Genomic DNA, 72,089 nt, shown 5'->3' with positions numbered 1-72,089 from the left:
AGTCTCACTATTCCCCGTTTTAATCAAATTTCTCCAGTAAGCTCTTTCTCCTTGAATCAGTATGTCAAGTAATTAGCCTGCTTCATGTCCTTCATTCATGAATATTCCCACAGAGTAAAATAAGTTTATTTTGTTTAGATGCAAATAGGTCACTGGATTTCATTATGTAACAAGTGTTGCCTTAGGTTCTCTGTAGTCTTTGCAACTGACCATAACAATATTCCAAGTTTTTAATATTCCTGTCTAGTGTTTCTTTTTATTATTATATTCTTTTTTGTTTGTCTGAAGTGGAAGAGATTATCTGTACTCTAATATAAGCCTTCAGAATATCCCCACTCTACAAAGGTTATGGGACTGAGCTCTTATTTTTTCATAGAATAACTTTTGAACAAAAGGCTTTACTGTGTTGTTAATCAGATTCTCTTTCTTTCATTGCACTGCTGTTAAGCTGAAACGGATAACATTACCTCCAGTAGTCAGAGAGAAGAAGGCAACTTGAGATATAGCCAAAAATATCACAATTAACAATTTCCTTAGCCAAGGAAATTATTTTCTTGTAGCAGTGGGAACAGCAGCTCCCACAGATAAACTAGTCCCAAACCTTTGGCAAAATTGAAATTCCCAAAGCACTAAGAGTTACAGAAATATTTCCAACAGCAGTGTGATTCAAGATTCCTGTAAGGATAGCAGCTCTGTTTAAATGTGGCTGCCTGAAAAAAGCACTTCTTGCTTTTGATCTCCCAGTAAATTTGGTGATATTACATATATAGGTCCATCTGTAAAAATAACTTAATTGGGTTAGAGTCAATGTAACAGCATTCTTTTTTCTTGTTCTGTTATAATTTTCTGACCCTAATTTCCTGCTTCCCAGTTTGGTTTGAATTTGGGCTGGTTCATGAGAAAAGTCTTCCCCAGAAGGCATAAATTCTGTGTGGGGGAGAATTCTTTGTAGATATTTATTTTGTGAATTGAAATAATAAACCATTTTAATACTGCCATGGATTTGAAAGCTATTTTGGCCAATGGAACCAAGAGTATGAAACTTTATTTCATTATTATTCATTTTTCAGTTAATCCCTCTGTGCAATTTGAGATAATCTACTTGCTCTCTTTTTTCCTTTGGCAAAAGTGCACATACTTTCTTATCCACCAAATTCATGTGCACACTACGGGCCTGTGTTAGAGCTGTCATAGCAAAGGAAGTTATAGTTTAATTGAAGTCCTGAAAGAGTGTTTTTGACCAACACAACAAAAATGTTTTTCATAGAGCATTTCATAAAAGTATTTAGAAATTGTAACTTCATTTTATTCTCAGTCTTGAATCGTTGATATGAAGTATATTAGGATCTTAATATGAAAGAGACAGTAGTACCGAGTTCTACATGGCTTTTCTTTGGTTTTATCTGTGCAGGATATCACTGATGGTATTGACTGTAGATACTAATATTCTCTAACGTTTTACTGTGAAGTTTTGAATTTCCTTTTAATTTTTCTTTTCTTTTCTTACCATGTCAAAGAGAGAAATGTCTCGAGCACATTCTTTCCAAATCCAAAATTTTAGCTTCATTTTAATTTATGATAAACTTTCTGAAATCCTTTGCAACTTCTTTTAAAAACTTTTTCAGTTTGCAGCCTTTGTTAAGATTATCAGTAAACTTGTTTAAATAATTTAATCATCTCTCTTAAATTGCTTTTGAATGGTGATTTGACTCAGTACACAAAATTATAGTAATTGTGTTGGACATCATCTAATATATGTTCACATATTTTTGACACTCCCAGTTAAATAAGCTGTGTTTTCTGATTCAGCAGATATTACTAAAAAAAAGTCTGAGATGGCCCCCATATAATACTAAGAAACCCCAAATTTACCTCTGAAAATTGCAAGTATAATATTTCTTCTGTACAATATCCTTACTTTAAGAGAGGTAACTAAAGAATGTAATTAATGTAAGTGCCAAAATTGTATTTAGACTGAGAAAGTTATGTTGAAAACTCAGTGTAGCAGTAATTCCTTCTGTTATTCAAAACTTCTATCTGTGGGAGCAACAAAGAAGAGGGAGGAAAAATACCAGACTGCACTCCTAATTCTAGGCTGCACCAGAGGCCAAAATGTTTCCTTTCTTTAATTTTGGGGGATGATAACTTTTAAAATGGTGTCTTAAGGGCTACCTTAGCAGTGTGTTGTATCCCAACATATTTCCACTTCTTAGTCATGCTGTGTAAAACAAGGCTTCTAAAAAAGAAGCATTACGGTCAAGGGACAGAAGTAGGCTCCTTGGTTTAGATTCTGACTGCAGCGGGTTTTTAAAGCTCCCTTCAGAGGTGCTGCTGGGGACTCACAGGCACTGCCTTATCTGTGATGTTACTGTTGTAGTAACATTGACTTCAAGGGAAGGACTTTTCAAAGCTTACAGCTATCCTATACTGAAGGTTAAAGGAACTTGTGCTCCCAAGTCCCATAGATACCTTTGAAAAATCACACCATATGTAGGTACATAACTGCACAGGTAGGTATTTGCAGGGACTGACATTTGGACTAAAGGGACCTGTTTAGTGCAGAAGAAGAAAAAAAATGCAGATGGTTTCTGGAATTAAATTAAAAGTACTGACTTAGATCTGCAAAGATCCTGCAAAGGTATCTCCAAGAGAAAATTTTTCTGGATCTGAACCAAAATTGCAGGCCGCAATAACCAAAATTGTCGCTAAACTATGAGTTTCCTATAAGAGAATAGCTTTCAGGTTCTGAGCTGAAGCCCACTGAAATAAAAGGAACTTTGGCTTCAGGAGAGTTTAATGCTTGGGGTAGTTTTTCAGAGCCTTCCTTTCGTTGAATAGTACAATGAGATCCAATGAAGTCTTTAAGCTCAGTCATTTAGTGCCGCTAGGGCTATAGCAGTTATTAACAGTGAAAACCTTCCTGATAAATTAAACTAAATAAACTGATATAATATCCTGAATGCTCAACAGAAGGTAGGGATGAATTTAGTCTTGTGGAGGAAATTTTCAAAAACATCCAGTGCTAGCTTTGGTCTGTTCCTGCAAAACTAGTCTTAGCCAGTAAATACATTTCAATACAAAATACTGGAAAAATTATTTCATTTTGCATTCATCCACCTAAAGCTAGCTCTTTTCCTGCTCTCATGCTTGTTAGTGATTCTCAGTAGTCTACATCTGAAATCATATGATAAAGTATGAAAGAGCAAGACCTTGCATTTTACATATTCTACAAAATCATCAGTCACTGGAAAAATAACAAAACACTTTTCAACAGACTTGTTCTATTGTTGTATAAATCAGTACTTTTTCATCATTCCACTAAATTACATCTCGTCCTCCATATGTGTTCTTGCTTATTGTTTTTTTAATAAATGTATTTCTCAGTTCTCAGTTATGGCTAGTCTTATGGTTTTAGGAGGGGCAAATATTGTTACAAATGCACATGGTTTTGGTTCATTTCCAAAATAAAAATGATTAACTACGTGCTGGCAGTTACATCTACCATTTTATATATATTTAAATCTATTTTATGGTGAGAATTGTTCCTTCTAGATAGAAGGGTGAGAAGTGCATCCATAGCATGTAACCCAGTCAGCCTTTTAGAGTTCACAGTGACAATCAAGTCATGGAAAGAACATTTTTATGAGAACAAAGCTGTTGAGGAATTCTCCCGATTCCTGTTAGAATGATGGCTTGGAATTGATGGGTGCCAATACCTGTGACATGTCTACAAAATTTAATAAAGTCTTACTGATTTGCTTACTGTATAGCATTTTGTAGATTTTCCAGAAAACCGCTTTTTACAGACCACATAGTTGGATCGTGCAGGGCAGTCGTCTGACACATCTGTGCTGACGGCATGCTAATCACAAGACAGAATAGTGTTTACAGGAGTTAATATTCCTTAGAGGCTGTTATTTGCCAAACCAGTGATGTGTCCGCTCTACCCCCTGACAAGCATTGGTCAATAGCATGACAGCTCTGAATAAATGGCCTACTGACCCTGCCACGGTCTTCTTCAGGGCACCCCATTGAAGCCTCCAGCCCTCACCTTCTTGATACAGAGTTCTGCAGTGCGCTCTCATTCCAATCTGAGGCCTTAGGCTGTAAACCTCAGGGGCTCGTTGTGATTTCCTCAGCAGGTCAGGGCAACACCTGCAGTTCCATTCTCTGCAGCATTATAGCACACATCTTGTTTCTGAAAAGCAATATGGTATTTAAAACACAACACTTCAGAGAAAGCAATTTCTAAAAGAGCAATCAGTCTTACATATCTCCCCATCCACCTTTCTCAAGTCACTGCTCTCCTTGTATAAAGTGCTGTGCTCTGTTAGGTGTTTTGAACAAAGTGAAATCATTCCTTGCACTTTCCTGCCTGGGGGTGAAACACTGAAAGACTCCTCTCCTCTTTTATTGTTATCACTATGATTTAAATATCTCAAACGTCTGTCTTTAACTCTTTAGAAAATGAAGATGACCATATATATATATATATATATATATATAAAAAAAACACTGAATACAGTAGTTTTCACTATTTTCACTATTCCTTGTTCCTGTAATACCTATAAGAAACTTCTCATCCTTGAGGGGAGAGACAAGGCTTTAAGTAAGGTCTTCCAGGTCCTCAAATTTCATTTAATTGTATGGAGATATCAGCAATATACTACTTCTTTATTCAAGATACTAATGAACTTCTGTGCTTAAAAAGTGAGAATTTAATAGCAAAAATTCAGTAGATTCACCAACTTCTTTCAATTTTTGTGGTTTTTATCAATCTTCACAGATTTTGAGTGGATGAATTCTAGTCTGCAGAAGTCAGTAGATAATAAGGCCTATTGCTTGGTTCTAAAATTGTCTTGACAAATTGAAATCTCAGACGTTTTCTGCTTTCCGTAAAGGTTGTTCTGAATACTACTCTTCCACTGTCCATTTCAAAAATGCATTTATTTTTTGTTGAGTGATTCTTTACTTTATAATAAAGGTACATTACAGAGAAATTCTTAACTGTCCTTTCTTAAGCCTTTCAAAATTGACAAGGATGCGGTTGTCAGTTAATATATTTGAAGATTCCTCCTAATTAAAAAAAAAAGTCCCTATCCAGTATTAAAGTCTATAACGTATGCAAGGTTCCATGTTATTATAAGGCTGAATGCCATGGAAAAAAACTATAAAGAGGTTTTTTGTTTGTTTGGTTGGTTGGTTTTGCATGAGCAGTTTTGCAAGAGCAGTTGTATGGCCAAAGTGGAGGTAGTTTGAGGAGGGTGGTATTCCCCCATATGTGAAGAGATTAATCTTTCGAATAGCTAAGCTCTGCATTTCTCCCACTTCTGTCTTCTGGGAAATACCTGTGGGCAGCACAAAGAAATGCCCTGAGGCTTTCTCAGGTTCCTCCTTCCGTTCCTGCTGACTGGCTTGTGGAATATTCTGTAGAACCAGAGGTGCCCGAGGGTCTTCCTAGGTGGATGACTGACTCTCAGGTTCCAATGCAGGTAATCAGGATGTGGTTTATTTTCAGTAAAACCTAGCAATGGGGGAACAGACTGCTTGGTTTAAGAACCAATTTCCTTCACTGTAACAGGAATTTTTCTTTAAACAACTTCTGTAGAAGTGCCTATCACTTTAAGATCTTCATATACAGATTTTTTTTTCTCAAAATTTGCATGATATTGCTTCTGAAAATACACAGTCTTGAAGTGGCTTTAGAGCAAAAAAAATGTGCAAATGTCTTCTTCAGCAGAAAATTATATTTATCAGCTTTCCAATCTTTTTTACAGGATGAAAGGTGAAACACTCTGACTTGAAACAAAGAAATAAACCCTATCTTGTCTTTGAACTGTTTGCCAAGGAAGTAATGGGCTTATAGAGGTTTACCTGTGTACCACTGAATTTTGCTGAGAACAGCAGATTTTATTTAAGCATTTTCAAAATATATGAAATTTGGATATATTTTTGATATGGTGAAAAAGGGGTTTTGTTTGAACAAACTGTATTTCTAAAATGTTTCTAGGTACTCACCTAATAATTCTATAAATATCCAAGAGTAGTTTTCTACATATCTGTGTACCTTTATGTACCTCAGTTTACACCTGACCTTTGTATTCTAAATATAAGCACTTATATCTTGAAATCAAATAATAATTTTATAGCTCTAGAAATCTGGCTTTGATTTTTTCAGAGATTATCAAAAAAATTTGGAAGCATCACAAAATAGAGACTACTTAAAGAAAGAGATTATTTTGCTGTAGAGCCTGCTGTAGGGTAGACCAGACCCTTTTACTGAATACACATAATAAGCAGATGGCCCCAGAAAGACAGAATGTCAGATTAGACAGATAGACATGTCAGAGTGGGAGTTCGAGTAGATTGTGAAGATTATGAGGAAGCATGAAAGTCAGAGTTCTTAGCAAGGAAGCTTCCTAAGTAGCGAAAAATTCTGGTAGGTATCACACTGAAGGAGAAACATGGGGAAGTGTTTTAAGTAGCTTACTAGTATCAGGACAGGCATTCGTATAGCCAGGATCCATAAGGTAAAATTACTTGCATAAAAATCTGTGAAAACACAGCTTCCTTCTCCTCCTGCCTCTTCCCTTCTTCTTTCTTTTGTGTTCCCTCTTCCAAAAATAATATTTAAAAAACACAGTGCTTAAGATTTAAGAAAACGTCTAGCAAACTGCACATATCTATCATACAGAAAGCCCTTAATAATTACTTCTTGGGTGCCGCTCTGATTGAACAACCAGATGGGCACAGAGCAAGGATTTACATGACACAGCCAGGAATCAAACCACAAAGTCCTCTTATGGGAAGAATAAGGTTCTACAGATGACATTTAGGATACTTAAACCATATTGCAAGCCTATGTCTCCTACATCTCAGTGAGGTGTTGCTCATTGTTCTTGCAGATGTTCTGCAAACACAGAATTATAATACATAACACATACTGCTCAGTTATTTCAGGTGTTCCATTAGGCACCTTGTTTATCCATTTCAGTCCCCCAAAGTCATGCTTGAGTCACCATACAGCTGATGTGAACCAGAAGTCTAAGGAAAGGCTTTTTAATCTTGGCAGTTCCAATTAGTTCATCAGTATACAGTCAAGTATGGCTAAAACAGTCACAATGGATAATATTAGTACTGTATGGCTCATTGCTGAGCCATCCTGCTTTCTTTTTATGGAAGACCAGTGAGAGTTCCCAAAAGTCACAGCATTGCCAGTGTTCCTAGACTAATCTGCTTTGCAATTAACAGACTTATTGTGATTAGCCGACGTCTGAAATTTTTGTTCCCACTCCACTTATGAACTCACAGGCTTCATGCAAGAGGGAAGCAGAGCAGTATGGATTTTTTCAGTTTCTCCAATACAATTCAGAAATCTTGTGAATGAAAAGCCATTTAGAGTCTCATGGGGCATGACAAACGTTATAACATATGCTGACCACATTAGTGTTTCAGAGCCAGAAGCAGCACAGCACAGTGAAGCTATGCTAAGGAAAGTCCTTCTTAAAGCATCATCTTGATTTTGTTTTCTTCCTCCTCCTCAGCCTCATCATACCTGCTCACTTTCTTATTGTCATCCAGGTCCAGGAGCAGATAAGAAGAGAGAAGCTTTAAAGTAATTTCTGACATGCATAACATTTGTTGTAATTTAAGACCATTCTGATAGCCAACATGGAACATGTAAAACAATTATTGCCTTTCTTTTTGCAGTAGCTTAAACATAGCTGAAGACTGTTTTCTTGTGCCTACCTCCCTCCATTGTCTGTTGTTCCTTACACTAAACCAGCTTTTCTCTGCCTGTGGAGAGTCTGTAAAATAATTGTACAGACAATTTTTAAACCAGGTATGCACATATTCATACATATGTAAGCAAGCAAACTGGAGAGGAAGAGACAGTATTAATTAAACTTAAATTGAAGGTTACTCTAATTTTCATTTTATTGTAAGGAAAGACTAATATGGGGGCATTGCACAGTAAATCCGTAAAGTTTTGCAAAAGGACTAGCTGCTTCTTGGAGTGGAAAATGTAGACAAGCATGGGCAGAACACCTCCAAATTTTCACTCTGCTCTCATAGGCATATTTGCAAAGACCTTCAACCACCTTCGTTGTTCTTCTGGGCTGAACATCATTCTTGGACACAGTACTGCAGATGAGGAAGGATTATTTCATGTGTCTTGCAAGCAATACTATTATCTGAACATACCAATGTTATATTTGGCATTTTGGTAAAAGTGATGTTATTTCTCCCAGGTAAAGTATGTGACCAGGCATCTCTGCCAGTTTCTCCTTTGCAGTATGCCAACATACCCAATTTTGCCCCATTTTTTGAGTTGGTAGTAACACAAAGGACTGTAGAAATCCCATCTACAGTGCTTTCGTGTTTCTAGGGAAAAATCCAGCCCCTTGTGGGGAGGTAGGGTTTGTGATAAAGTGAGGACTGATGGTTCACTTGGACACATTTTGATCAAAGCAGTTACAAAGTAAGTTTTGCTTTGATGTATCTCATTCTGAGATAAAGACGTTCATGCAGATAAGCCCTAAGGCATGCAGGATTTGGCCCAGTGAACATTTGAATGAAAGCCAGGTAAAGTCAGGAAAGATGCTGTTATTTTTCAATAAGTTTGGGGTTAAGTCTCAGTGGAAGTTTACATTCTGGGCATCCCTACACATCTGAAGTTTGCTGCTCCTTCATTTCTGACAATTCAGTGGAAGGCTGTCTGCACACTGGGCTGCATCGTTAAGAGCATAGCCAGCAGGCCAAGGGAAGTGATTATTCCCCTCTATTCACTGCTTGCGAGATCGTACTTGGAGCCCTGTGTCCAGCTTTGGACTTCCAAGCACAAGAGAGATACAAACTGGAGTGAGTCCAGCAGAGGGCCAGGAAGAGGACTTGGGGCTAAAACACATATAATGTATGATCAGGGGCTTAGAGCCCTATGTTTGTTCAGCCTGGAGTAGAAGTGGGGCAGGGGAGGGAATCTAATTGCTGAGACACCTCATGGATGGTTATGCACAAAACAGCCTGGCTCTTCTTGGAGGTGCACAGCAAAAAGATGAGTGGCAACATGCACAAGTTATAGCAAGGGAAATTCTGCTTAGATAGAAGGAAAAAATTATTCACAGTGAGAGTGGTCAGACACTGGAACAGAGGCCCAGAGGAACTATGGAACCTCCATCTTTGGAAGTTTTCAAATTCAGCTGGACAACCTGATCTAAATTTGAAATTTTCTGTAACTTTGAAATTGGCCATGAAGTTGGACCAGGTGATCTACAGACATTCCCTTCAAAATATGTATTGTGATTCTAACTGTCTGAGCAGTTGCACTGAAAAGCAGCTTTAGAAAGATTTTACATTTAAAATAGCTCATTTACTGGTCTAGTTCACTATGTGGTCCCACAAACGGTTGCATAAGCACAGCTCTAGAGGCAGTGAACTGTGAAATGAAAAAAATGGTCAATACAGAAACAAAGGGAGAGAAGGAGGAGTCAGAGAAAGTCTCCTAAATAGGCTTTGATGCTGGATACATTATAAGTGGGAGGGTGCCATCAGGCACCCCTAGAATTTCTCCTCAACTTTTGGTTTATGCCAAGGGAATTGTCTAATGGCACCAAGAGTTTGTGAATGGTTTTCTAATGGACACCATATGGGAACAAGAGATCAGACAAAGATCACCCTGTGCAGTACTAATTGCTTAAATCTGGATAGCATCTAGGGAATGAGAGCTCTACAAGGAGAGTCAAGAATGGTATGATAGATCAGTGCCATGTACAGAGGCCGGGTTGATCAGCATCAGAAATCCACATCGCAGCTTTGGTACAAAAGATCAAAATCCTAATCTTGTTTTCTGATAATTTTTTCTTTGTCATGGTTCTGCCAATCACATCAGTACCTACATCGTAATTAGAAGTACAGTGACGCGTAATTCTATAACTCTGTATTTGAAAGAAAGAGAAGAAATATTGCAGTAATCTCATTTGAGAAGGGACGAAAACATATGGAATGCACATGTAGGTAGGTATGTGGGGAGGCTTATTGAGATTCTTACAGAAATAAGGAAATAACTAAAAAAGATATGGTAACTGCTAAAAGCTAGCAATATGAATCTTATTAAAAAAAAAGTAGTAAATCAAAGAGTATCTGTTTAGCCTTTAGGTCATTCTCAGACTTTAATAAGCTAGAGTTCAATGCAGGACATACAGAGTCTTCTTATAAGTAATAATAGGACTCACTGAAAAGCCTGTACTCCACTCTGAGACAAAATCGTCATTTCTAAACTCATTATATGCCAGATGTGTCTTTATCAGTATGCCCATGAACACAGTCTACGCAGAACTAATGCTAGATCATTGACTGCCTGTGCTTTTGTCACTCGCAGTAACAAATTTTTATGTCTGGACAAAAGCCTGCTGTAATTCCTGCCTTATGGAAGAATGCAGTATTTTTTGTAGGTTGTAGTCTCACTTGGGAAAGAACATGAGTTTTTCACTAAGATGGGCATAAAAAGGTAGTCATGTTGATGTCAGAACCTCTTGGAAATGAAATGCTACAAGTTTGTGATGAAAGTTGTTGCAGCTAACTACATCAAGGTAAAAACCATCTTCTCTAATCTGATTCCTGGCTATATTATTTCAGTGTAAAAATGCATCAGTTTTAGCATTTTGCCTGAATAAAAACTCAAAATCAGAATGCTGATCATAAATTTATTTTAATGAACTCAATAAATAAAAAAAAAATAGAAAACAGATATTCTCAGTGATCTTCAATGCATTTTTATTAAAATCTGTGGAGTTGTTTTAAATTTGCAACAAAATGAATTAAAAGCGGAATCCAACCCTCACTATCATGTCATGACTTTGTGTTTTAGATGACATTCAGTAGTAGACTGCTTAAAACTTAGTAGAGCTATGTAGCTCTATGGATCACAAAAAATAGCAAAAGATTTTCTTGCAAACCCTTCTTAAAACTCAGGCGGTGCAGACATCTGAGCTGGCAGAAGCTGCAGTGGTAGATCCTTCCTGCAACAGGTCTGGGAATGGGAAGTCCCGTCCTCAGCCGCCTCCCCTTTGGGCTCATCCCCAGCACAGCTCTGCTATCTCACCTTAATGATAAAGGTGCTTTCTTTACGAGAAAGGGTTTCAACAGCACTTACTCCTTAGCTTATTTGCCATGCCCGTGGTTCTGATATCAGAGTGCCAGGACATTTAGAGACTTGGTTAGTGATGCTTTCTGCTTTTACGGTTAAGAAAACAGCATTTGCTACAGTGCATCATTGTAAGAATGTTTTCTGGAAAGAATCTTATCACATGGGTATTGATTACATGAGGAAAAACAAGAATATGTACTGATTGAAAATGTGTATAAGTTTTCGCAGAAATAAGATTCTGAAATTACTATTAACAAATGGATAACAGAACCAAACAGAATAGAAAACACATAATCTTGAAGTTTATTGCAGTGAAGTACAGACCTTTTGCTTCTTAATTATTTTTACAAGTATTGCTGTGGTAACTGAAAGCTCAGTTACAAAATTCCCATGGCTGATCAAAAAAGATAAAGGTGGTGAAAAATGTTGTCAGCCGTATTATAAAAAATAATTTTTCCTTAATTGAAACCAATTTATAGTCATTCTGAAGTGTACGATTAACATTTTCTCCTCCTTTTCCTCACTTTCCCCAGCCCTCTCTCATTTTGATAGTTAACGAAAGGCCAGAAAGAGAGAGGGGCAGAAGAACAGTTGAAGTAGTCGTTTCCTGTTTGCTTGTTTTTCTAAACAGCACCAGAATAGTGGCAGTGGCAGACAGGGGAGCGTTGTACTTTGGAGCAGAGGAGCTGCTTTGTTGTACTAGAACACTGTAAGATCATCTGGGATTTGGGGGTTTGATGCTGTCCTTAAAATCAGCGCTACAAAGGGTGATGCTCAGCCTTAGCAGAAGGAGAGCTGAAAAATGCTATTAAATGCTGGTTATTTATCCCAACCTGGTAGCAAAGATAGATAATTCTTTGTTCCTCCCCCCAAATAGAAGGGAAGATAATGAGTGTGATAAGGATACATTTGCTCTATTATGGTTTATAGCCTTTCATACCTGCAGAATGTATGTATGCGACAAGGCTGGTGTAGTAACTGGCTGCTGCCAGTGAGCTTGTAGTAACTGAAATTTTTGAGAGTTTTTCAGAGGTGCAAATGAGGGTTGGTTGGCTGAAAGAGAAGGTGTCACTAGTGAGTTACTGGATCCAAATTCAGTTTTATCTTTTGGGTTGAATAGTTGTTCTGTTCCACTGACACGCTGTGCACTATTTAGTTAATCCCATCCCTATACTGTGCTTCTAGGCATCTTCCCTGTTAGTCTGTCTCGTTCACTGGATAGTAAAGAGCAGAGATTTTCTCAGAATATGTGCGTATTGGGGACAGTCTGAGTGAGAGCCTTGTAAGCATAATGACAGAGGGAATGATAAAATACGGGACCAATTCTAGTTATGACTCTTAGTTTCTCTGTTTCCTTTTTCAGATTTCTCAGTTATTAACTAAATGATGATATTTCTCTTATGTAAAACAGTAATATCAATGCTAATTTTCTCTCATGTTCCTAAAATCTCGTGACAAAAAATACTATGAAAAACAAGTTTTGTATTCTCCTAGCTTATTCAGGGGATTTTCCAGGGTAGAGGAAGAGGAGAAAATTAAAGAATTTAGGCTTTGTTAATCTATTTTTGGAAAATGCATAATTTCCAAATCTTGCCAGATGGTGGATTTTTACTTTATTCCAGTTTTCTTTGGATTACTATTTTGGCTAATAATTCCCTAGTCTGACCTGAATCTGAACACAGATTTTGGTACTCAGTGCATAAGCAATTTCAACTAGTTTATTTTAGAAGAACTCTTCTAGAAGGTTCATTTGATCCCTGCTAAATGAGAGTTATGTCTTTCTATCAAGAGTGCTTTGTAAGCTCAGCTCTTCCCTCTCCAGTAAAGGTTGCCCAGGAAATTAGTTTATTAGTGATGTCCAAATCTTACTACATTCAGTCAAAACACTACAAGGATTTGTGTCTGGCTTCAGAAATTTATGTCAGCTTGAAGATTTGGGGAACCACTCATGGTAAATATAGAGTGATGTTGCCTGTATTTGGAAAGGAATAATGTTTAGATTACTGCCTTTTGCAAAGGAAGCAACTTCAAAATGTTAAAATCAGATTATTCTATGCAAATCACTGGGGGAGGAAAGAAGAGAGAGAGAGGTTGGTTGCCACTCGCTGCAACAAGGCAGTGGTCAGTCCTAATCTGGCGCGTTGAGCGTTTCTGTTTGGTTTGCAGGAAGGAGTTTGCGATGGGGCGGAGGAGTCATTGTGTTTGTGAGGCTGATTTTCAGCTTGAGGCTCCCCCGAGTCACTTACTTTCACTTTGTTGTCTTTGTTTACCCAAGTGCATTCGTGTTCCCTTTTGTTAAACCTTAGTGAAGAATCTTACACTCGAGGGAGTACAAAACTAGTGAGCAAAAGTTATTTCCGAAGCAGTATGAATAGAAGTAATCAATGATAATAACATTGCTTTTCTCACTGACCCTCACCCCAATCACAGCACCCTCTTTTTTCCTGTAGCCTCTGAGCTCTTATGTACTGAATGTGTTTGCCTTCAGAAATTCTTAAGATGTACAAAGTTGAGATCACTAGGCCAAAACTTAGGGTTTTCGTACTTTATCAGCAAAGTATATGTGCATGTTTTTTCCAGTTAATACTACAGAGTTATTGATATATCTAAATATTTTCTAATCAATTTCTACAATTTGTGCCAAGGTTACCATGATTAATTATGTTAGTAACATTTACATTTGTTAATCATTTAAATCAATAACTGTTTATTTCCCTTTAATGTATTGCATTTTTTGTGAATAAACTAATACCTGTTTTATTTGTGTTTTGGCACAACATAGTGGAGTGCTGAATTGTAATTTGAAATCTGGAGAAAATTGTAAGGGGAAACTTTAAGTTCCTTACTTAAGCAAAAGTATGAATGCAACCTATTCTTGTTCTTCTGGTATAATTCCATACATGGCCATTCTGTTTTTTGAAAAAGAAATACTCTTTCTGATATAATTTTTGTTGCTTTGCAGTTGTTTTATGCTTTGAAAATTCATTTAAACAAACAAACAAGAATCAAGTAATTGCTAAAAGCAATGTCTGCACTGGAATGTATACCAATACAACTTGAGTAGTTACACCAGTTTAAAAATACCAGTGTCAGTAGCCTTCAATTGCATAAACTCAGAATCACCTGGGGAGTCTGTGGCTGAGAAGGAACATTAATTCTGATCTCATGAATCACAGGTCTAATAGTTGGATTCTTTCTATTGTCTCAAATTTCCTAAGGTGGAAATGTAGCTCTTGCAGTTCATACCTACCTTTATGGAACAACAGCCCAGTGAATTCAAGCTCAGTGCAACTTTGGAACTGCAGAGCCAAGCTCCAATGGCCAAAGACTCCAAATAGGGGAGAAATCAGAATTAATGAGAAACATTTAGGAAATCAGAGAAGGACCTTGACAACTGACCTTAAACCTGAATTCTGAAATCCTTGATTATTGTGTCAGGGATTTCATTGTGGTTGTGGAATGGTATTAAACTGGACACCCCTCCAAACTGTAAAACAGAAGTCTGCTACTGCAGCAGTTTCAGTGGGATAGTATAATTAAATCATTGTTAACCACTTCGACATCTTTTGCAATATTAATGTAAAATAGAGCTCCCCTTCTGTTTACTATTAATTTTTCCTCCTTACGCTTCTATCCAAAACAAATGACTGTTTTGCTAATGTTTCCTCTTTCTGCTGAACTCCTCTCTAATTCCTGTCCATGAACTTGAATTCTGCAAGATGTAACATATCCAAAAATAGGTGGTTCTGACTAGCAGCTGTCCCAGCTTTCTAAGAAACATAGTAGCTGGGGACAAGAACTGAGTTTTAGGAGAGAAGGTTTTCTTTTCCAGATGGTGAATTTGGGAAAGTCATTGTCCATTCCACAGCCTCAGTTTGTCTTTAATTAAGGAAGTGATGACACTGACTTCTGTAAATTGCTTTGAGCACTGTGGATAAATTACAGTATGTAAGAATCCGATAATAGGGTTCTGCTGGCCCACGTGGTAAAATAGCCGCAGTCCTCAAGGAAGCTAACTGTGTTGACTTGCTGGTAAAGTTTCAAACGTAAACGGCTATTTCTACTTTTCCTCTGCAGTTTTGTCTGTTAGGAAAGGTATTTAACAGTAGAGTAGTGCCATTGTTTCCAATAAATGTTACCCATATGATTAATACTGAGTATTTTGAGAGTAAGGTGTGCTATAAAAACTGCTAAGTCAAGCCTTAAGGGTTGGATAGATTATAATATGGCTGTAACTATAGATAATCCTCTTTTATGGAAAAATGGAATATACTCATCATCTTTGTCCTGGTCTAGAGACTAATCTCAAATGGCCCAAAAAATGTATGTTGAAGAAAATGTTTTAATTAAATATTCATCATTAAGGTAATTTTAATATTTAGCATCATCTTGCTGCTCTTTTAGTTTTGCATTTGAATCTTAAAGAATTACTATACAAGTTGGATCTTCAAACAAGTTAGAGTAATAAGGCCACACATTTTAAATTTATTTTCCTTGTCAAGAATGAATTTCTTTAGCTGAGAAAGATATGAACCTGGAAGGCAATGCAGTTGGTAACTTTGGCATATCAAAACCCCATGAAATAAAATCAAGGCTTACAGATACTGAGCAGCTGTTATTACAAAACTGCTATAGACCATGGACTGCCTAGCTCAGGTATTATATTCTGAATTCTGACTGAACTTTTGATTGTCTTTGGTTCTTTTTCTTTTTTGTTGCATGAAAATTAATGTAATAGAATGAGTGAAGTGATGTGTAACAACGAAGGAAAGTAACTCGCACGGGCGTTTGGATTGTTCCTCAAATACTCTATGGGTTGTGGAGATATGAACCTCTAAATCAACTAAGTCCATATCAGATCATTCATGATCACAAATCATTCCCATATGAGGACTTCTCCATGAGCAGGACAAATAAATCTACATAATCAAAACCAGGACTGTCACTAGCCTGCAGTGGTGGTCTCAGAGGAAAGGCAGAATGGAGTATAGAAATTAAACTATATTCACATGAACTATTCTTCTGGATAAAACACTTTGGAAAAGCACAGGCATCCTGCAACACTTCTGCTATTAGTGTCTCATAGACGGAGGAATTTGTTTTGTCAATGAGGCATCTTTCACAAGAACTACATTTAACTGTGTCGGGGGATTCAGTCTGTCTTGGAATAAGGAAAATGCCAGAGCATAGATGCTTTCCCTGGAGAAAGGTGATGGTCAGACGGTGAAAGTGGCATCTCATATTTATAGTCAATGACAAGAGCGAAGTCTCTGGGTAACTGCTATTTTAAAAACATTATGGAAAAAAACATCTGTCTTGGGTTTTTTGGCAGTGTGCCTCAACAACAAACTTCCTCCTTAAATTTGACTGAGTTGCCATTTTCTGTGCTATTATAACTGAAGGAAAAAATGATTTTATTATAGTTTTGAGATGCACTTACTGTTTGTAAGAGGAGAGGACTGCATATAAAGCTAGTTAGTTAGGTAATGTGTGATACACTGTAATTTACACAGTCCTGACATTCCAAGCATTTTAGCTGGCTTCCTATAGAAACCAAGCTTTTGCCTTTCAGGCAAATGCTTTGAGTGATTGAACCTTTCAAACTTTTTGCTGCTTACAACCACATTTGACGGATGGTTGGATGAGTTAATAATCTTAGATATGTTTAAATGCCTAGAAGTTTTGTATAAGCAGGTTGTCAGGCAATGGAAACATCATTCACAAGTTTGCCCTTATTGACTTTTGATCCCATCCAGCAATTCTTGTAATCACTGAAGGCAGCCAGTCTGTTTCTAACAAAATCCTCTGAAGAAGCAGGTTTTTGAGGGGGAAAGGACAGAATTGTATAGATATTGGAGTAATTAACAGAAAAAATTTGTACAGTTCAATTTAAAAATTAATCAAGAAATATAAATCCATAGGAAGCCAGGCTTCCTTAGTTCTGCTTTCACAGAGTTAACAATTAGTGTTCATATTGCATATATTAGCTTTGAGTGATGTCACAGGTATCTGGTATCATTTAGTGTTTTTGCCCCACCTTAGTTATCTGTAAAGTGTTTTTTATTGATGTTTAATGCTATGTTAGAATGAGGTTTCTCTTTGCTTATATAGAGGTGGGCATGATGTAGCAGTAGAGAGTTAGCAGAATTATTTTTGTCTGTACAGTTCAGAAAATAATATTTTGTATTTGAGAACCTAGAATAATAACTGATTATTAATACTGTTCCTTTGATGCTGGTAACAGAAAACAGAATCACAAAATAGTTGAGTTTGGAAGGGCCCTCTGTAAATCATCTAGTCCAACCCCCCTGTTTAAGAAGGGTCAGCTAGAGCAGGGTCCCCAGGACTATGGGTTTTGAATATCTCCATGGATGGAGACTCTACAACCTCCCTGGGCAACCTGTGCCAGTGTTTGACCACCTTCACAGTGAAGAAGTGTTTTCTTACGTTCAGATGTAATTTCCTATGTTTCAGTTTGTGCCCATTGCCTCTCATCCTGTCACTGAGCACCACCGAGAAGAGTCTGGCTCAGTCTAATTTACACCATCCCATGTGATGCTTATAAACATTGCTAAGATCCCCCTGAGCCTTCTTTTCTTCAAGCTGAACAGTCCCAACTCTCTCAGCCTTTCCTTGTATGGGAGATGCTGAAGTCCCATAACCATCTTTGTGGCCCTTTGCTGGACTCACTCCAGTAAGTCTATGTCTTTCTCGTACTGAGGAGCCCAGAACTGAACACAGTGCTCCAGGTGTGGCCTCAGTATGAAGAAATAATATAAATTAAATCTTTCTAATGAGTCTTCATCTACAAACAGTGAGTTATTTAAAAATGTATTTCAGTTGCTGACATCATATCAAATCAGGTCCCTCAGTAAGGTAATTGTTTAGTTATGATGGATTGAGCCTCTATGCATGCTGTACTGGTGGACCCAACAGATTAGTAAATATAGATGTTAAAGAAATGAAAAGTTTCCAGAGGAATTTTTCAGGAAAGTGATGCTGTAATGTTTTGTACAGCATATAATATTCATATGGCTTTTAAGTGAAAAACAAGCTTCATAAACATCTTGAGAGTGTTTTCCGTAAATGAAATCTGCACACAGTGGAATCTACAGTAGGAGAAACAAATGAAGCACCAAAAGTAGCAAGTAGGGATGGAAGAATAATAATTGAAAAACAGAAGTTGACTAACTGAGGAACTTTCTGGACTGCTAATGTTCTGATTTGCGTTGTTTGACAACCCTGGTATGAAAGAGCTTTTAACAAAGCTGATTCATACCGTATTCAGGCCAGATGAAAAAAATACACTTATCAGATCTTTTGACAGTTATGCAAGAAAGTTGTTGAAAGATTGTACTGAACTTACTCTTGCTGCACCTGAGGCAACAGATGCTGGAGGACTCTCTCTTCCAGATACTGAAGCTATGCCATGTTTTTTCTTTGTCGGCATTTCTTGAAAATTAGAAAAGAGTAGTCTGGAACTTAAGTTTTTTCCAATAGACTGTCTTTGTTTTGAAATCTGTGGGTTTTGCACAATGAGGCAGGCAGGGTGGAAGCAGTTCAGAAATAGGCGCTGCCTTTTGAAAAAGTTAGTGACAGTGCTGCGTATGTGGGGATAAAGATTTTAAGAACTATTTGACGAGATAGTACATGTGACTTACAAAACAAGGTTACCTGTTTTGCTCTGTGATATGTAGGAGAAAACTTTTGCAAACATCAATGAAGTAAGTGTTGTAGTTAAATGGCCTTCTCTGGAATCGTTTGCTTGGATGGCATGGTTTTGTGAATATCTCAAGACAGAGGGCACAAGTGCCCACAGTGTCACCTTCTCCCATAATTGTGTGGTGGAGCCACTGGCCTGTTGCTACAAATTGCATGCTGCCCTTGCGATTATGTGTAAGAAGATCATATGCAAAGTTGCAGCTCAGGAGCTGGATGTGGGCCTCTAGGATGTGCATGTATTAATGCATAGTATTAATGGTTCTGAGAGAAGATGTTGCTTTATTGAGATGTTTCTGAGCATTTTGGTGTAGTGAACACTACATGTATTGATTTACTTTCTGGGACTGTTTTTCCCTAACATTTTTCCACAGAATGTACTAAATTGCCAATGAGTTGCTAATCAAACACCTCAAGTCCCTCGCTTATTTTTGTTTAAGCTTCTACCTAGCATTACAGTTCCTGGATTTAGGTAATGGGAAAGTCATGTCACTTTTCATTTAAAAATGCTTCTAACATAAATGTTGGGGGGACAGGGAGGAAACAAGCACCAAAACAACAACAACATGTCTTCAGGACAACTAATGTATACCTGAAAGTACAGAGACATGGAAACAAAGGAAACAGCTATTCAGACATTTTATATACCTCAGTTCTGCTCTAAATCCCCACCAGAACCAAAAGCTTAGCTTCTTGTGAGCATGCCTTTCTAGGTACACCATGGTAGTGTTGTGTAGACTCCTTCTTTCTCGTAGGTAATGGGTGAGCAGTTACTGGAAAGTGTCTGAAGACAAACAGTGCCAGTTCTGCCAAATGGCATCAGTCTTTCATGTGTTCTCTGACATGACCATCCCCAGAGCATTTATAAGTAAAATTGTTAACTGAAGACAGAGACATGGCTTTGGATGGGGCCTATAGGGGTCTTTACGCAGTCTTTGGCTTTGGTCTTACATTTGTGCCGATGTATGCAAAAAGAACTTAAGTAATTTACTCAAGATCTCATAATGAGATAGCAACAGAATCAGAATTATGATTCTGGGATTACTGATCTCTAATGAGGGATTTACTCTCTTTAAGCTTTCTTTTTTCTTCTGTGCTGCCTCAAATACCGAGTCAAATGATCCAACTCAATAGAGCTCTGCTTAAACAAAGAACATCAATCAAAGACAAACCTCAGAAGCTGTCACAGGTGCTTTGAATGTTTTAATTCATGGTCAGACTGGTATAAAGAAAGGTTTTACATATAAGAATTCAAATGCTTAGGTTCAATCTGGTACTTAACTGTAGTGTCTTAAAAACACTGCACAGTGTGACCCGTAGCTGACCCATGACTATCCAAATTAACACCAGAAAGAGCTGTAAACTGTCTTCATTCCTGTGAAAGTAATGGAATTCTCTTCTGTGATAGATATAGGCAAACAAAGTACAGATTAAAAAAAACATGTTAATGCTTTTAATCTCTTTTGGGAACTGCATCTTAACTGTATCAGAGTTGCATAAATACATGCACAGTTCTAGGAATCTCCTTCTAAAAGAGCCTCTTTGGGCTTTGATTTTTATTCCTGCTTTGCAAATGGTTATGTAGTTCACTTGATCAACTTGGAGAATGTCAGCCCAGGACTGGATTATTGTTTTCTTCAGAGATTCTTATTACTCAAGAAAGACTGGGTACCCAGTTGCCTCTGAGCAATATATTTAGGGTTCTGTCATTCCTAACCTTGTTTTCATTACTAGTCCAAAACTTTTTGAACTTTGAGAATCATAGGATAATTCGTTGAAGGGGACCTCAAACAGTTACATGTACCTACCATATTTTTGAATTTACGTTTGTTAACTCATATAAATTAGAAATGCTGATTCTTTATCTACAAAATCCAGGGTAGGACAATAGAAACATTGGTCCTCCATTGGTGCATGAACTGTTTTCTTTCTGGCAAGATAAAATGATCTGCAGACAGATCCTGATGTTTTTTTCCAAGGCTATTCTGTTAAAAGCACACATGCTTTGCAGATAGTTCACCTTTAAATTCACACCTAACTACTCATAATTCACACCTAACTACTCATGATTTTATCAGCAGTTTTCATATATTTCTGGATGAAATATTGTTACTGCCTATTCAAACATCTGAGAGTCTGTGAGCACCTTAAGATACAAATTGTGTACATATACTAATTGTTTTACATTCTCAGTTGCTCTTGTGCAGTTCTGAAAATGCGGATTTCCAGAATACAATAGGACTAATGGCCAGGCTTAGAGGACAAGATATACAGACTAATATGGAATATATCTATTGTCTTTGCCAAGCAGAAAGCAAGCTGAGTTCTAATGAGTAACCTGTAATTGAAACCATATGGATTCAACTCTGGTTCCCATGTGGAAACCTGAAAGGTTGACCATTAAGGCTGGAAGTACAAAATATAGTATTTACCATTTCTCCAGCCTTTCTAATTCTTCAAAATTGAACTGTCAATCAAATTGAATGTTATAAAACAAATAAAAATGCAAAGACTATGGACAGTAATGCAGTCAATATCCACTTCACAGCCACATCAGATGGTAAAGTAGAATATAAGAGATGTTTCACAATCTGCTTTTTCATTCTGAAGAGCTAGATTTCAGTCCTGTCATTCTGTCCTTCCCCAGGTCTGTGCCTCATTCAGGTGGAATATGATTATTGGCAACAGTGAAGATGTTTTAATTGTCTTTTATTTTCTGTACCCATGAGATAGTTCAAGCCCTGAGACATGAACTTTTCCCAGTGTCAGCTTACCTCCATATACACATATACACAGTTCACATGCTATTTCAGACTTTCTTTAGGGCTTATGATACCCACTGCGTGGAAACTGTAATAAATAAATATTTCAAAGGCTGATGCAGAAAGGAAACTCCTATGTTCTCTAAGATTATTTCATTGTTTGAAGTACTGGCACATTAGTGTCTAAATGACCTTGTCCATAGAGAATTTAAAAATATTCATCGGAAAAATGAAGTGTGAATATAAAAGACTTCTAATCAACTTATTGCTGACATGTCAGAACTTCAACTCTTGTAAGTCAATACAATTCCACTTATGTTGATAGAGACGTATCAGCAGAGAATTTGGGTCAAGGCGTCCATTTATTGAGGACTGGATGATAGCACATGGTAAAGATGCTTAGGTGCCTAGAGAAACACAGAGGTGCAGAGAGAGTTTTCAGATGTGCTAACATATCTACACAGTTTCTGAAATTGGTGCATACAGGAAATGACTAGCAACCTGTTCTGGTCAAAGCAAGATGGATTTAGTGCATATTGAAATAAAGTGAGAGAACTAAGCTATCCCCAGAAGAACTAGTTTGGGGGGTTTTAATGTGGATATTAGTGTGACTTTAGGCTAAAGCCCAGTAAGAGCCCAAGAATTCAGGGAGGGTGTTTCCTGTGGTAGAGCAGGAGCCGAGTCTTGAGTTCCATCCCAAACCTCTGGTGAAGCTCAGTTGTGCTAACTACCAGCATGGGTCGCGGAGATACCTTTGTAGTGTAAATCAAGGCACACCTATCTTCCAAAGCACTTCTGAAAATGTTGGGAACCAAGATACTTCAAAATACAATTGCTTTCAATAAAGTTTGGCAAGATAGTACTGCAAGGTAAACAAAAAGTTCAATATCCTTTTGTTTAACTTGCCTCATGTATTTTAAGTCTCTTAATCCTGTCAGATCTCTTTGTACTCAAAGCTCTCCAGATCAGGTTATAAGTATATCTTTTCTGTTGTAAAACTCTAGTAGTGAAAACAGACATTGTTTCCAATCTCATGTGTTTACAGTTTTGCTTGATTGCTATTCCAACAGATTTCAATACATGGATTTAAAGGTTTAATGTTCATATGGCTGGAATTTGCTCCTTTTCTAACAAAAACTTTTAGTTGCATTTTTTTGGTCTTATTCTTGTTAGTCTGATTTTTAATTAAGTCACATTTTTTTCTCCTTAAATCACCTTGAATCAAATTTTCATGATTGTCTTTCATGTCAGCGTTATTTTTACCTAGCTGTTCTGAAAACCAGCTCCTAACAGTAGTATCTGGAGCATGTGTGAAAGATTCTAGATAGTGCCAATGGGAACATCTTGCAGGCTTGAGTGCTGGTTGTCTAAAGGTAGAGTCCTAAAACCTAAGGGCATTGTTTGAAACATTCTTATTACTGCTAAGAGTGTTCATGATGGATCTAATAAGAACGTATCCCAGAACTGCAGCCACCGTTTCTCTTGGTCCTTATGAAGAAAGCACTATAGTGCATGTAACAAACTTGTATTCTTTTCTTGCAGCAAGGGAAATTATCCATGCAAATGAAAGTTGCCAGTGAATTTCTGAGGATTAAAAAATGTTTTAGAAATGTGTGTTTTCTTGTTGCCTTGTTCCAAGCAGTTTTCTCATTGTTTTATTAAAAAGTTGTCTTGTTTCAAACAACTTCTACAGACACATTAGAAGCCTGTTAAAGTTCATACTGATGTGTTTCCCTGCGTTTTAGAGTCTGTAAAGTTTTGCTTGTGTAAGAAGTCTGGGTATCTTCCCCAATGCACCTCACCGAGATGTGTCATTGTTTGGCAAAAGGAAAAGGCCATTCTCACAAGCTCTTTCTGCTCAGCTGTTTTTTATGAGAGAGAAAGGCTTAGATGCCAAACTTGGGAATTTTAAAATCATCAAAAACATTTCATTCAGTCGTTGCTGGCACGTCATGCCAGAGGTTTCCATTTTATTATGGAGAAAAAATAATTCAGTTCTGCTGTATTTAATAAATAGTTGGAGTATATCATCAGTTCCATTCGACACATTTTTAAAGCAGATGAGAAATGATTAAGTTGTCATAGTTTTAGCCAAGAGAAAATTACTTCTGCCTGTGTGACAAAATGACCCTATAAAAAGGTATCACTTTCTCCAGCCATGTATGGTAGACTTCAGTGGGTTACAAACAACCCTTAGTAAGGATATGGATAGTGAAATGAGTAAATCAGAGGTTTATTTTAATGTTGTTTAGATTTCTTTACAAAAGTGAAATATCTTTCATTATGAACTCATTTGAAAATCAGTTACTTTTTCTCCTACACCCGTCACTTTGTCATGCCTATATTGACTTAACAGGAGAAAGGATAAACAGAAGAGCTTGGCTTCCAGGTTTTAGATACACTGTATAATACGTAGGAAGGATTAGAAGCAAAAGAGCAGTGTTCACAAAAGCCAGCACAGCAAGGAACCGTTTATTCTAACCTATAGAAAATGAGATCTGAGCCCTGCTCAGGACATAGTCACCTAACTCTGTAGGAAGGTATCCCTCTTCAGACTCACAGCTTTGACCCGTCTCTTAAATTCTGACAACAAGTCCTATGCCTTTCACAAGCCACAACCCAGGAATACGAGGTGGAGGTGGTGATGGAGACCATGGACTCCATGTCACTTAGCTCTTCTTACTGCCGTGTTTGACCTGAATGTCTTTGCTGTAATGTAAGCCCCCTGCTCCTTGTACTTTCTGCAAGGGACACAGAGAACAAAATTCTGCTTTCTTATCTGCCACAGCACTTTGTATTTGATGACTGTGTTCACCTCTTCCCTCTTCCTTCTGGGCTGTAGGCTAAACAACTGAAATTCTTCCAAAAACCTTTCCACATCATTTTCGAGACCTCTGATCGTTCGTTGTTCTTACTGCTATTAACAACTGCAAACTGCATTTTATTAATGGGATGTAGAATGAGAACTACGTAACATTGACAGAATTAGAGCAGCGCTGTATACAAATGGTTGTACATGGAACAGACTAAGAAATGAAACTGCTTTGTTTATACAAAACTAAAATAATACTAGTGTCCTCAAAAATAATTTTCCAGGACAAGAATAACTGGAGTACACCGAACTATGCTAATGTTAAATGTAAAAAGACACTAATTTCTAGTTTCTGCAAATAATCATTTTATGCTATCACATTTTAAGAGTTGTTTCTTGGTTTAAAATATTCATCAGTTGTATACGAAATGAATTTTTGTGTGTAATTTTTAAAGAAATGGATTTTCAAATTATCTCAATATTCGCTAGTTAAAACTTAGAAACACGTAAACTTACAAAGCTGGTTTGAAATCTGAGTCCCTAAGAGCTGAGGAATATCAGTGGTGATATTTTCTATAAATGTTTAAGATTAAATAATAACAGTCTGATTGTGATTAACTATTCTTGCACAGAATAATGACAGTTCCACTCCAGAACCCAGGGCATATAATGATCAGGTACGTGCTGCATTTTATAGATTCATTTGGAGATATCCACAGTAGGCTGTTTTTTTGTCTCTTCTACGTTTAATATAAGTTATTTGTGATTTTCTTCCTTTTGCTGTGTTCATGATGGACTGATTTTTACATTAACTGCTAGCAGTACATTGGCACAGTGTTTTCAGCTACTGTGTAGAGCCCCAAACCAAACTATTTGAAAGGGGAATTCACACGGAAAAATGTCAGATTATTCTTTCTTGAGGAAAAAGCACAACAATAACACCCACAACCCACTATTCAAAGGCCAAATCTAACTCACTGCCAGAGACAGAACCCAATTGAATTTGGTTTTTATCTTTGAAAGTTTAAAATAGAGTGAAAGCAGGTGGGGCTGGGGAAGGTGTGAATCTATCTTCAAATGTAACACTCAAATTGAATCAACTGGGGGGAAGAGAGCAGAAATCCACATATAGACTGAGCAGTTGATCTAAAAGCTGTATCAGTGGAGGAAGCATTGACAGCCTTGTCAGCACTGCGGTGCCAGCTGTTTGCAATTTCGGGAAAAAATGTAAGAAGCATGAACCTGAAGTCAGTGAACAATATTGGTAAAAAGAACTCGCAATCCGAATGGCCATTGCCTCTTCTTTTGTCCCAGTATCCAAATTAGGCCAGCTGGGGGTTACGTTTGCAGCAAAAGGGACACAAGATTGAAATGTAACTTTTTAATGTATAAGTATTATCAAAGAAATTTTATTATTTTCTGTACTCAATTCTCAAACGGTTAGAACTATCAAACTCTTTTGAAGATGGCAAGTTTTTGTATGTCCTAAGCATATGCACTCACAAAAAAAAGAAAAGAAAAAAACACTTATTGCTTATAAATGAACATTAATTATTCTTTATAACAAAGCTTGATTATTTTTTTAGAAACCCCAAACTATACAGTGCCTTTCAAAAATTTTGGGAAAACAGTTATGTGAAGTGTTTTTACAAAATAAATAATCTATTTTCTATAAATGTACAAAATCATGCCAGCAAGTAAGAAACTGATACAAATGCAATAACTGAAAGATATATTTACTTTTATAACTATAATAATTTATTTATGAAATATATCCACATATATATAAACTATATCATATATATTTTGGCAAAGACCTCCTTTCTTGTTTCAAACAAAATCTATTACCATTGTTTTAAGTCTATATAACCATTTTTTCTGCTCAGTTTTTTTCATTTTGCAGGGGGTTTTTTGGTCTCCATCTATGTTCTGATAAAATATAATTTAGTGTCATCTGGTTACAATTTAACCTATGTGCCCTGGGAAAAGTCTGCTTGAAGGTCAAACCAGAAAAGATCTGTAATGCCACAAGTAAGGGATTTCCTCTGTTTCTTTTTAAATTACATTAAAGAACAGGATTTGCAAAACTTATTCATTTTTTCCTGGCTTATTCCTGCATCTCCCTCTCAAAAAAGTCCATAATTTCTGCTGAAATCATTTATGTTGAAAACTCTCCAGTGGTGGATATTTTCCTTTTTGCCAAGTTTCCAGGTTGTTCAGTTGTTCAGTGATGATGTTTCAATGAAGAGTTAAAAATGTGATTTTAATGTATTAGCAAAGATGAATGTATATACTGTGGATGATAAGATACGTAGTGGCTTAGAATAATAAATGGTCTAGTACAGGAAATTACTCTGATTGTATGAAGTTTGATTTTAAGTTCCACAGTCTTACAGTGTCATGTTTAGGAAATTCTTTGGGGTGAATAATTGAAATTTTGTTCATCAGCTACAGTGCATCCTTAAATGATTGTTGTAAATGTTTTTGAATGGAACTTTGAAGTGTAGGAATAATTTGTGCCTAAATTAGGTAATCTATTGAATACTCAATGTATACTCTTAACTTGCTATAGTTTATAATAATATTTATATTAGCCATTCATATTTATTCTGCATAGATACTGTCACTTAAACATCTGCCACAAAGTTACAATATGATTCAGGCTTGCATACATTAACAAGAGAAATATTTTATCGATTTATTCTTGATGAGAACTCGTGTACAGGCAATCTCTCTCTAACTCATCCCATTTTCCCATTACAATTGCCTGCATAAAGCTTTGGATGGTTCTTCAGACAGATAGCAAGCAGTAAGTGGAACAGGATGTTTCTGTTGTACTTCTTAAAATAAGGTAGAAAAATGATTTCTGAAACTTTGTGTTGCTGCAGTTTGGATCCTCCTTTAAGTTTTTCTTCGATGGTGATACATTCCCTGTCAGTTTACATGATAAAGATTATCCTTTACTGAGACTCTCATGAGAGGAGCATGGGAGAAAGCTTCTTCATACAGGTTCACGTGCCCTCGAATTGGCATTGATGAAATTAAAGTGTTACATACTTCTGGATTCTCCACTGGCATCAGACTGAAGCATCGAGTTTGCCCATCTCAAGGGAGAGTTGTAGTTTAAGTTCTTGCTTCTGAGTTTCAGCAAATAAACATTAAACCTTAAAAAAAAAACAACAGCTTGAGTATTCTGAACTAACTGCTCATGATCCTGATAGAACTGTGGTCTCCTAATCGTCTCCATGCTTATGTGTGCAAACAGTGAATGTTACCCAGATGTCTAATTAGCTCTGATTAAATAATCATAGGGAGAAATTCAGCCTGGAGACTTAAAATCCAAGTGCTTCCCTTGAGAGCTAGAAAGGTTTGGATAGTAATTTTTTTTTCTTTTTTTTAACTTCTCAAGTTCTAATGGCTGCTGCATTTCACCCAAAACTAGAAGTATTTGATTACACTAAAATAATTTTACATTTCTTACATAGCACTAGTATTAAGATTTGGAACTGGAACTTTTTGAAACTGGCTGCCAGGTCACAGTAACTTTTTCATGTATGACATCTAAAATAGATTTATTTTTCCCTCCAAATATTTTTTCCACAAAGTTTGTTCTATTTTCTGAACCTTGACAACTTAAATTTTACAAGAGCACTGCACTGGGACATACAGCTTATATTGTTGCAGGGCTAAATGAGCAAAAAGATGATAGACAGGAACAGCCCTGGCCTTAAGGAAAAAAAAAATGTGGGACTGTTGCCAGAAAATGTGTTGGCTTATAGCCAGAGAATCCAACTTTTGAAGGAGCTATATCAGCACGGGGAAGGTTGTAGTAATTCTGTGTATAATTAGTTATTAAAAAAAAAAAAAAGACGTCTCATTTAGAAAAAAGTAATAGTATTTATTTGACTTCAGAAAATATTAAAAAAGTTACGGAAAATTAATATTTCTATTCAACATTAAACAGAACATGTGCATCTGTTACATACCTGATGGTTCAGAACCTCCCAGACTCTGTGCTACTGAATGAAAGCGTGTTCCTTTTCCCTGCATAGGTCTCTCTCCTCTGTTGTTTTCACTGATCCATGATTCCTGACGAAGAGAGATTTGCTAAGTTCTTCACTGTGATCTCACCAGTTGCCCATACAGAGTTATTTATAAAGCAACAAAGGGCATATTTTTCTTTAGAATAGATAATACTTGGGGTTTTTACCTAAAATAGTGCAATATTAAGGAGGCCCTGAATTACCCTGTTTATTCTTCTAACTGGACAGGAGATCTGCTGTTTTAAAAATGCCACATCATAAAAAGAAACACCAGAAATAAAATTCAAAATACTAGACATGCGAATTTTATTTAAAAACAATACATTTGTTAACCCTTTAATTTTACACATGCAACTTGATTATTTAGCTTCATGAAATAGTCAAATCATGTAGACAGTTAGCAATGTTAAGGAAGGATACTCACCTTCTTCTGTCTTGCATTCTCCTGCAAAACTGCATACACTGTTCGTCATGTGCATCCAAACAAGAGCACCGAAACGAAGACTGGAAAGTACTTTGAATCTGGCCTGTAGACCTTTTGCCTCTAAAACTGCCTCTGTAGTTAGATAGCCCATATGGCACCGTCCTCCTGTCATGAGAATCACAATCATGATATATTTTACAAACCAATTAAGAGGTTGTTTCATATTTTTCTGTTTTAGAAAATAGACCTATTGATGTAAACTAATAAACAGTGGCACAAAAGTCAAACCCTATACTCATGTAAAAAGCTCTCCCTGTAAGAGCTCACAACTTTTGCTTAAAGTACTCAGGCTTTTACAAAGTTAGAAAGTAGCAGAAAAATAAATTAATGGCAGAATTAGTTGACAGATATCCTGGCTACATACAAAAATTTTGATTACCTAACAGCAAATACAAATACATTCCCAGGTTATTGCTTATTTTAATTCTCATTAATTCTTTATCGTATAGGTTCCCAGTCTCAATTACTATGCACAAAATTTGGCATGTTCAGTTCCATAACTGGTATAAATTGACAAAGGAGCTGTGTTGATTTCCATCAGATAAGTACCATCACATCGTCATCTTCTTCATCATTCAGAGGCTGAATTGCCTATAGTTTTACTGTTTTCATCACTCGAGAAAACTGTCAGCATGACTGGCTTGCTGGATTATGTTTAGGGACATGACATTGGAGTCATAGGTGTGAGAATAGATAGAGGTAGATAATCCTCCTAACATGGAAGCCACAGTGATACGTATCCACGAATGCTTTTCTATAGGAGATCATATTCAGTTCTTTACAGGAGCATATCAGGAAATAGGAAGAGGTAACTCTCTTTATTTCCCTGCAGCCTGGCATACTCTGCTCCTTAATGGGGAATATTCAGTAATATTGTTTATCAGAAAAGGGCAAGCTTCATCACTACCTGCTAGCATCCCCAAAATGTATGGATAGTTTTGACTGATGTCATAAATTTTTCCTCCCGCAAGGTGTTAAAGAATCTCAATTGATAGCAGCTCTACACCACGTGGAACCTCTGGAAACTCACCAAAGTTCAGGGCACTTGAGGGCTGGGCAAATCAACCCATGAATCCACTGAAAATCAGAGGCAAATCTCTTGTTCAAAAGAAAGAAGGATGAGGGAAGAACAAAAAAAGGATGTGATCTTGATGCGGGAGAGGAGGTTAGGGTGACAGTGTTACAGCACAAAGCCTGAATAATCAGTCTGGAACCACTACTGTCATGTAGTTGGACTTCTATCATTTTCTTTCATAAAAACATCATTAGTCTATTAATTGGAAATCTGTGAATTTTCCATTCTCCCACACTCATGCTGAGTTGAAAGTGTCAGAAACATTAGTTTCTTAAAGTCTGCAATAATTTTTGATGCAACATTGGCAAGGTTGATAGAAAATCACAAAAATATAGAAATAAGCGGTATTTCTGTGTGTTGGAGGTCATGAGAGGTCTTTCTCCTGTAGATGCTGCTCTGCCTCATCTATATGCAGATGCTGTTATATATTTTCACCACTTCTTTCATTCTGTCTGTGCCTTAACACTGGGAAAGACTAACAAGATGCAAATTAGCCTTAAAAGACTATTTAGGACTTGATTGTGGCCCCCCCCTTCTCAAACAGTAGATTGAGAAGCTATTTGCTGTCTTCAGGAGTAGGCGTGAGTCCCATTTTATACTTGAAGAGTATTTATAATTCTGTACTGGCATCTACTTTATAATAATGAATGATAAATGACTAATGTAGGTAACTTCTGACACAAACAATTGCTTTATCATCTTATTTTTAGATATATTCGTGCTGTTTATGAAGTAATGGTGGTATTTGGAGGCAGGAACAGAAAGTGCTTATATTTTTAAGTGTGGCGAACCCTCTGTGAAAACTGTCTGGTAAAATTCTGTTATGCAACATTTTGCTCAGATTTAGGCTGAAATGAAAACATGAGTCTTGCTTGGTCTAACCAAACTTGAAACCCATATCTCATGGCAGATAGGTCGTGAGGGGATAAAAAAGCTTTTTACAGCTTTTGCAGATGTCATCCCACATTGTGCTAACAAGACATAAAATACTGTAGTATGTTATTCTCATTATTAAAAATGTTTCCAATTTTTCCTACATACAGTACTATTTTTTCTTACTCTAATGGCTCTAAATCCAAATCTCTGCAGGGCTGAGCTGTTGCTTGCTCCTCTGTCTAAGGTTCTGCCTGCATAGCCGGAGTGACACAGGGGCGCGTGTGCTTACTCCTTAGCTGCTGCAGCTTGCAAATTAATGAACTAGCTAGAATTGTCATCAGCTTCAATTTCATGTTAATACATCAGTATATGAACTATGGTGGTTAAGGAATGGAGCCATAACCAGTCTGATGTCTTTGCTATGAGATAGTAAAATCCAGCAGATAGGCAGGAGTGGGGATTATAGCATAATTACAAGTGATAAGAATGATGAATCACAGCCCTAAGCAAAGGGGGAGACTGATATTTTAGATACTGCTTCTGACCTTCCTACAAAGAGCCTGATGCTCTACGAAACAAAATTCGTAAGCTCGATGCTTGTAAGAGTATGCTTCATACTTGGAAAATGCATTCAAGAGCACTTTGTTCTCAGTGGCCCAGAAATACGTGCAAATGTAATGATATTTTCAAGTGTAATAATTTGAACTAGAATGCCCAAGCAAACATTTTTATGTAAGCTAATAAGCAGATTTGCCATTCAGAGATGGGAAATTTAAATTTTTGGTATAGCCTTCCCAATATGCCTTTCTGTAATTTCTAAGCCAAAAATTCAAAACCAAAACATAAGCTTCAATAGCAACCCACAGTCTTTCCAGTAGTATTCAGAAAGAGCTGCAAAATGTAGTAGGTGTTTTCTTGCCTGTCAGTTACTCCGATAAAACTCATAAATTGCAACATTTAAGCAAAAGTTAGTGTGTGCATGGTTATCATTCCAGTAGCTGAAAATGTTAGTAATTCAAGTTAGTTCATGCCTCTTTCTCAGTACTTCAGAAGTGAGAAGAGATGCCAGAGAGATTCAGTTGAACAAATATCAGAAGCATTTGCCTAGCAGCATGCTTAATCTTAGATCGTTGCACATGATTAATGAATGGCTGCTTGAGCAGCAAATTTTATGGTGCTGCAATGCTCAGGTTCAAAAGGAGGGAACTAGAATCACAGTTTCTACACACGGAGTGGTAATCGCTGTCGACATTTTACTGTTACTAAGCCTGTCTGTTGCTAAGAAGCCAACTTAGCTTTCCATTTCAGTAGGTGAAGCATCTCTTTTTTTAGTCAAAGCTTGCTATCTTTAGCATACGCAGGGCAGTTTCTGTCCCCACAGGGAAGATGAGGGACAGCTGAACCAGGCAGGAGCAGATTTGTCCAGCCAACTGCTGGACTGCCAGGGATGTCTGAGCAACTCATTCCCTAACACCATGTTCCTAGTGGTTATGACCAGGTCCCTAGCCAAAGTCCTGGCTAAGAGCCATTTGGAAACATTTTGAAATTTTCTATGTGAGATTCACAGATTTTTTTTTTGAAACATTTGAAACAATTGAAACATTTACATTTCACAAGAAATATGAAATTTCTGATCTTTAACTCAGATTACATTGTTTCTCCTTTTAGGAGAGCAAAATTCGCATGTGACAATAAAATTGGTTTCCACATATTTAAGGGCTAAGGCGTACCATGCATCCTTTATGCATTTCTTCTCTACAAAGAGGAGAACAAGCATACTGATACAATTCTGGATTAGCCTTTCCAAGGTACTTCTTTGAACTGGCATCTGGGTGGCAACATTCAAACCTGCGATGTACGTGGACATGGCCCACCTTCTCTTTTGCAGAGGTCAGTTACCAGTATGATTACTGCGGCCAGGGAGCAGATGCATAAAGGAAAAGCCAGCATGCTCATTTTTAAACACTTTCTAAATTACAGGAGGTCTGGGTTTAAGGAAACAGTTTCTTTGTCAGTATAAACTATTTTGTTCTTTATTCACATCATCAGAAGGCTCTATGTGGGAAGAAGAGCTGCTAACATAGCTCTCCAGTGCCTGGAATTAAGCCATGTGTATGATTTGCCAATGTCCCACTGTCCCTCATTTGTACTATAATGAATGGTCAGTATTCAGACAGCCAAAATCCAACTAGTTTATTTTAATTCTTATAACATGTGACTGAGTTTCTCATGCTATGTTATAATTGACCTGTGAGTTGCTTTTATTTTCTACTTTCCCAGCCACTTAAACACAGTAGATACCTCCAGGGCACTTGAGAGTTTCAGCCAAAACAGAAGGATGAGGGGGTTGCAGCATTCATCTTAGATATTGTGATTTCAGTATTCAGCAATATATTTCTGGCATGTATCCAGGCCAGCCAGGCTCCCAAGAGCCTCCAGTGTTTTCAGACAATCTTAAAATGTATGAGATCCCTGTAAGGACCACTGAGAACAAAGAATGTGGAGAGGAAGCAAGATCTCTTTATATTCTCTATGTGAACCAAGATGTCCCCAAAATGAAAGATGTTAGGGGAAAATAACAGATATTTCTGTGTATAATTTCATATAAAGCTACAGCAGTACTACTATGTAGCTCTGTAGATAAATAGATCATTGGCTGCTCTGAAAGTTCACTCCAACTCTTTCTGCAACAGGCACATTTTTTAATTGCAGATAGTTTGCAACAGGTATTCCTCCCATATTATCCTTTGATCATCATCATCATTTATTAAGTAAAACACAATGGGAATGCTCTTCAAAGAAGTCCCTGACTTGCTGGTCTTATGTCATCCTAACTACATGCTGTGTTCACAAAAATTGTAAGGATTGCACTGCATTTTTTCTACTTGATTATTCACAGACTCCTACAATTGAGAGATATAACGGGCTGTTCCTTCTTACCAATTGTCCTAGTCCCTCATCTATTTAAAGGATAGAGATTTACGATGACATGCAGAAATAATGCTTGCTTTTTTCTGAGAAGATTTTTGCAGTTAAAATTATTTTCAGAGAGAAACAGGTGTTTATACTTTGTAGCCACACTTTTACTTCCCACATCCTCAGTTTAGTAGCAGTCAATGCTCCTAGATACCTAAATAGGCTACTGATATCCAAAAAGATGTAGCTCCAATATCTTGCTGAAATTGGGTTTATCTTCACTGTTTTTTTCAATCTGATTTGTTTAGTTAGCACTTAAGCTTTTAAAGGACCCAAAATTAGTTATAGTGGATTAGTTACAGTTAATTTAGGCAATAAGCCAAGGATTGTGCGTATCTGCTTTACCATCCAGTCTGTCTCACTGACCACATGAGTTCTTTGATCTACCTCCTACTGGGACGTCGTGGTACCCAAATAAGAGCCATAAGAGAATCTGAAGGCTAATGTCTCTGTGATAAGGCAGATCATTTGTCCGGGTATCTCCCTTAACATGCCATCCCAGGAGGATTGCAGCAATGAGATAGGCTAGAGCAAAAAACTCCACTATCTTGCTAGCAACCTACATACCTGTCTGCTTGTGTCAGCAGGCTTAGTTAACCAGTGTTGGCACAATCAATGGAAAGAAGGCACCAGGCTGCATACGGTCTCCAATACAATGAGTAGTATTTCTATAAAGTGAGCTGGTCCCTGAGAGATACAGTGATGTGGAAGACACCCCTGGTTTGATCCTTGGCACAGTGATACAGAGCAGCCAGCCGAGCCACACCAGGAGTCAGTCAGCTCTCCTACATCCCTCAGGAGCACACTGGGAAGGAAGGAGGTGAAAGAGCTGGCCAGGTCAGAGCAGCTTCACTTTTTCGTCTTGTTTCTTTCTCCTCCTTTGAAGAAGATGTCTCTCCTTTCTTGCAACATGAGGCCTGAGAGTGAGAAGAGGCCTGCACTAACAGCCCTGAAAAGAGGTGGAGGGGCTCAGAACAGGAGTGAGACTAGGGAGAGAGAGCAGAACTGATGTGTGGACTGGAGGCAGTCAGTGCAGGGGCTGGGAGATGACAGGGACAAGAATAATTTGAGGCTGCAGTCAAAATTAGTTGCTGGGCATGAGAATGATGATGAACACTTGTTTTTTTCAAGCCATTTTATATTTAGAATGAGTTGTTAGGTTTGCCCAGTCCTGATTTAGGTAACTCATACTAGCTCTGCAGAAGGACACAGAATAAATGTCATCTTCCCAAGCTTTATACTCCTTGATTTCCTCAAACCAGTTATTGAAGCCATATTAAATGAGCCATATTTTGATCCCTGTGATAACAAGGTAATTCCAGTATTATAATCTTCTAAGTAAATGAGATAAATTTACAATATATATGGTACATTCGTGGTGACTAGAGAAGGAGGTTACAAAGAGCTCAGTTTACTAACTTCACTGACTGCAAATGCCTGGTAGCTGAAAATGTCCTGGAGGCAGAAAGGTGTCTTTTTTCTTATAAAAATAAGCCATCTTGCATTCCTCCTACTTTCCTATTTTATATGTTCTTTGGTAAAAGTGAAACACTTACGGCATAATTTAAGCTTGAAGCAAACTCAAAAGCAACATCCGGCACAACTGGCAGCACATGCCTCTGCTGATCCTTACTGGGAATAACTAGATTTGTGGCTTTCATAAACAGTTAAGAGGAAGGGTTCCCATGGCTGCAATCTGGCTTACCTAGCATGCATGGGCTACCCTGTTTCTGATAAATATGTTAGCAAGCATGCTCCATAAAATACATAACTTCATAACACACATAATATTCTTATTAAAGCAGAGCTAATATAATACATAACAGGCTACAATTGCTTTTTTGGATACATTTCTCTTAGCTTTAGCAATTTACAGTATTCCACATTGAGCTAACAAATGTAGTAAAGAACATGTTGTAATGACTGCAAAATATTCATACTCAGGAGACCTTACTGCAATATTGCATGAAGGCAGAGGAAGACACTTGAATCATTTGCCAGCATGAAATACCAGAAAAGAATCTGAAGCTCTGTGGAGCAAAGACAATTAGCACAAAACAAACAGTGGACACAAATAAATTACCTGGTCTTAAGAGACAACTGGCTTTGTTTAAAGCAATTTCATTATGTCTTACACCCTTAACTTGATCCCTGATTACTAAGGACTGAATTATGAACTAAAATATCATATGGATGGAAATACTGTCTTTTTAACATCTTATCAATGGTATTTTTGATTTGGATTGACTGTCGTAGGAAAGGTCTTTCACAGCATGCTTTCTGTGGGAGGTTTTGTCGGGGATCTTCCTAGGAGTTCCTCACTTGCCAAGACACAGAAGACAACACACGTGCAAACGTTATTTTTGTTCAGCAGTATACAGGAGTGGCAGAATTACACTTCAGTAAATCCTATTTCTAATCCAAGACTTGAAAGACATTTAGTCCAGTTTAAGCATATACTTAAATTTTTGATTCAAAACTAAATGAATGAATTGATATTTTAGTGAGTGTACTCTTTAATTTCTAGGTGACAGCAGTGGACCTGCTATTTAATTATTACAAGGTTATACCTAATAGTATTTTTCTTCTGTATGTTTGTAGGGAAATTATATAAATGCTTGTAATTTCATAACAAAGGACAACTCAGCAATAGAACTTAGAGTATAACAGACATGCAGTACAGTTAAATCATAAATGAATGGCAAAATCAAAATAATCTGCTTTTCTTTTAAAAAAACAGTCTTACGAATAGAAACTTCATATTTATTACTAATAATCCTTTTCCTGTAGCTGTCAAAAGAATATTACATGTTTCCTGTATCAAATATGATAAGAAAAAAATTTGGGCTGTGCAGTGAAAAGCTGAGGTATGTTTCTTGAGGTTAACAAGATGAAGCAGCCATGGGGGTGTATTTTTTCATTAACACCCCAAGTACCCAGAGAGGCTGGGTAGAGCTCACTTTACCTTATGAACCGAGCCACTGTTTCACCAAAATACCTCCCTGAAAATGTACTGCTCGCATCCTTCAGTACCTCATACCGGTCCTAACCTGGTTCCAGTTTTTGACAAGCTATTGGACTCTTAATTATAAAAAAACGTATCTGGTGCAGTATTCCTTCCCGCCTGTAAGACCCAACCTCCCATTACTCTTCTTTCATCCTCTGACTGGCAGGGAGCATTGGGCTGGTTCCAAAGCAAGAAGGCATGAGGTAAATCCTGAAAGGCAGAAGTGGCTGGAAAATCAGGAGAATGAAAGGAATGAAATAAAATTAAGTGGCAAAGGGTAGCTTTTCCAAAATAAGTCTCAGAGAATTCATTACTAGCTCCTGCACCCGCCATACCACTGTCTACACAGAACACGTTCTCCAGTGCATGTTTCTACCATTCCCCACAGTGTGTAGAGTTAAAAATGCACTGTTGGTTTAAAAACAAATAAAACAAAAACCTGGGGGGAAAATAAACACAAGAGTGTTAAAATTTAAGGCTGATGAAAGTGACTGTGGTTTGACAACCCTGGAAAATGTTATTCTTTGTTTACTCTTAGAATTTGAGCAACATGAAGAGCAATAGTGAAGTTTCAAAGCACCAGTTACTGGCATGTGTCATCCCTGAGCCCATCCTCTGCAGGGCTAGCTCCTGCGGTGACAGGGGAATTCAGTCTGCAGAGCCAGACCAGTTTCAGGCCTTCCTGAGGATACTGTTAAGGTATCAATACTATGAGTACTGAAAATATGCTTTACAGGAACACTAAGAGGATATATTCTAGTCTAGGCTGTGAAGGGCACACAAGCTGTGCATGGTTCAGGGAGACCGAAGGAGCAGAGGGATCAGGCTGAACAGCGCAGGCTGAGGGATGCTCAAACAACAGTGAGACAGTGTAGGAGCAGTTAGGAGAAATGATCAGCACACAAAACAGGAGAGCATGAATTTGAGGCCCTTACTAGAATGGGAATGGGCCCTTATTAGAAAGGGATGGTGTTTCAATGTGAAAATGTCAAAAGAAGGCATTGGCTAAAAAATAGAACCACACCAAGGTATTTAATCTAGGATGTTAAAGTTATTTTAAAATGGAAACACTGAATCTTGTTCATTCAAGAGAGTACCATGAATATATGTACTTTAAAGCAGGGTAGGCACAGAAAAAGCAAGAAACATTTTGTTCCTGTTCACGTTAAGATAGGTCAAACTATCAGATATGATATGTGATTTAGGAATGAAAGTCCCATTTGCCAAAGGACAGAACCAATTAGGACCAATCAGAACACTCACTAAAAGAAAAAGAAAATAGGCTTATTAAAAGAAAAACAGAATAGGCTTCCTAAGTTAGGTTTGAACGTAACTCTTGACAACCAATTGTGTCTTCATTGTGAAAAAACACAATTTGGGTAATGCTACATGGAAGGATAAAACACCATATATAAGGTTTTCAAAGGAAAAAATTGGGGCAAATTATAGTGCACCTGATTTTTACATTGTTTCAAGCACAGCATCCCTATTAAATGCATAAACAGCTTGCATATGAAAGGACCTGCTACAACAGGACAGTGATGTTGACAGCTGCGTTTGGCATTAGCTATGGTGGATGCGTGATAGGGAGGGACCAAAGAGGAGTCTCTTGCTGCAGACAAGCTAATTGTTGTGAAAGCTGATTCAGTTGCAAGTTTTAGCACTTGCATTTGAAGACCCTCCAAGAACTGTTTTTCATTTTTTGATGAATCAGAAAGGCATTTCATAGCAAATTTTATACAGCTGTGGAAAATTCCATAATATCCTAACACTAATAACTGTGCTAGTAACAACTACGTTATTTTTATTGTATAAGCTGCTATATGGTTTTGTTACTAAAAGGGAGTAAAAAGAAATAGAGCCAGAGATGCTTGGTTTGAATCAGTATCATAATATCTAGCTCAGTAGCAGTTTGAACATGAAAGACTAGTTCAAGTACAGTTCTAGAACTAGTATTAGCTGTGGACTATGTTATATTAACTTAGTATTATGTTTTCATAGTGTAAATCTCGGGGCTAGTTTTAAAATCATCATCCAACAAAAGGAATGAAGAACTAGGAAAATGTTTAAACACATAAGCTGGCTGAGGGGAGATAATAAAATGGTAGTTGGACCGCAGTATAGTTGTTACATGCCTCTGTAGTTATTTGAACAGTGGAATACATACACTCAAAGATTGATCGACACTGCAGTATTCAGTGAGCTTCCCAGTTCAATAGAATATTCATGTACAATATCAGCTTCATCACTTCTTTTGGCACTTGCTTCTGGTGGTTAACCACGCTCACTGTTAGACAGATCGTCTTCCTTATTTGAACTTGCCTGGCTTGCAGCCACCGTTTTATCATTATGCCTTTGCCTAGCAGGTATTTTCAGTCCGATATATTAAGATTATAAGCACACGCTTAATTGTTTTGCTGAACAGGAGAGTTTTGGCTGTGTTCTTCCCTTTCCAGTAATACACAGGTTCTTGTCTATGTTTAACTAATGAAGAAGATAATTCTCAAAAAAGGGGGTAATTCTAATACTTTAAATTTATAATACCACCTAATACCCATAAGGATGAAGAGCACTTTAAATTACATTCTGTGGGTTTCCTTTCAACAAAATTCAATCAGTGATGAGATGCAGGTAACAAAAAGATGATATGATGGAAATGAAAAAGTCAGCAGGACGTCCTGTTAGAACAACAGTATCCAATAGGCTTGGAGTCTTCTCTTTTGTAACAACATCCCAAGATATCACATCTTCTCTATATATGAGCAAAACTGAGTGAAGTGATGACCGGATAAAGATCCTTTCCATTCTGAGATGACCTCCTGATGGTGACCTAGGCCAGTAGTGAGCAAAATCATTAATTTAAAGCTGTTAGACAACTGATCATATGTGGAATCAGCTGCTGTTGTCAGTTTAGCTTCTGATAAGCCTTGGATTCACAACAAACCCATTTGCCAGCACTTTCAGCAGAGACAGAAAAGAATGAAAGTGCATGAAAAGCCTTTCTTACCCCAACAGGTAGTCATATGAGGTCAGGAGGACAGACTTTTACAGGTGAACTATCTGGAGTTGTCAACCTAGACCTGCTGATATTCCTAAATGGCCATCAAAATTTAGGATATGTGACTTAAAAATGTTACAGAAACTTCATGTTTCTTCTTTATGATGGAACAAGAATGTGTCAGCACAGGCTTGTGAAACACTCACCTTATCCTCTACCAACATATCCCACTCACAGACCACCAGCGAGTGTATGCCTTTGGCCTTCCACAGAGGAAAGAGAACATGTGTGAGTGCAGAGGATCAGTGAGCGAGCACAAAAATATTAGATCAAACTCTTCCTTTCACTTTGTTCATTTGACTCTACTGTTTCAGAAATTTATGTAATTGGCCAATAGAACCTTTAGATGATCATGTAAGCCCATCTTTTTACATGGTCATAGAATTTCATTCAGTTATTTCCCTTTTTGATCATAGTATCTAATACTGAAATAAGGCATGCCATTTAGAAAAAAAAATTGCTTTGATTTAGACACTTCAAGAAATTATCAGTTCTTTTGGTGCTTAGCCTGACTGGCTAATGCCTTTACTATGCTAATCCTTCTTTAAAAGCCTCTGGATTATTGCCACGAGTTCTCATTATATTTTTCTTTCACAGATTAAAGACCATTTTAGTATCTGATATTGTGTGTCCATTATAGCATTATTCTCCTGTAGTTTTCAGATTTGATCTCTTACTAATTATTCTGAGCATCTGTAGTGTTTCATGCAGCAACATTAATGTCATTAATTGAAACACATTTTGCCTTTGGATGTACATGCTCAGTTGATCTCAAAATATAGGACCTCTTTGAAGATGGACAGATCTAAAATGTGTCTTTCTTACATTTTCTTCTCTAAATTATATAATTAAGCATGAGTCTACAGGTTGTGGCTATATTACATCAGTGAGTACTGTTTAACAGAGTTTATTCTTTCTGCTTTAAAATGTGTCTTTAATTATATATCAAGGCAGACATAATTAATCATTTGACAAAAAAGAAATAACACATATACACATTGATTACTCAAGGAATTAGTCTGCAGTCTTATCAGTGAGAACAATATACCAGGTTTTAACCAAATATTTTATGCAGCCTTTGTCTACAAGACATAATTGCATTATTCTACTCTGACTTACAGATGTTCCTTAGGATGTCTTCCTTTCCACTTAATGCTTTCACTGTTCCCATCAAAAAAGACTTAGAGTATGTCAAAATAACACTAGCATACTCAGGGGTCTGGACTAACCCTAGTGGTTCATGGACAAGTACAAAGCAATAGGCAAACGTGTGTGCACGTAATTTCCTCATTTAATTTGGGATGGCTACAGAGGGTCAAAGGTTGCGTACTCTGCAATTTTGTGCTTTTCAACAGCTCTCTCCCTGCTGATCTTAGAGGTTTCTCAGCAAGGATAGAAATATACCCTGTATTGGTACTCTGCTTCCAGCAGTGATTTTATTGAAACCACTTCTCTGGGGAGGGAGGAGGAAGAGGGGCCATGACCAATATTTGTTCTGAATATATTAAAACAATGCTTAAAAGCATATTCTGTTGGGAGAAGTGATGAGGAAGAAACAGGAGGAGGAAGTAAAGTACATCTGTGGCGCATGGAGGAAAGAGTAACCTGGAAACAGAAAACATTAAGGAATTTGTGATGGGAATAAGAAGTGATAAAGTGAAGGATGTAATTCAAGGGAGATGAGAAAGAAAAAAATTAGTAAAAAGTAATTCCAGTGTTTGGTGTAGGAAATAAAACTGAAAAAGACATGAGAGGTGAGTAAACAGGAAAAAGATCAGAATCAACAGATGTTAGGAAAATCTCTCCAGTCTTTAATACCATTGTTCTGGCCTCCCATTGTATGTATGGTCCTCAAAGTTGTATTTGAGCCAAACATTTGGTAGTAAATATAAAAACTTTCAACAACATAAAAGGTCTATTTACAGCCCATGCAGTCTATACATATGTAACAGTTGCTTCCATTTGGAAGTTGTGTAACTTCCTTGGGATATTAAATTGCACAAGTAGGCCTGATCCTTCTCATTTGCTTTCAGAAATACCTTTTAACTTATTGAGACATTGTTCAGGTAGAAGACCAGGCCAGAATTAGGGCCCATTCATCCAGATGTGTGATATAAAAGCCCAGTCCTATTCTTATTGTACTAAACATACTCAAAAATGTCCAATGTCTTTATAAATACTATTTCAATTACTATCTCTGCCCTCATATATAGAAGCTTTCCTCTGTGGAAGAATCCTGGGGTTTCTGACAACCAAGACGGCACTCCTGCAGCTTAGAGGGAGATTTTTACATCCACCCACGCTGTGAACAGGGCCTTTCCTTTCAGTGCTCCCCTTGCAGGCTGGAGCAGGGAAGTCTCAGGGAAGAGCTAGAGGAGCAGGAGAGCAAAGCAGGCCAGTTCAGACACCTGGCTCTTCCAGGCAGAGAGCACCACTTGCCTTTTTCCACTCTCTAGAAACCCCAGCCCACCAACTTCGAGGTGCCTCTTTTCTCCAGTTCTAATCAGCAATTACAGATTCCAAAAAATTTAGTTCCTACTGGACTGATTCCCCTACTCTCCACAATTATCCAGCCACTGTTTATCAACCGTAGAGGGCCTCTAGCATCCTGGTTAACCTACTCCCGACAGTGTTGGGAAATGAAGCATATTATAGACTCTTAAACTGAATTGTCAGGCTTCCTGAGATCATGGAAACCATATATATTTTCATTCTGTATTTTTTGTTCTTTCTTTGCTGATCTTCACTCAGGACTTCCAGGTAGGAAAAAAATCTCCACATCAGTGAATGCATGCACACTATTAATGTTACAATGTTGTATCCAAAATACTTTTCACACCAGAGGGAAATTGACAGTTTTTATTGACCTAAACAGGAGATCCTATAAAAAGAGGGTTTAAAATTAGCAGAATTCTATTTATTCAGTTTGTGGCCAAAAAGGAATGTAGTTTCTCTGTTTCACTGGTGAAGCTCTGACTCACATATACTGAGTCATAAATATTTAGCTAAAATAATTCTAAGTAATCCTGGGATGGATTAGTGGAGGTATGGAACTTGAAGAACTGAATGACTTCTGTGACTGCATTATACATACTGCATGTGCCTGTAATCTAAAACCCATTTGACTTAATTTATTTTGTTGCTACTTTCTTTTTTTTTTTCTATTCCTTTTGTCATTGTAATCTGATTAAAAGCTTTGCAATTGATTCAAAGGCAGATCTGGCTTAGTACAAATATTCCCAACTGTAGTTAGTGGAGTTCTTGGTGGTGGCATGTGGAAGTTCACAGCCATATGGTCCCAGTACTTCTAATTCTGAGGTTCATTAGATGAATCTAAAAATAGGCTTCATTTGATCTCCGAACTTTTAAAATGAACTGACTGCTGTAGTTGCCACAGGACTGAGACTTGTTAGCCTATGAAACAAACTTTACAAATCCTTAAGACTCATAGACAATAGTGTAGGAAGAGAAGGACGCCAATCTCCAGGCTCTAGGCAAAGTGCCGCTCTTCCTGGCTGACTGCTTTGTGTTAACCACTGCAGGTAGCCGACGCTGCCCTTGGGCCTTCGTGCTCCACCTCCCACTGACCCTTACGAAACTCAGAATTTCTGCTTCATGGGAACTGTTATGTTTTCAAAAGTTGTTTTTGTTACGAGTTGGAGCAAACACTTATGTTCCCTCTTCCCGCAAAACACAATTGTAAAAGAGACCATTTGCAACATTTTATGTCTGGTATATTGTGGTTTTCAACAATTATTATTCTTTTAATGTCAAAATATTTTCCCACATGAATTTCTATCGAAGTCAGTACAATTTCACACACTCTAGTTCTCCTCCCCCGAAGAGGGGTTTATGAGAAACAGCTTTCTCCGACAAAATAGCTGCTTTTCTCCCCGCGGTCCCGGCGCCCGAGGCGCGGCGCGGAGGCCCCGGGGCGGGAGGGCGCCGCCCGCAGGCGCCCTCGCCCGACGCTGCGCGGCACCTGCGCGCCCCGCGCCGGCAGGTGGCGGCGCCGCCCGCCCCGCCGGGCACCGTCCCCGCGGGCGCCCTTGCGCGGCGCGGGCGGCGCAGGGGCAGGGCCGGCAGGGCGCCAGGCTGCGCGGGGGACGCCGCGGCCCGGCCCGGCCCGGCTCCCCCCACCCCGACCCCGGCCCCGGCGCCGGCCCGGCCGCCGCGCAGCGCCGTCACCTCCCGGCGACCCGCGCGGGGAGGCCCCGCGCCGCCCGCCATTTCGCGTCCCCGCCGCGCCCGCCCGCCCTCACTCACTCGGGGGTGTTGATCCAGATGATGTCCAGGTGGCAGTAGTAGACGCACTCCTTGTCCTTGTAGGTGTAGCAAGTGCAGCGCCGGGCGCGGCGGCGCAGCGCCCCGCCGTCCGCCTTGGCCCTGCCGCCGCCCAGCAGCGCCGCCGCCTCGCTCTCCTCCCGCTCCTTCTGCCCCAGCGCCGCGGAGCGCGGCTCGCCGCCGCCCGGCAGCGGCAGCGAGCGAGGCCGCGGCAGCGAGGACCCTGTTCGGCGGGAAGGCAAGAGCCGCGCTCAGCGCTCAGCGCCCCGCTCCGTGCCCGCGCAGCCCGCCCGCCCCGCGCCCCGCGCCCCGCACCCCGCACCGCAGCCCCCGTGTACCAGCGCCCCGGCAGGCGCCGTCCCGCCGGCGTTTCGGGGCCGCTGCCGGCTCCGCTATGTTCGCAGTCGCTGCAGCGCGCCGGGATGCTCGCGTAGCCCCGGCAGGCTGCGGGGGCATCGCCGGCGGGGTGGTTGGTTGGTTGGTTGGTTTAAACCCACGTACGGCCAAACGCTGCTCTGCTGTCTAGTTCTCCACCACGCATCGGAGAGGGCTACTGCTGCTGCCTTTTGAAAAACCAGCCTTTCTTTGTGTGCATGCGTGGAAATGGCAAATAAAGAAAGCAACTCTTTTTACCTGCAGTCGACGTAATTGTAAGTCCAAAGAGGAACAGTAATCCCAGCTCCATTAAACCCAAATTGCACGCTTGGTAACTGCAGGCAAAGGTGAGCTGCGGGGGCAAGTGAGCCGTTCCGGGAGGAATCGCTTCAGGTTGGCGGCGGGGAATGTCCTCGGGCTCGCTGCAAGGCTGCTCCCAGCGCTTAGTTCCCACACGGAGGTGTGATTTGTGGTTCTCACTTGTAGTTACTTTCCTCCAGTGCAGATTTAGTCCTGAAGGGGAGAGTGTTGTCAAAAGAAGGGAAGACCCATCGCTTGGCTTTTCCCACACACACCTCCCACCCCCACCCCTAAATCCGATCCGAAACCGGAGCTGCTGTTTTCCAGCTGCAGACGCCTCCCACAGCGGACAGCTGCCGGCCGGGGCCGGGGCCGGGGCCGGGGCTGGGGGCTGGGGGCGGGGAGCGGAGCGGAGCGGAGCGGCCGGCGCCCCCCGCCTCCCGCCCGCGCAGGTACGGCCGGAGCGGCCGCGCATCCCCTGCGGAAGCGGGAACAAACCCCCTTTGTCAGCGCCGGCGCCCAGCGCGCTTCATCACTTCCAAGCCATCCGCTCCCATTGTTCTCGGCAGGATCCTGGAGGGGTAGATCGCCCGGGTGATAAAAACACCGGGCTGTGACTCAGATCTGTGCTGCGGATCGGGAGCGTCGTGTGGGTTGGTTTTTGTTTTGTTTTTGCTGGACTCTGCCATTGATTTCCCAGGTGAAATCAAGTCATCAGTTCACTAATGCTTGCTTTTCCCCGGTCAGTTACAGGCGCTTCTTTGCCGGACAAATCTACTTAAGGTTTAAAATTTAAGGTGAAACGGGTTCTTACTCTGTGCAATACTTGTCACTTGTGCCTGGGACAGTACTCCCGTATTGCTATTGTAATATAAGATAACTGTGTTTAAGGGTTAAGGAAATTGCTTTATCTTTTCTTACAGCAGTGAGTGTGTTATAGCATGTTATAGGGAACAGATATTTGTAGATAGCACATGGGCAAAGGTTAGCAAACTTCACTGTGAATACTTTAAATCAAAGGAGGATCTTTTATTTAAAAATGTTTCAGTACTAACAAAAAGAGTTGCAAACAAATTTACTTTTACTTATTGTGCCAGTTTGGCGTATCTTCTAAGATCTCTTTTGTGAGTAGAAAGCTAGTTACAGAATTGCTCCGATTATGCTGTCCAAAGGCATACCACTGTTCTCCACCACATCACATTCTTTCTCCGGCCCTGCCCCGATTCCAGCTTCTGGTGTGGACTACTCAGTAACAGCACTTAAAAAAAAAAAAAAACTCATTAAAAGGCCCTGCTCTGTCAGTCTGTCAAACCTTGCCTTTGGTTACTTTCTGAAGTCTGTGAGTTTTGTGGCAGAACTTTAGTTTGCCGTATTCCTGGTTAATAACAAAAACATGATGGCTGTCAAAGAGTGGGGTATAACTAGAAAGTTCCTTTTTCTCAAGTTTTACTGAGACCCTTGTTCTCGGTGGAAAGTTAAATTGCTTTTGTTTCACGTAGTTTATGAAAATGATGAGACATTGCAATATCAAATTGAAATATCAGAAGCATTAATCAAGCCTCATCCCCAAAGCCCAGTCGGAGAGGACAAGATTGCAGTAAACTTCTAAGCCTTGTACTCGCTGCGGTGAGGGCAGTTCATGGGGACATAGCTGCAAGTATTTAACTCGGGTATTGACAACATTCCAGCACTGAGACAGAGCTGTGAAAATATTTTGGTAATTTTAGTTCTGCTAATCTTAAATATCTTCACTGTAGTCACTAATGTTCTAATAACTACTCTAGTGGGGAAAAATAGATCCCAGGCAAGTTACTGTCCTTAGCATTGTACTGGAGGTCAGGCTTGATATAGCAAAGCAAGTGCTTACTTACTTTTAAGGGTGAGTAATTGCAGTGAGCTGTAAGATTTAAAAGTGCATGTTTATACGTCTTGCTTTGATGGATTGTGGGTTTGTGTGTACTGGAGTCATGCCCTCGAAGCATGAACAGAGTTATAGTTAGGCATCATAACTATATAGCTGCTGCTGTTTTGAAAGATGTAGTGACAAAATATCTCTCCAAAAAAAGAATGTTTTTGAAGTTAGATCCATTGCCTTATATAAGTGGAAAAATCAGTTGCTTCAAATCAGGAAGTTCGAGGTATTGTACTCTGATACTATTGGCTACAGCACTGATTTTGACAAATGCTTGTGATTGCATTATAACTTATCTGAAAAAGGAAAAATATAGAGATTTATTGTTTAATTACTGTTTAACAGAACTCCCCACAGCAGCCAATAGGAAGTACTCGTTATATGTTGCTGGTGTGATAGGTAATAATGACAGGATTCTAAGTTCTAAATAACGAATTTAGCTTTTTTTCATTGCAACATATTATTTGTTAATAATAATGTAATCCTCGTAATAAGTTAAAAATGAGCATTGTATAACAATTATATTTGTAGGGTGGATAACAAAAAACAATCCATTCAAAGCAGTCGTATATGTTGATTTGCCCAAATTTTCCTAAAAAATATTGTTCTGTTTTTTAAATGACATTTGAAGGCCTCTTCTACAGTGCTTTGCTTTTTCTTCCGTGTGCTGTTTAAACTCTGAAAAGCCAAGGTAGGCCGTATCAGCACTGATACAGAGTGCTGTGTAAACAAAAGAAGTAATAAAATATATTCTGAAATTAGCTATCTGGGTTCAGAAATTAAGAAGGGCAAGGTTTTGGTCAAATGACCTTATTTAAGCTGTAAAAGAAGATAAGACATAAACTCTACGGGAAGAAAGAGAGACTCATCAAAGGAATTAATACTTCTGCGCACTGCGGGCCTGATACTCCTTTACACTGATTATCAAGTTATTTTTCTGTGTCACGTAGTGCCTAATGACTTGAAGGTTTGAGACGCTTTAGGAGTCACAAATCAAGAATGCTGGTTAAGCTGATAGCAATAAATACATTTCAAAAATCCAGGGTCAGTTTTGACTTTGGGTGGTTGTAAAGGATGTCTGGATATCAGTATCAGTTATGTTGAGATGTGATGCAAAATGAGTTGCGTTTTCATACCTTCTAATCTTCCCACCTTCAACATGCTCCCTCCTGCCCTAGTGCGGGAACAGCAGCCGCAGGGCTGGAAGGGCCAGCTACCCTGTCTCCCCACACAGTGGGAATTCGCCTGTGCTAGGACACTTCCCCCCATTTGTAGGGCCACCCAAGCAGCTTAGAGGAAGACAGTCAGCAAGCAGATCTACCCCATCACTGGGTGTAAATATTGTGTATTTGAGAAGAACTTAAAATTGACTGAAGGGAGAGAACATCTTAGAGCTGAGGTCAAGGCTGAAGGAGTCCTGGAATGTGGAGCAGCTGAAAGAGATGATGTTAAGAAAAGCAAGTTCAGATTCCAGATTTTATATTTGAAAACCCTGGACTGCCATTTCAATTAGGAACACAATCTTGGTTTTGTTTAGTAGTTCTTTGCCCCTTGTATTCCCATTTTAATAATACGGTCATGTTGTTGTGAAGCAATTGGAGACCATAGAAGTAATTTCATAACATTTAACCTTCATCGCACAGGTGACTACGGAAAATAGTCGTGAGTTACAAAGAAGTTCCAATTGTGTTTAAATAAGGTTGGTTACTGAGAGGAACCACTTAAAAAGCTAATCTTCTAGGATATATTTATATTAGTAATAAAGCCTATATTTAAAATGTAGGGTAGGGTTTGGGCAGCAATGGGGAAATATTTGGCACTGGTATCTGTTCTTACAGCTTCACAGCAGACCAAGAGCAAAGCCTGATCAATACAGATATGATACTAAGTAAATACATCCAACCTTTTTATTACACTCATACAACATTCATATCTCTTTTCCCATTCTCCTGCTTCTTCAGTAATAACAGTGTTATTTTCTGTTATTGAAAGAAAAGATTATGTAAGGCTGCAAATGTTGTGCATTTAATGGCACGTTCTGCGTCATTCTCACAATGCAAGAAACTTAATAGATGGTAGCTGAAAAAAATGTGCTGAAATCAGTAGTTTCTCAAGAAAACATTATCTTCTGATTATTATTTAAGTTACTTTTTGCTTGGGATCTATATTCAGAAAGCTGAACTTAATCCTGTCTCCCCTCCTTTACAGACAACCCTATTCAGAGTCCTTTGATGTTGGTGGAAAGAATCCCATTGACTTTAGTGGCCTTTGAACCAAATGTAGTAAAAGGGCAACAGAGCATTTTGTATGGGTTGTAATTTGGTAACTCGCTTAAAGGGGGAGAGTTCTGTTACCTATCTCTATTTTCCCCTTCTTTTTATTATTTTTAATATTTATATACCATCAAAAATGATGTAGATAATTGATAAATGCTGAAGAGGACAAATGCCTCTGCTCTGACCAGATTACAGGTTTTTTAGATAAAAGTAAAGCAAAGGAAAGAAGAAACCGTTTGGCTGTTTTTCAGCCTTCATAGCGTAGAGCAATAGCACACATATTTAATGATTCTTGCTTGTTTCAGCTATTGTGAAATTTAGGAAGGAGTTTGCATAAGATAACATATCCTGCTGTTGTAATATACTGGAGACAGAGCTCAGATCTCTGGATAAGGAATGCTGCGCAAACCCTAAGTGTTATTATCACGACCCAGCACTCTCCCCAGCATCTGAACCTGACCTCACTTCCTGGATCCAAACAACCTCAGTCTTTGTGGAGTAACAGGATTTTATAAGAAGAGAATTTACTATGATTGTTACATGAAACAATTCATTTCGTTGAGATTTATCCAGGTTTGGTCATGTTACTGAACAAAGAAAATTCCATATCAAAATATGATGAATCTGAATACTTCTTGTGTTTGTAAAGAATAGGTACTGAGAGCAGCCAGCAAATAAGAAGAAGCTAGAGGCTGACACCAGAGGTGGCTGTCTTGCCAAAAGAATGTGGCACGTTCAAAGACAAGAAAGGCAGAGAGGCAGACATCCCTGGGAGGGACAGCTTGTTTCTGGAGGTGCACTGACAGGATGAAGCAAACGTGAGTACCAAAGCAAATCAACCTGGGCAGACTGTAGGGTGACGGGAGGAGGGAAGGAGTGGTGTGCCCATTTAAGGGTTTGGGCTCTGGCCTGAGTTTCCCTCCTCAGTGGCCTAGCAGGAAACTTGTGGTCAGTTGTTTGTAGTGTGAGAGACTGGGGAAGGCTGTAGTGCTGGAAGGTCCTAGGAGGAAGAGGAGGAGTCAGGCAAATGCAAGGAAGGGGAGATGTAAAGGTAAGCTGGAGGAAGGTGGCTGGAGACTAGGTATGTCCTGAGGACTATGGCTGGCTCTCAGACTACTAGGCAAAAAGTGAAATGTATGTCTTTCTCTGACAGCACTTCCTTGAGAGCTTCCCTTGGTGGAGTGCCCTGAGCTGAAGCCTGCTTGGATGCCTTGGAGGAGGGCATTTTTTGTACTGGTTGGAAAGCCAAAGGACCAGAAACCCCAAATGGACAGCCCTGTTTGGAGCAGCGTCTGCATGGAGAGGTCGTTATCAGGGGTACACTGGACTGCTGAAGGGGTGAGTGTTTGTTGTTGCCATTGCTGTGCTCCTAGGATCTGGATGCAGCAACAGCCTGAAGTATATTGGGGGACTACAGTGATGCCGCTTTTTATGCCTGGACTTGTCCAGTGACATAGCAGCTTTGATGGAATAACAGTTTCATGTTTGTGTTGCCAGCAATGTCTACTGGGTTTTTAACTTAGAGACTGACTTTGCAGAAATGATTGGCTCCTTTGTGTGGTAGCAGTTTCTATTTGCCTAATTAAACAGTTTTTTGGGTTTTTTTTTTCTTAGTGCGACTTAGTGATGTGATGTGCAAGGGTGGACAAGATTATCAACAAACATGCAGCAGTCAGTATACTGTGTGCCAATAATTTATCTACCTACATGAAAACCAAATGATCTGGTCATAACTACCTTTACCCTGTGGCAAATCTGCTGGCCAACTTTGTACTTAATATTATTTATTAAGAGACTGTTTCTGGTGCTGCCTTGTAGTATAGTATATAAGGAAGATAAAAAGTTCTGCTGAAATTACCAGCTACCTATGAAGTTAGTTTATCCCTATTGCAACTTCTTGGTAAGTTTAATTTCAAATACAAGTACAGGTCTCTGACCATCTCTTTTCTGCAGGATCCACAGCTGAGACTCATCAGTCTAGCAACAATCTTGACACCGTGTTTGAATATGTAACCTTTCCTCTCCCCAAGTAACTTATCTCTCACTAAGAAAAGACCTTCAGAGAGAAATAAACAAGTGTCTGCCTGTATGAACTAGTAAAGGGAAAATAAAATGACAAATGAACCTTTATTACTTAAACAGTGTGACATGACAAACTGCAAGTGCTGCTCACACCTAGCCCTCTGAGAGCAGCTTTCTTTGTTGATAAGCTTTAATTGAACCTGAATCTTTAGTTAGTGAACCTAGCTTTGTGATTACATTATATTATGCACTGGCATGATATTATAATCCTCCAAATTTTCTTCAGTTTATTTGTTGAATAGGCAGGATGAAATCACACACATATGTGAGCACAGAGACAAGGCGAAGTTGGGCATCTATGTTGTGAGTGACCTGACTCAGTCATCTGTGAGTATTCAAGTTTGGTGCAGAGGCTGGTAGGTTAAATCATTCTGCTACCTAGAAAGAGCGTCTGCATGGAGAGCAGGAGGCTGTAGCATGAAAGCTGGGGTAACAATTGCAGACTGTCTGGGCAAGTTGTATGGCCTAGGGCTGATGCAGATTTAACTAAATGGGGTTAAGGAAGTTCACGCATTGCCAAAGTATGTGCACTGTGATCTGACCCTTTCGGTAGTGTGTACAGGGTGCACAGGTAATTTTTGCATCATAAAAATCCATTTAGGTGTGTTGTGGGCCTAGCACATCTTCTTATGGCAAAGAGATCTTTGCTGTTCAGATCCAGATTACCAGGTAAATAAAAATACATAACAGATGGCACAGATTTCCAAGGCAGACATAGTTTTGCATTTGATGTCTATGGTCATGTTGTGTATGATCTCATTTGCTGGAAGAACAAAAGTTGGCAGCATCCTTCTGGATGGTTGAAAAGAAGCAGCTCTTTCCAGAAGAGGTCAAAGCCTGCAAAACAAAACATACAGACTTACGAGATGGATGCAAGGCTAGTATAGCAAGGGAATTCTTAATCTATTTACCTGTTCTCATTGACATTACTTTACTTATTCTGGAGGATCTCAACCTCACATCCATTTTAATAACATGTGCCTAGGAATAAGAGCAGTGGAATGCTTCAGGCGCACCAGAAATTTTGTATATTTAAGTCTGTAAACTGTCTTCTCTGTGGGTGGAAGAACAGGATAGGAAGACAGGTAGAAGAGGATTAAGGGCAGCATACAGTCTGCATGTAAATTTTGAATACAACTGATGCAGCTTTTGCTTTTCTCACATTTTCCACAACTGCATTTCTCTCTACCTTGCCAGAATTGGTAAAGCAAGTGCTAGTAAGTCAGATGATGAGAAAAGAGTGGGTGCCAAAAGAATGTTAGTTGCTAGAGAAGAAGAATACTGAGGCATTGACCAAGATAGGAGAGGTAAGATAGTAGTGTTTCAGAAAGAAAATAAAAAAGAGTAAACAGAAATATAATGGAAAAAACAATAGGCAAAGGAAGGGAAAAGAGAAAGTCAATTAACTCCTCTATCATCGAAGTAACTTTTCTTTATAAAGACAGCAAAAGGAAGAAGGAGGAGGAATAAACAAAAGGTAAAAAATTACAGTAGTAGAATTAATGGGGAAAGCAGAGAAAAGGAATGAAGAAACATGATGGGGGAAGAAAATGAGATACTAATCTCTTCCCAAGGGTCGAGTATATTCCTCTTAACAGTCAGCACAACTAGAATTTTGCTTCTGCTTGGTGCCTCTGAGAGCTCCTTTAATGAAAATAGCTAACCAGGCACCAGGCTGTTTAGATTAGTTGATTGTCATTTGAGCTTCCTAGGTATTATGCTATTTCCCTTGCAGAAATCCTTCAGCTGCAAACATTTTCAGGCCATGGTTTTATTACTGTTAAGGATATGGAGAAGAGAGGCAATCTAAAATTATTTCTGAGTACAGTGTTACTTTTTGTAAGTTTTAGAAAATATACTGTGGCAAGCATTGAAAATAGTATTGAGATAACCTAGAATAAAAGGCAAGTTCTCAGAGTAGTTTTATTGATTAAAGGGTTTGGTAAGGAAGGGAATGAAGAAAGACTGGGATCTGTACAACTCTGTTAATAGTCTGTGTGTATTTTTTGTTCACTGAATTTAATTTGTTAACCCAGCATGTTGAATGAGGCTTTGAATAATACATGCAAAGTGGTATATTATTATTAGTAGAATATATTATTATTTTAGTGTGTTGCTGTCCTTAAGAAGTTATGGAGAACAAATAAGATTTCAAAAGCTTGGATGGTGTTAATCTTTGAAAAGGGAAGGGAGTACGAAAGAGAGGATGTAGGACAGTCAGCTGCAACTTCTGTTTCCAGAAGAATCATGGAAACAAACTGTAGAAGTTAGTAAATAAGAAAGTAACAGCCAGTATAAATTAATTGAGAACAAATCATGTCAAACCCATCTAGTTTCTCTCCTTGACAGGCCTTGTGGTTATGGAAAAAGTAGACGATACAGTATATAGTATATTCTAGTGTATTCTATTCTTTTAATCCTGTCTCAGATAAGCAAGGAATTTAGATAACCTCAATGAATGCAAAACTAGTTGGAAAGCAATGCTTGGAGAGGAATTAGCAGTCAAGTGTAAAACTGGGAGAATGTATAAAACAGCATTCTCTGATCAGTTGAGTTCTAATCGGTATTTTAATTGACTTTCACTTACAAAAAAATTATGCTTTAAGCTGTTCTCTAAATGCTGGATATACCTTGCACAACTACCAAGAGCGAATACATCACAGCTGTTAGCAAGGGTTGCCTGTGTGTACATGCATTTGTATTAGCAGAAGAACAGAGTAGTGATCATACTTTTTCCACTCTTAAGGGCAATTGTTTCCATGCATTTTGAGTTTTGAGTAACAGCATTTCACACATTAGAAAGGCCACAATGAAACTTATTGTCCCTGGCTCTGAAATAGTTTGTTGTTGTTGTGGCACTTTTCTATATCATTGGTTTATATTTTCTTAGACTAGGAATAGGTGATTAGGAGTCAGATTTTCTGCTTTTGATGTTTGCACTTTTGCAAGCAAGGATTAACCTTCTGTCTGTACCAGTCAAGTTAGTCTGGCTGCGACTATGTGGTAATGGTATCTAGCTGAAGAGACACAGGACTCTTCTGGATTTTGTTATGAACTGTAAAATCCTTGCCCCCATGATCCCACGTCTATCATTGCCATGGTGGTGATGGGCAGGAAGTCACTGTCTTACTTTAAGATAGCTGTAAAAGACCGATGAAGATTGTTGTTGGCTCCAGTCAAACAGGATAAGATGTTAACTCAGTAATAGCTGGGTCAGTTACTCACTGAATAACTAACCTGATAGATACCTGATCAGATACGGACTCATTCAGATAGCTTTTTGCTGTTAGTTATTTGGCAAAAAGATGCATGAGTTATTAAAAATTGTATTTAATTATTGTGTTAATATATTTTCTTCAAATAGCTTATATTTATGATTCTAAAAATGTATCAGGACCTTTAAATCTGCAGAATGTAATAAAAATGCTAAAAAGGGTTGGCATCAAATATAGTGAGACTTGTAAAATTAAAGTTAGTTAGTTATTCTGTAAACTGGCCACCCAAGAAGATCTAACAGAGAAAGTAAAGTATCAATAAAATCACTAATCTACTGAGTTCTGCCAGTAAAATAAGTCGAGAAAGCAAGATCAGGGAGGAGAAGTTATGAGGAAGCAACACAAATAATGTAACAGATTTACAGTTGTCAGAGGTATTGTTTGTGGTTGCTGTTAGCAAACTGTGAGTATACACAGGCACAGCAGCTATGCCAAATGTCCAGATATTGCAGTTCTCAGTGGGATAAAGGGCATAACACTGTTTAAACTCAGTATGCTTCTCATATGCAGTAAATCCCCCATGATTTTACATTAAAACCATAAGAAGCCTTTTTTGTTTGTTTGTTTTTTTGTTGGGTTGGGTTTTTTTGAATCCTCAGTTGATCCACTCTTAACTGTGTTCTGGTGTTCTGGTACCACTGCGCTTTGCCATTATTGCTTCTCATGTGTATTTTTCCAAAATTTAGAAGTTGGTTTTCTTGATATTCTGGATAGGGTTTTTTTCAGACTAACAGTTCCTGTAATTTCTGAATGTCTTAGAACCCTTTGAGACTGTTGTTCATGAAAAGTTTGGGTCACAGTTCAAACTGTTCTTAAAAAAAAACACTTCTCAGTCCAGCACCACTCAAGGCAATGCCACATCATGCATGATAAATCTGCATTGCACTTTCTGCATATATTCACATCAATGCCTTGGCAGAAACATAGTAAACTTTAATTAAGGGATATGTTATATTTCCAATGCAGAAAAAAAATCTGCTGTAAATTTGTGGTTTTCTATTAAGGTTCAGGTCTAGTTGCCAGCTTTTGGTGAATCCTTTTATTTTATGCACTATTTTATTTTGTTGCTCTATCCTTCCTGACACTCACCGTGACTTCACACATTAATGATCAGTATAAATTGTTTGCAGCTAAAGAACAGACTGTAAGAGCATTGGGCTATAGAGGCCTTCCTGAAAATGACATGAAGCTGTTTTATTTTTAATTTCATTTACTATTTGCTTTGTAATGTCAACTTAAAGGGCCAAACCAAGAGAAGGATGTAATTGCTGGATATGCTGTATGTGCATGAGAAGAAGCAGTTCCTACCTCCTCCATTCTAGTTGTTTGTATTCTTCCTGGTCAAGACTATAGTTTTGGACAGATGTGAAACTGAAGTCACTGATAGATCAGATGGTTTAGAAAAGATTGACTAAAAAAGGAAAATATACTATGAAAAACTTTTGCCTGACATCGAATAGAATAAATAACTCTCAGTGTAACTCTTTGTATACAGAACATGCTCAATATGAGCAGCCTCTAATAATAAGCAAAGCATGTTGAAGCCAAAATGCAATTAAACTCAGAGACTGATCTGTCTGGAAAAGATGGTCTCACCGGGATATGGCCCAGGCTACGCCACGTTACATTGCCTGGGAGGAGAAGGAGAAAAAAAACACATTTGTGGTCCGAGAGCCTATTATAGATGCATTAGGGCTTTTATACAGAAATAAATGGGTAAAGAAAGGATGCAGACTCCAGGCAAAGGCCCAAGTTATTACAATGTCTGTGACAATAATTTCAATGCAGAAGAATGTATCAAAAAAGCATATCTGTGGGGGAAAAACATTTTTAAATAAATAGATTAGACTTATCAGCAAAGTCACATGTAGCTGGAGTTTCTTAAAAACATAAAAACCAGGATGGAAATATTTTCTGGAAAAAGAGAATGAAAACAGATCAGCGGGAAAATTGAAACTTTTTACATTAACTGTCAGACAGCCATCATCTGCTTTTTGATTCCTCAGAAGCAGGGGAGGACACAGCTTTCTGCTGTTGTTTCAGCTTCTTTCCTCTTAGCAAAACTCTGTTTAGTTTGAAAATTCACATCTGTTTTATGCAAACTGCATGAGGATTTTAAACTTCATCTCTAAATGCTGTTAAGCCATCATTTGCTGCAGTCGCAGTACGATTTATAATTGGGAGCATGTACTCCCTTCTTGAATCAGGAACTGAAGCCAGGATTCCCTGTCTCAATAAATCTCTCTGAAATCAGTGAAAAACTGAGTCTCATCGTCTGTTAGCTGAGCTCTTTCAAGGATAACAGTCTGGTGGCTCCTGGTTACTACGTTAGCTCGAAGGGAAGATGAACGTGTACCATCCTGGTACCACATCTGGTACCAAAGGTGCCGGCCCCTAGAGAGGGGACTTTTGTATAGCTTTTTTTTGTTTGTTTTGACTTGGCTATTTGTACTTTGTTTGTTTTTAAAATCTTCCTTACTTCTCTTTCCACAAACTAAGTTAAACCCAAGCAGGCATCCTGTTTAAAAGTAAATAAATAAACAAAAAATCTAGCTATGTAATCAAAACTCAAGTATGTTGCTCATGCAAGTGATCTGAACTAAGTCAGCATGAAAAATCCTGAGTTCTGGTATTTTATGCTCTTGAGATTTAGGTTTTTGATTTTATTACTAGAAGATCTTTTTTGTTTTAGACATTGCTGAAACACGGTTACTTTACAAATCATAGTACCTTTTGAGGTTTATTTTCTAACTTTTCTTCATTGATGCAATCTCCTTATGTTTATGAGATGTGTATTTACTTGTTTGATTTTGTTCTTTCTTTCTGCTTCTCAGGACTACTTAAAAAACTCTTGGGTCTATAAAACATGTCCAGGTTGCTCTATCGTTCAGGACCAGAAGATACAGCAATAGAGTAAGCTAAACCAAACCTTTTAAGCTTAACTCTGATAGAAATTTTCCATTACGATTAGAGATATCACCATCTCTTTCTGGAATTATCTTAAAAGCTGGGTGAGTGGTGCTTAGCCCTGTCTATTTAGGTTATAAGCTGTTTGAGGCAAATTCTCTTGGTCCCTTGTGTGAATGATGCCTCAGTGTTTGGTCTCTAAGTGCAACCGAAATATAAAAAACATAATGGCGACACACTCTACTAAGCTTCAGCTTTGATTCTTAATCATCATTGAAGATAGACTGATGATTTCGGTTTTAGGGAACTATATCTTATATAGGCCCAAAAAATGAACAAAAAGCCCTATCTTATGTAAAACTTTGTGTTCTGTTTCAGTGATATTTGGAATGCTAACTGCATTTTGTTTGAGATGGATGTTTGGAGTTAAAATTCAATGGTCTTACAGAATAAAGGCTCTGTATTTTGGACATTTCAAATGTGTGGTTGGTTTTATTTTCCTCTTAATTTTTGTATGCTAGCTATATTTACATTTTATGCCCAGATGGTTTTCTTTAACGTCTTAGTATAACTTACATGTAACATCTTGCACCACTGTTGTTTTCTTGATTTATGCCTGTGTGTATGAATAGTTTGAAACTTTGTTAGGGCAACTAATGGGGAAACTGCTTTTTTAACACTGTGGATGGCTGTTCTCTATCAACAGAAAACTGGAAACTTGTGGTTTATGTATGAATTGTGAAACAGTAGTATAGTCATGTCATGCTTGTTTTTGGTTTTTGGGCTTTTTTTTTTCCTTTGAAGAAGCCTAAAAACTTTACTACCAGTTTAAAGAGGTTTTTTTCTTAGCACATTGAGTAAGGAGTTGGCATTAAGGATTAAATATGTTATATTTATTTTTCATAAAGGATCATATCCTTCTGTATGTTATAAAATGCTGCAGAAGATGTTAAGGCCTGCATACCTAACACGAAAATGAAACCGATGAGCTGATCCATGCCACGTGAAGTACTCAGTGAAGGAAAATCCAGTGTTAGGTAAGCTAGAAATGTTCACTGAATACATCAAAAATATGCAGATACTGTTTGCTATAATCATTCCTCTATGCATAGCTCTATGTGAAATAAAAGACTACACGGTAAAGAAATATTTATAGTAATTTTAAAAACTGTTCTGCAACCTGACAGGAAATTTGGATGTCCCTTATTGCTAGTAGATAATTCTATTTAGTGAATAAAAGGGTCTGTTTGGCAATGGCAGCCTAAAAAAGTAAGATATATAGAAATTTTCAACATATTCAACTGCACTAGCAATTGAGAATATTCTCAAAACAAAGTAGCACAACAAAGCAAAGGAGAAAAATGCCAGTATTTTTTTTTTATTCCAGGCTTCCTCCTGGGGAGGTCCTGAGGGCTTTTGAGAATGCTTAAAGGTGAAGTAAAATTGTGTATGAGATTACACAGCTGGCACAAAACCATCATAATAAGAAATGATTTCTTCTCAGTTTTGACTGAGTGAGTTATAGAATGGTTCAGCTACAATGACTTGGCAAATATTTTTGTTCTGTTGTTGGACAAAATTGTCTAGTAACATTCACAAACAATGGCATTTACATTTTCTTTCAAAATGTGTGCTATTGCCAGAGCTTCATCTAATCCTAGTTTAGGAGAAAGAAGAGTAGAAAAGCATTCCCTTTGTATAATCTGATTACAATAGAAATTATGGAGAGTACATCAAATTGGTTATTGTAAATGCTCCACCTAAGTACTAGCTGATTACCCTTGCCAATGCATTGAGATCTTTTCAGGAAGGAAGGACTTCTGCACAATCCCAAGGAGATGCAATCTATTAAAGTAATTATTTGTTGCACTGAAAGGTATCTACTTCCTGTCTGAACATCTTGCCATATACATTTACTTGCATCCTATATCCCCTTCAAACAGAGCATGAAGAAAAATATTTTGTTAAATCTCACTATGTTGGGAAGTGCTTGAAGAGGACTATGAAAGTTGCTTTTAGGTATCATTCTGATTCTCTTGAAAGTTAAGTTTTAATTTGACTGTCAGATTGGTAGATGGTAGTGATCATAGCTTGCTTGTAAGTTTGGGGGAAGGCACATAAGGTCAGTAGCAGCAGTAACACTGAAAAACATAAATCTTTCATATTACAACAACTTGAAAGCAGCAGAGTTTTCACAAAAATATGATTTGCAAGCAATCTCATCAATTTAGTAAGCCTGTACTCTACACTCAGACTCACTTTGTCTAAAACATACCGGAACATATCAACTCTACAACCAAATTAAAGCATGATCTGATCTGTGGCTTTGAGTGGGGGAGCAAATCTTACTTTCATTGACTATAGCATTTATTTATGTTTGCAGGAATCATAAAGTCCTGCAGACCATCACTGATAAAGTTTAATGTTTTCTGATTAATCTTCTGTCTTGATTGATTTAGATGATGAAGTCATATTCTTTGAGTCTGACAGAGGACTATTGGGATTCCATTGCTTTTAGGACTTATTTATATTTCTGCTTTTTGGCAGGATAGCTAGGGTTCTACCACAAAAAAAGAGGCTTAGAAACTCTTGGAGCAGTTTATTGCTTTCTGTATTTTTCTATGGAGTTGAGTATGCTTAATGCAGACTTGTGGTCTGTGTTAATAAGTTGTGCTGTTGTATGAAACCTTTGTCTCCCCAATTATGTGAATTCTGCCTGCATTGCATAATTCAGATTTCTCAGTTTTTGGAGGAGGGGAAGGCACCTGTGAATCTGTTTCCGTTCTGTAAGGTGTTTGGCTTTTCATTGGTGCCATGTACAAATAAATAGTTAATAATAAATTCCACTCAGCTCTTTGGGAGAGACTTATCTTGTTGGTCTGGTTTTGCTGTGATGCTCTGGGTGTTCCCAAGAGATATAATGGTTGCACTTGAGGACTGTTAATGTCCTCCTCCTGACACTGCCCTGTGCTGCCGCTGGGAGACGCACTTCACAAACCTATATCTTCCCTAGTGTCTTTGTGCCCATTTTTCAGGCTGTTACTCTGTTGGTTTCAGCACCTGTTCATCAGCTGATCTCCCAAGCCTCTGCCATCTTTCTGCTTTCTTAGCAAAGGGAGTTGACACCAGCAGTTTCTCTTTGGTGATGCTCTCTGCTCTAAAAATGCAGCTCTTCAGGATTAGCTCCCTAAACTGTCTGTGGCTGATTAAGAAGTTCTGCTATCTGAACTTTGCAGCTACACTCAGTCTCCCTCCAGCAGCCCATCGCTGTTAGGCATTCCTGTGTCCTGAATTTCTGTACTCCAGAATGATGTTTCCTCTTTTTGGTTGCTTGGATAACAGATTTGTCCTCTGGCAGATAGCTATCAGAGTCCTTCCTTCAGTATTTTTTCCATAGTGACCCATGTCCCAGCCATTTCCCTCCTCATGTATTTGAATTTCAAAATAAGGAAGCAACAAGTTCATTAAAATTCTGCCTGCCTGAGTCCCCTTGCTGCTTTTTCTTAATTCTCTCAAGCATATTAGCTTGGTCAGCGAAGATGGACTTGGTGAATTAGGTACTTTGTGAGTAGACCAAAATCGTACTCATGCCTGAAATATTGCACTTTACCAGTCCTCGAGGGTTATGTTGCAGGTAGTCAGATGCCACAGCTGTTTATTAAGTGCTTTGAAATGCTTTTTTGTTGTCACTTGTAGAAGCTTCTCAGCCAGGCTTATCGGCTTGGTTGCAGCTCCGTATAAGCATGACTGGAATCTGGATTGGTTTACTTCAGCCGACTCAATATATCTATTCTGATCTTCTGCATTTGCAATATTAACTCTAGATAAAAGAGTTTAGACAGAGCCAGTTTAGTACTTCCTGAACTCACAAGTATGTAGACATGTCCTCCCAGCACGAAAATGGAGGTTTTGGAGCAAAGAGGATTGAGGAGAATAGAATGAAAGGCATGACTGATGGAATGAGAAATAAACATGTTCCTGAAAAGCTCTCCAAGAAGATGCAGTACTTCCTGGGACATGCTAGTTGAGGAAAAACTTGCTAAATTTTGTGTTTGTTTTTAGCAAGTATACATGTTTTGGCTGTCTCCAATTAAGCTACTTTATTTGAATATCAAATCTCAGATTTTAGAGCATTAGAATACATACGGTGAGACAAAAGAAGAGGAGGTTATAAATATGTTCTGCCACTGCTGTATATTTTTTAGAGATTAATTTCTTATAACTTAAGAAATTAAGCAAAAGTTATAGGCACTAGCTATTTAACTCTTGCGCTTAACTGACTTTTTTGGTTTTCTTATCAGAAGGTTTGAAACAGGGCACATAGCTTGCTACTTTGCTATTGAATCAGTATCTCAGCTGTCATTCATGTAGATTATGGGAAATAACTGAAAGATCAATTCGTGGGTAATTTAAATGTATTCTTTTTCCAGCAAAGTTATCTGACACACTTAAAAAGAGGTAATTCAGCAACCAAGTCAACTGTCTGTTGGAACATTAGCCCTCGGTATTCCCAGAAGAATGTAAAATGAATTCGACTTTTCAAAGGCAAAGATATTTCAAGTGATACAAGCCATGCAAAGAGCTTACAGATAGTCAACTGAATAGTTTTCTATTGACTCAAGCACTCTTATTGTCACGCAGCATGGGACCAAGGGTGATGGAAATATGCATGTGAAGAAGCGTGAAGAAATGGCTGGCTCTCTTTGTATATGTTAGTGGTTTTTTTAGACTTTGCCTTATTGCAACATAGTTACAGTTGCTACAGTCCAATCTGGAAACTTTCCATCAGAAATGCTATTTTGAGTACTGACTTCTAAATGTTTCATAGCTCATTGTTCTGAAATTTGTCATACCTAGAGCTTGGGAGGCCAATTAAATCCCATTTAATTTAGGTGGATTCTTTGCTATAATAGAGACTGGCTTTGTTTTTGTTACATTTTTGGCTTAAGATTTCTATTGATTTCTGAAGCTAGAAACATTATACAGAGCTATAAAGGTAGGTAGCACAGTCATCTGAATGGCTCAAATAACTCGGCACAGAGTGTGTGTTTTGTATGTAGGCTAAGACATGTATTTCTTTTAATGTTTGGTATTAATCTAACTGCTTCAGCTGAGGTCAGTAATGATGAAATAAAAATACAATGAACACCGTGCTTCTGGAATTCCTACTCATATAATGCTGATGCTAATACATATCATCAAGCTAACTGGCCACCCGCTGCTTCTTTGTTCCACTTAAATGGTATCAGACTTGCATTTTTCAAGTATGTTTTCACAGGATGAGTAAAGTATCTCTCTTGCTTGGCATGTGAAGCCCAACCATATCTTGGAGAAATTCCTGGACACATGAAGGTGAAGAAGGTGATTGGGAATAGCTAGCATGGATTCCTTGCCTTCTGTGGTAAAATGACTCGATCTGTGGATGAGGGGAGAGCTGTGGATATTGTTTAACTTAACTTTAGCAAGGCTTTTGACATGGCCTCCCACAGCATCCTTGTATCCAGTTTGGGATGTTAGTCTAGACTGATGGAATACTAGATGGATGGAAAAACTGACTGGATTGTTAGGCTCGGAGGGTACTGGTTAATGGTTTGTACTCTACCTGGAGTCCAGTTACCACTAGAGTTCCTGAGTCTATTCTGGGCCCTGTCTGTTTAATAACCTGTTTAATATCTTTGTCAATGACCTGGAAGAGGAAATGGAAAGCACTTCCATTAAGTTTGCAGATGACATCAAATAGGAGGGAGCAGTCAATACACTTGAAGGCAGGGCTGCCATCTGGAGAACCTAGCTAGCCTGGAGGAATGGACTGACCAGAACCTCACAAAATTCAGGAAGGACAAATGCAGAGTTCTGCACCTGGGATGGACTAATGCCATCAGTGGTACCGGCTGGATAGCAGGTCTTCTGAACAGGACTGGGGATTCTGGTGGGCTATACATGAGCCAGTAGTGTGCCCTGGCAGCAAGGAAGGCAGGATCCTGGGCTGCATAGGCATGTAGATTGAGGAAGTGATTATTACTCAGTCCTTGTTAGACCACATCTAGATTACTGTGTCCAGTTTTGGGCCCCCCTATACAAGAAAGATGATAAACTTCAGCAAGTTTAGTGGAGGGCCACCAAGATCATCTGGAGACTGGAGCACATCATTTGCGAGGAGAGGCTGAGGCAAAGTTCAGTCTGGAGAAGAGAAGGCTTTGGTGGGACCTAATAGCAACCTGTCCATACCAAGTAGATGGAAGCAGGCTCCTTCCTGAGGTGTGTGGCAGGGCAACAAGATGCACTGGCCATAATTTGAAACAGGAGGTTCCAACTGCTTATAAAGAAAAAAAATCACTCTGAGGATAATTAAACATTGGAACGGGTTGTCCAAAGACACTCTTGAATCTGCACCCTTGGGAGTTTTCAAAATCCAACTGGAGAAATCCCTGAGCAACCTGGTCTGACTTCTGTGTTTACCCTCCTTTGAGCAGAACACAGGACTAGATGACCTCCCAAGGTCTATTTCAACCTGAATGATTCTATGAAATAATGTCTAAACAAATAAAAGTTGTTCAGTCCCTTTGTCTGTTCATGGAGAATTTTTTTTCTGCCTACAGCACTACTTGCAGATGTGGATCTTGAATGCTTGTTCACTAAGAAATGAAGGGAGACGGTCACATTTGCTTTATGAGTTTCATCACACTAGTGTAAATTTGAGTTGGTAGCTCTGTCTGAAAGATATTATCTCTACACAAAGATTATATTCTTAAGGCTAGAGGGGAGAATCTTAAGGGGAAAATCTGGAGAGTGGAAGAAGAAAAATACATTCAAGGACGTAAGTCACAGTTAGGAACTGTGAATAATCTCAGAGATCTGGCATATGCTTTTAATTATGAACAAAAGGTTTAACTGATTGTTGCCAGGGTACTTTTTACAATGAGGCTAAATTTCCGGTTGTTGTCCCTGAACGCTATGGTAATATGCATGTTTGCAACCATTTTCCCACCTTCTGAATTTCTGTGTAGTTTCCCAACTGCAGAATTTCAGTGCATTTTGGGCATAAATGCACATGCTCGCAATCTCTTTGGCCAGTGGCTAGTAAATTATTCAATTATTGGCAAGGGCTGCTATCACTTCCAAAAGCAACATACCAGCAAATATATCTTTTTTCAGGCCTTTCTTGGAAACTTTCTCTTGACTGTATTATCCAGGAGGCAAGGGTTAACTGGTAAGATTGCTCTCCTTCTGGACCCATTTTTTTGCTGTCGCATTGTAATAGAACTGAGTAGTTATAATGGAGATGTTCTTTTGAGGAGCTATTTTTTTACAGAGTGTGTTCTTGATGTGTACAAAATGGAACATCTGGTAGACTTCTTAGCACATAAAAGCAGTGCAGTTTCATTGTAGAACACTGTTCCAGCTTGGATGAATTTTCATTACACATTAGTCATTACTATGTAAATTAAGGTGGAGAGAAACAATGGGTGTAGACATCATGTCTGATTCTATGAATGACAAGGAATCGCTAGTAGATTACTAGGATAAAAACTACTTGATCACATTCTCTAGTGACCTCCTGTGTAGATTTATTTTGTGCAATAAGTGGCTCTTACTAGCCTCGTTTCAAGTGTCACAGAGGAGGTAATTAGTAGATGTAACTGCAGTGGAACATTCTCTGGCTTTATTTTCCTTCTGTTCAGTTTAAATCTTATTACATGGCCTGTTGTTTTCCTAAAATATTTTGCCAGTTCCTTTCCTTTCCAAGGAAACTAAACTAACCCTAAACATTTCTAATTCCTCATATCATATTGTTTAGTCAAGTTCTTCTCCTGGTTATGCATGCAGTCCCATTAAATTCACTGAAGACATACATCGGTGAAATTGATAGCAGAAGATTGGTTCCTTTAATCTTTCTGCACAAGTAATCTATTTCCCCAATCAGTTTTTCTTTCCTCCTTGGAATTTCTTCAAATTTGTCAACATCTTCAGGGTAAGGAGGCTCTGTCAGAGCCCCTGAACTCCTTTTGAAGCACCGAACATGTTTCCGCAGGCATGTTATTAATTATGGTTATTTCCCTAATTCCATGTTTCTGACTATTGTCCAACAAGTCACATCTGCATATGCACATCTGTTACAAATGAAAAAAATAGTTTTTTTGTTTTTCATATCACACATTTAAGAATAATGACCATTTTGCTTTTGTTCGTATTTTGAAATCAAAGTTTGCAAATCCTTTTTATATAATTTCTTCAGCTTTATAATATTGCACTGGATGAGGCAGCTTTTTTGTGATTTACTTAGCTATATTTACTTTCTTGCTTCTGGACAACTACTGATTTGAGGTCTGAGACCTTTGTATCATTTCCCATTTAAATATTTGCTCCACTTAGAGCCAGTATAACCCATAAGTAGAATCAACAAAGTTATGCAAAACTTCTTCATAAGAGGGATGAGTATAGTGTTGGAATAAAAACCACTCGTGGGCTGTGTTTTATATGCCTCTATTGCTTTCCATTTGAGTAGCTCAATGCAAATTATCCCTTCTAAGCAGTGGGAGCATTAAGAGGCATTGTGGAATTAATGGTCAAATTATGTTTTCAGAGGTGTAATTTTCCCTGTTCCTCCTTCCAGCCAACACACATAAACGTGTATGTGCACATAGCTATCTAAATTGCTAGTTGCACCAATTTCATAATTGCATTTGCATGTACAGGTTTTGAGATCCAAGCTAAATATTATAGCCTTTGCTTTGTTTCCCAGTAGAGCATTCCTCTTCTCGGACTGTGGCTTCCTAACATAGGTAGGAGCAACCCTGGCTCCCTTTCCCCTATTTAGCTGCTACCCTAGGTTGCTGCCAAAGCATGCTACAGAAGTAGGTTTTGCTCTTTTCTTTTTGCATGAACTGTTTTGATGGAGTGGGGGAAGTTTCTGTAATGGCCCCTTTTTAAAGGGGAGAGAGGACAACAGCAGCTCATCCAAATGACCCTGTCATACTCCCAGCTGTGTATTTGAGATAAAATGTTTTATTTGGGAATGTACAATGAAATGAGGGAAGTTTTTAAGAAAAATCTGAATATGATATGTACAATAAAGAATGATAAATCACAGAAAGATTTTTAGGGATAGACACTTGTTCTAGCTCTATCATGGTAAAAAGAGGTTTGGGGGTGGAGGGTATTGAGAACATGACCTTAATTTTGCCCCTGAGAATATATCTATCCTATGTAAGAGGCTTTTCTTTGCAGTGCTTAAGTGTAATTCAGAAAGATACACTGAAGCCTGACTCCAGAAAGGTTTAGCTTTCAACATTTGTATAGAACGATTGACCTCATCACCAGTACTACTGAACCTAAACAGCATTTAAGACAGCTGGAAAACAAGACCACAGTAGGTTATGAAACAAAACAACACTCCCATGGCTCTCATCCAATTGCTCATTTTGTTAATGGCAGAATAATCTTAAAAAAGAATCAGACTTTAATGTATCTGAACTCATTTAGATTCTGAAACACTTCCAGTCATTGCTGTATTAAGTAAATACTACTTTAATAACTCCAATGTAGTACTTAAAGAATTGCTTTTTTTTTCAATAAGTGGGGAAAAAAAGCTGCTACAAATGTATATACACAAACCTGCAATGTTGAAGAAACTAGATTTTAGAATAATTTATTGACTGTATTAGAATCATCTTGTTGTTTTTTTGGAGGGCTTTTTTTTCAACCCTAACAGTTAATAGAGACTGATAATAAGACATATGTAGTGTCTGTTTAAGCCGGAATAGTCACAAGAATCCCTTTTGACTGTCTTGCACAGCACCCATGAATGTCCAAGCAAGTTCGTCCTTTGTTTAACTGGCTCTTGGAGTTCTTCTAAATTCAAGCATTAAGTAAATACAGAACATACCTAGGCAGTTGTTGTGAGTAGTCAACAGGTGCATTGACTTAGACTGTGAGAAAGAAAACCACATATTTATATTTTATATTACTGCTTAAACTTAACAGAATAGCTTATAACCAAACTGTGATAACATTACAGTTCCCTGGAAGATGAAGTTTTTATATGATGTGCTTCTACATGACATTTGTCCAGTTATATCAAGACACTTTAAACATACTATTAAAATTTGACAGTATTTTATAATCTAAAAAAAAAATGTAATATTGACCTTTTCATCCACATGGCTGTTGTGGAATGCTAATGGTAAATGAAAAATATAGGCCAGGAGTCTTGATTTGTAGCCATAGTCCCACACAAAACCTTAAGGTAAAATTAATGGTTTTGCAAAGCTACTTAAGTACATGATAATGACTATAATATAAACACTCATGAATGGGAACAAATTCAATTGTGTAAATAAGACACAGGCAACATACAAAACCAGATATACACTGCAAGTTATGCAAAACAAATGTGTTTAGATGTAACTGTGTGTGTGTGTCTATCAATAGTGCATATATAAAATCAGCCACATAATGCTAAATAGATCAGGCATGATACTTTGCAGAAGCTATTGACAAACAAGGTTTTATTAGAAAAAAATAGGGCTGGAAGAAAAGTTTGTTCTCGCCCTAAAATAATATTATACATATGTTGTCTCTATAAGAAATACTTACCTAAACTGTTACTGAAGTCCCCAAATGATGAAGAGTCTATAACCTCCCTGGGCTATTTGTTACATGTTTAGTTGCTCCTAAAACAGGGAGCTTTTCTAGTTTATTTCTCCTTTGCTGCAGATTAAACTCATCATTTCTTATCCTCCCAGAATGGATGTGGAAAACAGATTGTTGCAATAGTCTTTTCCCATAATCTTTTACTGAATCTGTTTGCGTGTTTTTCCTTGATTTTCTCTTCTGTTGACTAACCAGCTCTTGCTGATTCTATCTTGTCTCATAAATTATGTGTTTAAGGCATATGGTTATATTTGTTGGTGATCCCTGGGTTTGCTCCAGTTGGTTCACACCCCTCTGATCCACCCTTGTGCATGAGTTTAGGGTTTGCCGGGCAGATCAGCGAAGTAGAAATAACAGTTAGATCTAATATAAACGTTTGAAACAATAGGGAATAGTTCTTATTCATATCTAAAGAGGAAAAATAAGAAACATCCACTTATTTACAGTCCATTTTAGTAGATGTAAGTGTTGAATATAGCTCTTAGCAGTAATCAGCATTCCTTATTAATTTTCATCCTTCAACAGAAGGAGAAAAAACATGATGAGATGCATTGATGGGCCAAGGAATTTCAGATTTATTTATAGCAAAGCAACGATCCATCAGAAATGCTGCTAACTTTGAAGGATAGAGCCACAGATTTTTCTCTGTGCCTGGTGCCCCCATGTGGCTTTGATGTTCAGCTACATTTGCAAAATAATTAAATATATCACTGCATGACTGATGTTTTTGCTGCGTAAAAACCTGGGAATAATTTGCCAGTATAGCCTTGTATGTTCTTCTGTGAATACAGCATATTCAGGAAAGCCAAAATATACTGTTTGCCACATGGTCAATTGGATTCGGATGTGCAAACTCCTCTAATTCCATAACTTACACCAAGAACATTGATTACATTTTTCACACATTGATGTATGTGATTCAGACCTTACTTTTTGAAGGTTGGCATAGCTAAAAAGATTGTGCTGGAGTTGCTACCTTCTTTATTGATACTGCCAAAACTACCACCACAGATGTATCAGTGCTTTTAAGGAACTGTGATTTTAATTTTTGTTTTTCGGCTCTAATGTTAGGTGACATTTTTACATCATGTGACTGAGCTAAAATATCAAGGATTACTTAAATAAGGAGAAATAGTTTAAAATATTCTTTCTTCCCTAAGTTAAAATCATCCCGTTTTTGTTTCAGCTACAGCTGTGGTATGGCAAAGAAATTGCTATATTTAATACTATGAAGTGTACACAGGATAAATATTTCTCTGCACACCGCTTCTGAGTCTAACATTAGAATATTTCTACATAACTTATCTAGAAATTGTACTTAAACACATCATTTAGCCACAAGCATTATATAAAAATTTTATGTAACAAATTCATTACACATCCATAAATGTTTAAAATAAGAAAACTCTTGAACAAGCAAGAGGTGAATATAGCTGCTGTGGAGGCTGTTGGTCTGGTTTGATGTGTTGGTTATCTTGTCTTCTGCTTTCTAAAAGGAGCTTGCCAAAGCTTTTCTTTACAGCTGGATCAGATAGATTTAATAGGCACTAGAATTTTCCATTAGCTCTAAAAGACTATCCATTTTTTCTTAAGATACTTTGCAGAACTTTGAAGCATTTAAAATTTTGCTTTGTCAGATTTTTTTTAATGGAATGGCCTAGAATAATTCTGATAAAAATTGAAAAAATCATCTCTATTACCCTTAACAAAGGTATGTAGGGAGACTGAAAAGGAAGATGGATATAGGTCTGAAGCTAAAGCAACTGAATCCATGCATATATAACTAATGAAGGTATTCATGCAAATACCAGAGTGATAACAGTAGTATAGCCTTTTAATGAAGTCTGCCCACCAATATTTCTGAGAATAATGTGACTTGTGTATATCTCTGTAAGCACTCTGTTTGCATTTTCCTCCTGCTTTCCCTGGAAGCTGTCTAGAAGAAGGTGGGTAGGTGCTTTTCTGAAATGAGACCCTCTACATAAGGACCTCTTTAGGGCTTTATTTTGAGGTGGGGTGAATGGAATGACATTAAGTACACTTACAGCTGTAAGTGTCGAAATGTATGTACTTTATACTATATAGTTATATTATGTGTGTGTATAATTATATAAAATATATAATACATGTAGATGTAGAATTATACCAGACATTCTGCAACTGTTATTTTCTATCTTCAGAGTGTCAAATCATTCTTTCTGGTACTACATTTTAGCTCAGCTGGCTACAATCTTCTCTAGTTCATGCTGTTGTAACTCTTATATCTTACCAGCCTTCAAAATCCACTGATTTTTCGTGTCTTGATCCAAATCATTGCTCTTTAGCCAATTTTCTTTACACAGAGCATCTGCTTGTCATCAGTCTCTGTGAAACAGCCAGCCAGATCATCGACTTCATACATGTTCATATCAGACAACTGGTGTCCAATGAGTCTAGGGAAGAGGTATGATCTTCAAGCATCTTCATCAGTTTTCTTCACCACAATTAAAAAAAAAACAAAAACAAAACTTGTTGGGTATAGACCTTGGAGAACAGTTTTCTCTGTATGGACATGCTACTTCAGTGCTGTGCCTCTACCTGGTACAGCACTGCAAGGAATATTTTTCTTGAGTTATTCTCTTTGTATATATACTTCACTGCAACTTTTCCATGTTGAAACTACTTCCTTACTACAGATACTTAACATTTCTGAGTGAGGAGTGATTGTAAATATGGTTGTTCCTTGGTAAAAAGTAGAGCATCTTCCTTTTTCCTTTATTTTGAGGTAGAGCAGAAACGTTAGCTGAGCTGAATTTCAGTTATGGACTGCAACTTGTCAGTCACATGCAGAATCTGTTAAATAGAATAATTAAGGTCTGTTTCACCTCTATTATTTATGGGATGTTTAAATTATGGGAGCCTGTTCAGTGCAAATTTCAAGCCTATAAAGTTGAACCAGCTGAATATATTCCATCTGAACAAGATGTTTTATGTGTTCTAAAAGTTTTCAAGTATAGTGTGTTTACCATTACTGAATTTTTTGATAGTGAACTTGCACTTTTTTTCCTGTTTATACTCACTAGTGTTATCTGAAGCTTTTTAAGAACCTTTCACTGTTGTGAAATAAGAAAAAAGAGAATGATTACAGGCTGAATTTATTACTCATTTTCTGATTTACTGACAACAACCCATGGCTTTCCTAAGGGAATCAGAGATTGGTTTTACTCCTTGTAAATCACATATATATTGCTTGCTATTTATTGAAGAGGCACTTCAGCAATCCTGTCTTTTCTCTGGGAATTTTTGTGTTTTTTATGATGGCATCTCCCTTCCCTTTCCTCTCCCCCTTCTTTCTCCCTTTTCTCCCAAATTAGAGTAATATTAGTGTACTTCTTTGAACTGGTACTATTTAAATTCTTTGTACCTGGGATTCGCTCACATAACTCTCTACAACATTGGTTCCAGTTTGTCTTAGAGCATGAACACTGAACAAAGTAAGAAAGATTTAAAGAGAGATTTCTCTTTGATCTTTCTTGTCCTTGTAATATCAAACCTAGTGAAATTTGTCATTATTAGTGATGTTATCAGCACTGTTCTTGGTAATAACTTTGCCTCAGAAGTTTCCTGAGCAACATGTTAGTTCTCTGGCTAAGGTTTGATGTAGACTAAGAAATTTAGTGTAATTATGACTACAGTATATATAAAATCATTAAATGTTAAATCCTTGAGCTATAATACTAGTGCATGTGCTAAGACTACTGCTGCATGTTTCAAGATATATTTCAAGATATTTTATGCATAAAACATTAGAATTTAAGTATAAGCTATCCAGAAGGCCTCTTCTAGTTTGCTGACAGCTTCTCCCAACAATTAGGAGTCGAAACTTGCAGCTCATTAGGTATGTCCCTATTTGTGAAGAATGTGAATATAATACGAAGAGATGTGCTTGCAGAAAGCCTATGGACTGCACACTACTCAGTAAATACCCTGAGACTTCTGACATTCTTGGACTTGCATCACTACAGTTTGATTCTAGAAGTAACCCTTAATAAATAGCACAGTATTTGTGTTATTTTGATCTTCAAGTT

At 38.2% G+C, this 72,089-nt stretch overlaps 2 protein-coding genes and 1 long non-coding RNA gene across 4 annotated transcripts in view; 1 reads left to right on the top strand and 2 right to left on the bottom strand.

The window, feature by feature from the left end:
- Positions 1-27,518: 27,518 nt before the first annotated feature.
- On the bottom strand, positions 27,519-45,287 carry EDN3 (endothelin 3). The gene is made up of 5 exons (XM_067307861.1): positions 44,876-45,287; positions 44,225-44,465; positions 28,907-29,071; positions 28,426-28,528; positions 27,519-27,603 (listed from the first exon to the last, which is right to left on the bottom strand). The coding sequence occupies exons 1-4, from the start codon at positions 44,925-44,927 to the stop codon at positions 28,456-28,458; spliced, it is 531 nt and encodes a 176-aa protein (XP_067163962.1). The 5' UTR covers positions 44,928-45,287; the 3' UTR covers positions 27,519-27,603; positions 28,426-28,455.
- A 222-nt stretch (positions 45,288-45,509) lies between these two features.
- On the top strand, positions 45,510-62,000 carry LOC106492814 (uncharacterized). Of its 2 annotated transcripts, XR_001294054.2 has the most exons (6): positions 45,510-45,570; positions 49,755-49,923; positions 50,259-50,443; positions 57,297-57,375; positions 58,278-58,406; positions 61,800-62,000. It is a non-coding gene; the product is annotated as an uncharacterized lncRNA (long non-coding RNA). The 2 variants fall into 2 exon arrangements; XR_001294053.2 differs by lacking the exons at positions 58,278-58,406; positions 61,800-62,000 and having other exon boundaries at positions 57,297-57,832.
- A 9,856-nt stretch (positions 62,001-71,856) lies between these two features.
- ZNF831 (zinc finger protein 831) overlaps positions 71,857-72,089 on the bottom strand; it is a 12,349-nt gene continuing 12,116 nt past the window's right edge. The window contains exon 5 of the mRNA XM_013952689.2: positions 71,857-72,089. This exon is cut by the window's right edge and continues 2,925 nt beyond it. The gene's annotated coding sequence lies outside the window, so the exon portion shown is untranslated.

This window comes from Apteryx mantelli, chromosome 18 (assembly GCF_036417845.1).
Source record: "Apteryx mantelli isolate bAptMan1 chromosome 18, bAptMan1.hap1, whole genome shotgun sequence".
NCBI lineage: Eukaryota > Metazoa > Chordata > Aves > Apterygiformes > Apterygidae > Apteryx > Apteryx mantelli.
The sequence above is the reverse complement of the archived record's forward strand: the minus strand, read 5'-3'. Positions and strand labels throughout refer to the sequence as shown.

What these genes read in the sequence shown, in the direction of transcription:
- EDN3 (XM_067307861.1), bottom strand. Translation starts at nt 44,927, where the DNA reads ATGGAGCTGGGATTACTGTTCCTCTTTGGACTTACAATTACGTCGACT. An exon ending in TACAATTACGTCGACTGCAG is followed by an intron (nt 44,466 to 44,875) that starts GTAAAAAGAGTT and finishes CCCGCCGAACAG; the next exon opens with GGTCCTCGCTGCCGCGGCCT. An exon ending in ATCTGGATCAACACCCCCGA is followed by an intron (nt 29,072 to 44,224) that starts GTGAGTGAGGGC and finishes TTCTCATGACAG; the next exon opens with GAGGACGGTGCCATATGGGC.